The sequence below is a fragment of the Adiantum capillus-veneris genome, chromosome 13, assembly GCF_014529385.1.
Source record: "Adiantum capillus-veneris isolate H3 chromosome 13, ASM1452938v2, whole genome shotgun sequence".
In the NCBI taxonomy this organism is placed as follows: domain Eukaryota; kingdom Viridiplantae; phylum Streptophyta; class Polypodiopsida; order Polypodiales; family Pteridaceae; genus Adiantum; species Adiantum capillus-veneris.
In genome coordinates, this window is record NC_140943.1 from 51,297,148 (window position 1) to 51,369,236 (window position 72,089).

The 72,089-nt window shown below is 39.1% G+C and overlaps 1 protein-coding gene and 1 pseudogene across 1 annotated transcript; both read right to left on the reverse strand.

Annotated features, from left to right (window-relative positions):
* Positions 1–30,564: 30,564 nt before the first annotated feature.
* Positions 30,565–31,485, reverse strand: LOC147443986 (uncharacterized). Its single transcript, XM_086527764.1, has one exon. It carries the CDS (start codon positions 31,483–31,485, stop codon positions 30,766–30,768), a length of 720 nt encoding a protein of 239 aa, XP_086383890.1. The 3' UTR covers positions 30,565–30,765.
* A 19,344-nt stretch (positions 31,486–50,829) lies between these two features.
* On the reverse strand, positions 50,830–51,555 carry LOC147443987 (uncharacterized; annotated as a pseudogene).
* Positions 51,556–72,089: the final 20,534 nt, after the last annotated feature.

Below are 72,089 nucleotides of genomic sequence, written 5' to 3' on the forward strand. Positions count from 1 at the left end.
ATCGTTTTTTATTGTTTTGACTCAAATTTGACCCGAAAGTTCGTCTAATTAGTGGTCTAATTAAACTTTTTTCCACTTTGGTCTAGCAATCATAATCAAACCAGCATTTTCACCATCTGATTTTCACATCTTTTCAATCGTTCAACGCAGTTTGACAGTGTATAAACATGCACAATTAACACACTTTCAACCTTACACACACATACATTTACCGCAATTTTGACAGCATAATGACGCAATTTGCAAGCTTAAAACCATTCACCATAATCAATTTGATGAACATAAACCTCCGATAACTTCAAATCAATCAATTGGCATCAACATTGTCACACAATTGCACTCAATTTTGTGCACTTTGCTTACACATAGACGCATACTCAATACACACAAAATTGAACCAATTTTGTTGTGTCTAATTTTCAATTGAAAGCTGCACCTAAATAAAAAATTGAATGGGTTAGTACACTCACATTTACGTCAAGAATTTCATCAAATTCTCACTCCAAGTGACGACTCCACCAGAGTGTGTGTGTGTACTTCTAAAACCGCTTTGACCATGACCATAGACACCAACACAAAATCTTATGTGTAGCTTCCATTTCAACAAAATTAAATGCATAAGAATAATGAATGCACATCGAATTAATGATTTATCAATGTGTAGCATTAAACACACATGCCATAAGTGATACAATTAGTGAGTAATATAGAGGGAATAATTAGTAAAAAATCCCTTAATTACACACTAAAAATCACTCAAATCTACATGAAAATTTTCAATTTGTTTTTCAATAGAGCGATTACCAAGCCTCTAATTAAGTATACAAACATGTTTAGCACAAAAATTGTTAGTAAATTAGTCACAAATTAGTGTCAAAACTAGTGAAAAAGAGGGGAAAACATGAAAAATACATACAATTTCTTAGGCGATTTCTTAGCCAAAATCTCCTCACAAATCAGCCATTCACCATCACCAATACCTACTTGAAAACCTAAACTACTTTGATTGATGGTTAAGGAGAGTTCTACACACTAATGACTCCGCTAGCTTAAGCAACCGATCCCTGACAACGGCGCCGATGTTGGCGGGTTGTAGGATAGCTCAATCCACCGATATAATGTCAATCTGGAGGACCAAAGCCCGACTAGTGCATGGAAGCATGGATTCAAAAGAAATCTAAGAAGCGGATCCAAATTGTGAGAGAGAAGAAGAAGGAAATGCAATGCAAATAGTGTGCTACTTCATGCCTCCTCTCTAATCTCACAAATCAAGAGGACAATGGTGCACACACTCATTAATCACTCACACATAGATCAAAAGCTCAAAGAGCTCACCAATCAATCAAAGGAGAAGATAAATGAGAGTGGGAAGAAATAATTAGAGACTAATTAACACTTAACCACACACCATTAATGCAAATCACACCATCCCCGTGAGCTAGAAGCAGAAGAGTACTCAACTTTCAATTTCAACCATCAAAAGAGTGGAAGCACAAGAGGAAGCTCCACTACATGAATCACCATCTCCACCTTCCTCACAAGATTCCATGAAAGCCTAATTAGTCGCAAAAGAATAAGTGAAAAATGACCTAACTTTCACTTTTATACCAAGGGCATAAACAAAATGTACGGCCACCCATGAGATGCATAAAATTGTGTGCATCTGTAGAGCTCTTAGGCATCATGATAGAGTCAAACATACAATTTGAAACTCATGTAGAGCCTATAAATACATCAAAAGTGCATATACAAATGATATGTGTATCAAAAAAATGAAGCATTGTATGCTAAAAATAGCATCATTGAAGGTCGTTCACTGCCCGTTGCTAAAATCCATCACATGGAGTAGTAAGGTGCAACGCATAATTGCTTTATTGAATAAATACTAGGATGCATACGAGGGTGTTGTATTGGCATCAAATGATGTAGTTTGGTTACATATGCTACCTCAAGATTTGGGTATGCACTACAAGAGGTTGTGTGCTCTTGTGACGCTGTTAGCGACGGAAATACACTGGGTTTTTATAACCCCCGGCGTCGCTAAAACCGTCGCTAATAGCGTCGCTACAAGAGCGTCGCTATATGCGATGCTATATGCGTCGGTATATAGCGACGGTTATAGCGACGTTTACACAGAAGTCTATTGCGACACTCCAGAGCCATAAATAGCGACGGTTATAGCGACGCCCGAGAGAAATGTTTTTTGGTGACAGGGCATTGAATGCCCTGCCACCCATCAACCATATTGTACTTGATTCACTTTTTAAAAAAAGTGCAAGGGTAGATAATAGACCCAAAATTGTCACCCACAAGACGCATTGTTTGCAAAATTGACAAGCGTAAAATTGACAATTGTACACATCATAGGCAAAATGAATTGATTGGCAAATGTAATAATGACAATTGTACAACATCATAGGCATAAAGAATTGATTGGCAAAATGAACTGCGGTGACAAATGTAATAATATACATGGTTCAAAAAGACGTATAAAATCCGTCTCATGAGACATAAGCTATGAGAAACCCTAAACTAATGCTATCTAGCTACAGCTAAACTGACGTCGTCTAGTCAGACGTCTCATCGCGTTCAAGCGGCGTATCTGTCGGATTCTGCAAAAAAAGACAATAAGACAGCTTTCAGTAAGTATAAACATATAACGACATTTATAAAACAATACAAAAAATAGAAAAGAGTAAACCCTAATACTAACCATGCCGCCGCGAGAACTGAGAATGTCCATCAGGGCGTTTAAGCCCTTCCTGCCTGCGTACTCGCGCTCGTACGGTGTGGGATCACGTCCTGTCATCGACCACTGTCAAAACATACAAAGATTTCATTATGTTAGAATTAAAAAACTCATAAACCCTAAACTATCGAACATAAAGAGCAATGCAAAAACACTTACAAAATCGGCCTCAAATGATGCCCATCCACCGCTCCCCAAGTGGTGCGAGCTCCCTGCCTCTACTCGCGCTCTGGCTGCATCCTTTTGTTGCTTCCACTTGTCGGGATTTTCGTGTGCTACTTTCTTCGCATTCTTCCAATCTTCTTTGGTCAGCCAATCTGGCCTGTTCCACCCATGCTTGATTGCTTTTTGCACTTTAGAACGCTTGTGTTTGCAGTATTCGTGCATTTGAATCTTCATCAGGTCTTCATTGAAGCGCTGATCCCGTGTTGGAACGGGAAACTCATCATGAAGTATGCTGATGACTCTGGCTTTTAAATCACTTGGTACTTCACTCCATTTGTTTAGTATGTAGTGTCTAAACAGCTGAGAGCAAAGACCACGCATGCGCGAGATCACCTTCTTGCCGTCATCATCCATGATGATGCCGCCGCTGAAGTCGACGGAGTAAGGCAAGCCCTATGGCTGGTGATGCGTGAACCTGGGTGTCCCGGCAGGGGTCTCTAGCGGCGTGTCGATGGGGGTACGGATGTCAGGTGTCTCCACCGGCGTCTGGGCCCCGAAGCGAGGAGTGTCGAGTGGGTGGCTTCTGGCGGAGTAGGTAGAGGTGTGTAGCTGCTAGGAACAGTCAGCCGCGCAAAACCTGACGTAGATGGCGATGCTGTGGCTGGTGTGGGGGCGGGCAAGGAAGGGGAGGGTAAAGAGCCTCGTCGAACACGAGGCGGTGTGGAGGCATCGGCGGCGGAATCCCCACAACAACCGCCACCGCCACCGCCACCACTAGTTTGGCGAATGGTATGGAGTTTTCGTTGATCTCCTTTTGTGAGATCCATTGCACCAGCTTTGCAAGTTTGTAGATTGTGTTATGGATGTCGAGAGACAAACATCCCTCAATGGCAACCGGTAAAATAAACTGTAAAGTATGTGCAGCAATGATATTAAAGTCCACTATGAACGTACCTGACACATTTTATGCCAATCGTGTGACTTCAAACTGGTAAGCTTTCCTTCTTTAGTAAAACACGTTCGGAGCGAGTGCATTATGGCAGTGGGGGTCCGCAAAGATCGAATGGTCTCTTTTACTTTGCGTTCTTGGGCTCCTGTGAAAATCCATGGTGCTTTAGGGAGTTTTATCGATCCATCAGACGCTGATTGCGGCCAATATTGCTCCATACGATCCACAATTCTAAGGTCAACTCTGGCTCCCAAAGTATCTTTCTTGCCGGTCAGATGGTCCCATAGTAGATTACCCACATTCTTGAATATGTGCATTGGATCGAGCAAGTGATTGATCATGAGTCGGGGCCAGTATGGTAACTCGTACCATAGAGATAGTCTCTTCATCCCTGGAGGCAATCTGTCATCGCACATCTCCTTCTGCTCTAACCATGCTTGTGCAGACATCCTTGGTGGCCACTCCATCCAAACTTTGCCTGCATGTTGAGAAGAACCAGGAGTGCTTTCAATCTAGACATACGTGCTCCATTATACAATGACGTATCGGCTTCACTTTTCATATCATCATAGATAAGCCTTTCTGAATCCATGATCGTCTCGATCATTTCATCAATCTCAGGCTCAAACATTGCCTCGTTGGGAATATGCTCTGCATGATTATCCCCCGATCTATCAGAGGCTACATCTTGTGGCCTCACATATGCTGCTTGACCAAAGCGCATGCGAACACGTCTATTGGGTTGCAAGATTGCTGCTTGTTGGCAAGCGTCAGAGTCCGACGAGTTATAATTGGCAACAACTCGATCTATAATAGATGGATCGAACTCGCCAAATTCGTGAACGTGCTGCAAAGAAACAAGTCTTGTCCGTCGCACAGCATGCTTGCATTGATTACAAGGACATAAGACCCTCGTTGAGAGATAGGTGTTTCGGTTGGACGGTCCCACATCCTCGTCACTACTCATAATGAGGATAAAAATCTTATAACCTGGACAACAAATTTAATATTCTATTGGCATTCTTCGTCTTATCTCTCTCTCTCTCTCTCTCTCTCTCTCTCTCTCTCTCTCTCTCTCTCTCACATTCTCTAGTCATGTCCAATCCCCGCACACCTCGGTCTAGAGGTGCACGGAGATCAGAACCACCGGGTTATAATCTCATCTTTATTGGTCAATACCTATATTTGTGGGTACAAGAAATCTACAGACCCACGTCTACATGATACTGCATGTAGTGGACAAAACCCCTTTGCCTCTTCTCTAGCTGTAGCACTTCACAGCATCTTAATATCTTTTCACAGTAGATCTTTTCACTGTTCGTCTAACTCTAAACCCTAAACCATAAGTAATTCTTGCGTGGACTCGATCTAACGTAAATAAGCGTAAATCTAAATAAACGTAAATCTAACTAAAAATAAACCTAAATCTAATTTAACGTAAGTCTACATCTAACCTAATCTTTAACGTCTTTTGGGATAGTTTCCTACGACGTTAAAACTCTCTTCTTCTTGTGTGTGTGTGTGTGTGTGGGTAAACCTAAATAAACCTAAGTCTAATCTAATATAACATAAATCTAAATCTAACGTAAATTATGTTATATTAAAAACAAAGAACTAAACTAACAGGGATTATAAGAACCTTAAAACTGATTTAACACATAATTTTTCACATAACTCGGCAAGAGTTGGCATTCTCATCACTAAAGATGTGAGAGTTAACTTCCGACGGTGACGCTGCCTCATCTCCATCCACATCTGATGACAGCAATTGGCCCTTTGGAGCGTTCTTGCTCTTGTTACTAACTTTGAAGTTGTTGTTGAATGACTAGAGATTGTCTAGATGGTCATTGTCGGGGATGTAGTGACTCTTGCCGCCCAGAAGATCCACCTTCTTCCCTATCTTCTGAAGACATTTCACCAGTACTTTTGGATCGACGGAGCCCACCATGAGTGAAGGCAGCAATACCCTATATTCCATTGAGGGCTTTCTTCACCCGCTTCATGCAGGCATCGCAGTCTATGGAGACCTAAATCTAATCTAATATAACGTAAATCTAAATCTAGCGTAAATAAATGTAAATCTAATCTAATTTAACTTAAATAAACCTAAATCTAATTTAACATAAGTCTACATCTAACCTAATCTTTAACGTCTTTTAGGATAGTTTCCTACGACGTTATAACTCTCTTCTTCTTGTGTGTTTGCGCGTGTGTGGATGTGTGTGCCAATAAAAAGAGATAAATGGTATAACCTTTCTATCACCCATGCCAAGTATGATAGATTGGTTATGCCATTTCCCTCTTGAATAATAGGTCTTGAGTTCAACTCCTCGATCGTCGGCTAGATCTTTAGGTCTTTTAATTTTAATGAGTTTCCTACGACGTTAAATTAGTTTCTCTCTCTTTCTCTCTCAATGTGTGTGCGTTTTTTTGTTTATGCATGTTTTCTCTCTCTTTTCCTCTCTCAATGTGTGCATTTTTTGTTTATGCATGTTCTCTCTCTCTTTTCCTCTCTCAATGTGTGCGTTTTTTGTTTATGCATGCTCTCTCTCTTTTCCTCTCTCAATGTGTGTGTGCATTCTTTGTTTATGTATGTGTGTGTGCGTTTTTGTTTATGTTTGTACTCTTTCTCTCTCTCTCTCTCTCTCTCTCTCTCTCTCTCTCTCTCTCTCTCTCTCTCAAAAACACTATGTGTGTGTGTGTGTGTGTGTGTGTGTGTGTGAGAGAGAGAGAGAGAGAGAGAGAGAGGGAGAGAGAAAGAGGGGAAGGGAACATGAGAGTGAGGAGAGGGAAGGAGCATACCTGGCTCTCCTTCCTCTCCTCGTGTGTGTGTGTGTGTGTGTGTGTGTGTGGAGAAGATGTTTTTTTTTTTAGCCTAGTCGGCGTCGCTATGAGCGTCGCAAATTTACTTGTAAATTTGCGACGCTCATAGCGACGCCGGGATTTTTTTTTTTGAGCGTCGCTGTGTGAGCGTCGCTAATATGAATAGCCTCTTGTAGTGATGTAGGTCGAGAGACTAGCTATCATTTAACTTGAGTACAATCTTACCAGCACAAGGAAATGATGCCTATAACAGAAGGAATAGTGTCATAAAGCAAGCTAAAAATAAAGTCAAAGGTACACAAAAAATTGAAATTGCACACATAATGTGATAATGTAATCTTAAAAAGTAAGGAAAGATACACAAGAATCCCGATGCACAAAAGCCATGTCTTTGCATCTTTGATTTATTATTATAAAATGCAAAGTTCTCTCCTTCACACAATAACTAACTCCAATTTCCAATTCTATTGCATCGTCATCGGGGTTCATAGAAAGGTTTTAGGGAGAGATTTTATGAAGCCTTGAGGAAATTCTATGACATGAGGTAAGATGTACACCACTACTTTGTTTTTTGAATAGACACCATATGCACACTAAAACATTTAAGACAAAGTAGTTTTATATAACAGAGAATTGTGAGGGGCAAAAGCTAGAAGGACGTGCAATATAGACCTAGAGGAAAGGTAAAAGATATTGATTCTAACAATGAAACAATCAAGTGTCTTTTGATTCACACCAACTTTCAAGGAGATATGGGCATTTATATTACACAATTCTTAGTTCTTTGTGTGTGTGTGCGCGTGTGTGCACGTGCGCGCGCACCCACACCTGTACATGTGCATGCACACATGCAAGTCCTAGGCTTAGTCTTGCGACATGTCCTTGTTTCTCTCACACAATCGCTATATTGCTGTTGAGCTTATATGTGAAGCTACTTCTCTATATATGGCACCCAGGTCCCCTCTATATATACATCATCTCATGTGTGTATTCTACACACTTTGGGGTTCTGTTTCTGTGCTCTCTTTTTCTCTCTCAACATGGTATCAGAGCAGTATGTTTTTGATTTTGATTTTTCTCCTAATAAAAAACGATTCTACAAAAACTACTTGCAATAGGACCGGAATCGATGTGATCTGCAACTTTGTAGAAGGAAGTTTTTTCAAATTCTACACCGATTTTGAGTTATCGTTCGTGGACTGCGTACATACCCGAAAAGCAACTTCTGCTTTCTGTTTTTGATTTCTATGCTAATTGAAAACGATTTTGCAGAAACTACCTCTTGGGAGATCGGAATCGATGTGGTCTACAACTTTGCAAAAGAAAGTTTTTTCAAATTCTTCACCGATTTTGAGTTATCGTTCGCGGACTATGTACATGCCTGAAAAGAATGTTCCGCTTTTTGTTTTTGATTTTTTTGCTAATTAAAAATGATTTTGCAGAAACTACCCATCATAGGGACCGGAATCGATGTGGTCTGCAACTTTGCAGAAGGAAGTTTTTTCAAATTCTACATCGATTTTGAGTTATCGTTCGCGGACTGCGTACATACCCAAAAAGCAACTTCTGCTTTCTATTTTTGATTTCTCTGCTAATTGAAAACGATTTTGCAGAAACTACCACTTAGAGAGACCGGAATCGATGTGTTCTACAACTTTGCGGGAGGAAGTTTTTTCAAATTCTGCACCAATTTTGAGTTATCGTTCACGGACTACGTACATACCTGAAAAGCAACTTTCGCTTTTTGTTTTTGATTTCTCTGCTTATTGAAAACGATTTTGCAGAAACTACCCACGAGAGACCGGAATCGATGTGGTCTACAACTTTGCAGATGGAAGTTTTTTTCAAATTTTGCACCGATTTTGAGTTATCGTTCGTGGACTGCGTATATACCCGAAAAGCAACTTCCGCTTTCTTTTTTTGTGTTTTCTTCTGATTGAAAACGATTTTGTAAAAACTACCCGCGAAAAACGGACTGGAATTCATGTGGTCTACAACTTTGCACAAGAAAGTTTTTTCAAATTCTGCACCGAGTTTGAGTTATCGTTCGCGGACTGCGTACATACACGAAAAGCAAGTTTCGTTTTATGTTTTTGATTTTTCTGCTAATTGAAAACGATTTTGCAGAAACTACCCGTGCAAGGGACCGGAATCGATTTGGTCTACAACTTTACAGATAAACTAGCCACTGCAGGAATCGGAATCGATGAGAAACTAATCGCTTGAGCCATCGGAATTGATGTGGTCTATAACTTTGCAGAAGAAAGTTTCTCTAAATTCTGCACCGATTTTGGGTTATCGTTCGCGGACTCTGAATATGTTTGAAAAGCAAAATTTTACTTTTTGCTTTTGATTTTTCTCATAATTGAAAACTTCTCAATCATATTTTTTCTTCATCAATCATATATTTGTTACTGACGTAACTTTGCTGCAGAAGTGAGTTACATATCGTTTCGATTCAGTCGAGTAGTTGATGATCGTCCAAATTCTATCGAGCTACTGTTGGTACATGATCTTTTGTTATATGATATACTCGTTCATTGATTCTCGTATAATTATTCTTTTAGAGATATAGTTTCGTCGTTTTATTGATAATTTCTCGTTGATACCATAGTGGTTTTGATGGTACCATGATGATGTTTTGTTAGTACTTTGGTCATGGTGATTTTTGTTGATAACATTATGATATTTCATTGATACCATGATTATTATCGGTGATGCCATGATGATGTTTCTTTGATACCATGGTTATTCTCGGTGATTCCATGATGATATTTCGTTAATTCCATGGTGATTTTTGTTGATACCATGATGCTGTTTCGTTGATACCATGGTTATTCTCGGTGATACCATGATGTTGTTTCGTTGATACCATGGTTATTCTCGGTGATACCATGATGTTGTTTCGTTGATACCATGGTTATTCTCGGTGATGCCATGATGTTGTTTCGTTGATACAATGATTATTTTCAGTGATATCATGATGCTTTTTGTTGATACCATGATGATTTATTCATTTTTATTGATACAATGATGATGTTTTGTTAATACTTTGATGATATTCATTGATCACTACGTTGATAAATATTTTTTTATGTAGTATATACACATATCATTTGCATCACGTAATCACGCATCTTGTACTTTTACGTTCATACTCTATGTACCATATGTTTTCGTACGTATATATGTCGTCAAAAGAGTGGCGTCGCGAACCAACTCTTATGGCATTGTGAACGTAAATTATTTCACTAACGATGCTAATAATTTTCATGACTATGTTTTTTTTGAGTCTATGATCTATGTAGGATTCATCAAAGAATTGATTTTATGAAGACAAACTTGGTGACAATAAAAGATTTATGAAGATATGTTTGGTGATACGATAGTGATGACAAGCTACATAGCAGATTCATGGACACACTTCTGATTACGAGCTAATCGATAGCCTTTACACCTCTTTATTGAACCTTTGTATTCATTATTGTATTTGATAGGATAGGAGTAATGTAACTCCTCATAAAACATTCATTGTAAAAGGAGTGATGTAGCTCCTCATAAAATATTCATTGTAAAAGGAGTGGTGTAGCTCCTCATGAACATTTGTATATTCAATGATTTTTATAATATAACGGTGGGTGTATATAGAGCTATGGGTTTTTCCCTTGATCCCCCAAGGGTTCTTTCATCCACAGTTAGGGACCCTTATTTGAGCGGGGGTGTTGAGCTTATATGTGAAGCTACTCAATATATGGCTTCTCTATATATGGCACCCAGGTCCCCTCTATATATACATCATCTCATGTGTGTATTCTACACACTTTGGGGTTCTATTTCTGTGCTCTCTCTTTCTCTCTCAACAATTGCTACCTGGAAAATTGTATAAGATGAGACAAGTAGAGATAAAGAGAAAACAAAAAGGGCCCCTATCATCTTTCCTCCTCGTATTGGTTTCTATGTATATGTGTTTACTTTTTTTATGCATTCCTTTGGTGCTTTGATGCTAACCCATTCAAGTGCTAGATTATCATTGGTTCCAGATCTCCATATGCTCTAGTGGTATTTGTGGAATCAAGACAATTATGTTAAATACATGTTGATAGGGATTAGGGTGGATAATAAATGACATTCATGAGTAATACATGCAGCTATAGATCTTAACTAAAGGCACAAAGTAAATCAAAATAATTGTTGCAAAAGAGGTAGCATATTATTGCATTATAGCTAGTTTGTGTGCAAAGCATGCTCTTTTGTAGAGATAGAGAAAGTACAATAGTTGGCACACATGCACAACACACAAAAATGGCACATTCTTACCACTCCAACTCTTAGGGTTGACTTACATTTTCACATAACATTCCACATGGCACATATCAAATAAGTTATACATAGTTAGCTTACACATAAGCACATGACATGGCCAGGGACTTCATACAAAATGCAACCAAGCCCACATCCATGATCCCAACAATTCCCCCTTTTGGGTGTTGTTTCACACAATCCTCTCCAAACACATAGAGGGTGAGGCAAACACAAGTATCGCCTATTACAAAGGGTGTAAACACACAATCACAAGCCTCTCCTCAAACATAAGCAAGAGGAGGGACTCACAATCTCCCCTATACGTAAAAAGGGTGGTCACAAATTAAGTGTTTTATACAAAAATGTACAATACTAATTTTCTTGTTGAATTGGAGGAATCTTGTAAAAACACACATCTACAACTTGTTGTTGTTGTGTATTTCCATGTTGTTATTGTGATCCATTGTTAGTTCATGGTTGTTCTTCATTGTTCACTTCATGTTGTTCATTTTATTGTTTTGTTGTTGATATTTGTCATTTCCTTATCACAAGTGATCGATGTTTTGATCTTCCTCACCAAAGTACCATGAAAGTTAAATTAAAAGTGCACTACTAAATAAGTAAGGGAAGGACTTATCACTTGGCATGTCCAATGACCATGTCCACTGGCTGTGTCAAATCTCAGTAAAAGTGCATAATGCCAAGATATATCCATAGTGACCAAAGTAAAACCAAATTTGTCATATAAATCAACATAGTTTGCATACATTGATACAAGCAAAAATATTATCTTGGACACTAAGATTGTATACCTTTCATACAAATCAATTATCTTGGACCTACAATAACCAAATTACAAAGCATTATTGTTTGACATAGATTCCCCATCATAATTGACGTAGCCAAATGATGGTCCTCCCCTTTAATTTCTATTGCCTTAGCTAATTTTTAATAATCCCACTCCCCAATCACCACTTGCGCATGAGCATGGTAATTGGGTGAGGAGACACTCACATTTTGCTTGTTTTTCCTACATTAGCTCAATAATTGAGCAATATAGTCAAAACATGATTGACCAGTTGTACATATGGCATAGAGTGGGCATCATAGGGAATATGTGCTTCCCTCATAATTTTTATCTCCATCAATGGGTTGCATGCTTCTCCTCTAGTTTTGGAGGCAGTCTCATGCTTCTCTTCAGGTGCTGCAAGATCTTTTTATTTTAACACTAGGTTGGTAACCTAATAGGACATAAAAGTTTCCTTTCATGGTTTTGAAAAAACTTCCAATCTCGTAATAGAACAAATATTTTTGGAAAATCCTTCCTTGAGCTTTCATTTTAAAGACCTCTATTTATGGGAAAAATGATTATCTTTGAAAATGTTTCACCCTTTGGTCATGGTAAGCCTCCAAAGTTGATGTAGTACTGCATTTCACTTAGAACAACATTTTTTTCGCTTAAATTTTTGTTCACTCCATAATTGTTGTTGAAGATCTCAACAACCTTCACAACTGTTCCCCCTTGCCCATGTTGAAGGTTGTACCTTGCCACAATGGTGATGTTGGTGTCAGCCATGTAGGTCATGAGTAAGAACCTATCTAAAGTGATCCCATCAATAAAATAAGTTTTCTTATTGATTAATTCTTCAAACTATGTTACTTACAGTCATCCACTAGAGAGACATCTTTGAATCATTAGAGGCAATGCACAAATCATAGGCTCTTATCCATTTTTCTGACATTTTCTGTTTTGTGGGTACATTACAATGTTGTGATAGTCTTAGTTGTGGATTATAGCTTATTTGGTGAAGTTGCTATATTCAGGCTACAAACCAACATAGACGTTGTAGGTCGAAGTTATAGAATGTGGGAGTCTATTGAAAAATATGTGTTGTAGACCGTGCTGGATGAGTTGCTTGACAAGATGACAAAACAAGTAACAATGACTGCAAGGGGGTTTGGAGCCACTACCAACATTGGAGCACTGGCATGTAGGTTGCAAAGGGTGTGCATCCTTTTGAAGATAACCTTTAGGTAGTTATGGGAAAGAGAAGAGCTATGCCCAACATGGATCTTGATTTTAAGAATTGTAATGGAATTTGCCTATTCAATTTGAGAGTAGCGGAATTTAATGAGAATACTTTCAAGAAATGTTTTTGTGAGCATAGCGGGTAGACATAATTGAAGATAGCAACATAATCATAGCAATTAGTTAACTTGGCATAGACAATACTTTTGCAAGAGAGAGAATTTAGAGAACATGACAACAGTTGAGGACCGGATTTATGTGGAGCCGGTCCCCCCTCCAATAGGCATTTGTATTATGATTTCTCCCATAAAGAGAGACTTGTTACAATACATTCTTTGTGTTCCTTGTGACCTAGGTGAAGCAATGAAGATGGAAAGCTTCATGCATCACCATCATAGCATAACCTAAACTTGAAGAAAGCTTTAACTATACCAAGCCTCAGTCCCAAGACCTCAAACACCTTCGAAGGTGGAGAGAGCTAGCAGGGAATGAGGGTAGGGAAGAGGAAGAAGAAACATTTCATACGAGAAAGAGCTAGTTCCTCACTTATCATAACTCTTGAGCTAGCATACATAATAGAATAGTAATGAAGAAGAAGGAGATGACAAGCTCAAGCATTGAAGCATGGCTCTTGGTTGGATTTGCACTCCATAGCCAAGAGTGTTGGTGTAGGCTCTCAACCTCTACTTGCTTGGACAGGGAGCTCTTGCACTTTGCATAGCACACAATGAGAGTGTTTGTGAGTGTGTGTGGGTGAGTATACCCCCTAAGCACCCCCCTAGCTTTCTTGGGTCGACCCCCCCTTGTAGGCTCATGCTTGAAGCTCATTGGACCCCTCCAGGCCTAGCCAATCACAAGCAGGAGCCATTACAAGCAACAGGGGTAGCCTTGGGACAAGTGTCCCCCTTTCCCCTTTGAGAGAGGACTTGATAAATGAAAAAACAATTAGATAATTCAAGTAATTTATCATTGGACCCCTTTGAAGCCTAGCCAATAGGCTTCAAGCAACACATGAAGGTAACATGGGTAGGGACCTGACATGTGTCCTTGCTGCCTCTTCAAGCTGGGGCTTCCCTTGTGAGTGTGAGTGTGTGTTCTCTCTCTAATCCCTAGGAAAAGGGCTCGCCCCCCCTCTTGTAGGGATGCTTTTGACTTTAGGATCTCAAGCACCTTAGTCATCAAGCATGACAAAGCACTTGGACTAGGGGGTATTCCCACAAGCATCTCAGGCAAGCATGTCAAGGCACCTCAAGCACCTTAATCAAGCGGCAAGTCAAGCACCTCAAGCATGGAGTAAGTCAAGCACATCAAGCACCTCAAGCAGGACAAACACCTCAAGCACGACAAGCACCTCAAGCAGGTCAAGCACCTCGAGCTTGGGCTGGGTTCCCACCTCAAGCTCAGCCCTAGCTTACCTAAGGTCAAAGGACTTTTTCACACATTATTGGAGGTCTTCAATGAAGCTAACCCTAAGGTCTTATGCTCCATTGGTTAGCCTTGCTCTTGATAGACCATCTCCCATTTGGGCCCCTTTACTATTGGCCTCGTGTTGAGATAGATCTATAAGCACATATCTTTACCTTAACACTTGTTCCCGTTTATTCTCCCACATTAAGTGATCAATTTAATATGAGAAAATCATTTGGGTTGGTTAGATATTAGATTTTATGACAAGAATAGTTTGTGAGGAATGAGATCGCATCCACAACAAATCCTACATCGAGTCTGTTTGATCTCTCTCTCTCTCTCTCTCTCTCTCTCTCTCTCTAGCTTCTACCCTCTCTGTGCCTTAAATTTGATTCCCTTAAATTTTAGATTAGTGGTGCACATCACTTTTTGTATATGTGCTAAAAAATGAGATAGATGTTGTGATTGTTTTCATCTCTCTGGATGGTTCGGTTCTTTGGCGTAGTGAGTTTGAAGGGGATCCTATAAAAAAAAGTAGTAATTGTTCATGGAAGGTTTGGGTGTGTGTGTATATATATACGTATATATATATATGGTGTATTTATGCATTAATCATATGCATGGACGTAGGGGGCATAAGGCTATTAGAAAGGTGGTATACACCAATACCGTCAACTATGTTGTTAATTGATTGTAGGCCTATCTCTATTCCCTTATATCAAAATTTGAAGATAAGAGATCGCGTCGATGAAGTGATTGAGAGTGCTCGCAAGTAGAGGAAGATTTTGGGAGCTTCATCTCTCCCTCATTATGTGATATTGTCACGGCAAGACTTATATTGATTGGAGAGTGAGTCTAGCATTGAGTTGCAACTTAGGCCCTCTAGGAATGAGGACTCAATTGGTAGTGTATGTGGTTAATGCTACCACAATATGGTAACAAATTGTGTCACACAAAGTACATTGAGATATTACTGTGTAGGTTTAGCCTTGTGAAGATTGCAAAGCTATTAATTGATATGCCTTTGGAGACAGGTATGAACCTTAGTCTTCATGATGTCGAAGACTACACTAATATCATTCTCAGCTATTAATAGGCTATTGGTTGACTCATTTTTGTATGCATTATGAGGCAATATATTGTTCACAATGTAGTATTATAGGTGAGTAGATTTATGCATAGCCTAGGGTCTATGCTTTAATTGAAAGGACAATAGATTTTCGAGTTCACTTTGGAGTGATAATTATTCCATCACATGGAGCAGCAAGGTGGAACGCATGATTCCTTTATTGAATACATAGTAGGCTGAGTACAAGGGTGTTGTATTGGCATCACGTGATGTAGCATGGTTACATATGCTACTTCAAGAGTACAAGAGTGTTGTATTGGCGTAAAATGATGCAGCTTGGTTACATATGCTACTTCAAGAGTACAAGGATGTTGTATTGGCGTAATATGATGCAGCTTGGTTACATATGCTACATCAAGAGTTGGGTATGTAGGTTGGGAGACAAGCTGTCATCTAACTTGAGTCCAATCTTAGTAGCATACAACTAGCACAAAATCAAGTGTTCCCTCCATGGGTGAAGCACCTACCACTTTATTAGAGATAGGGTTTGGCACTGACCTGAGGTACGTAACTACGGATGCCTTTATAATTAAGACCCTTGGAGCAGACAAGTTTCAGCATGCCTTTGAGTGATGCTCATGTAGTAGAAGAGATGGTGTTTGGCTTCCAATAGAGTGTTGAGACATCAAGGTCACCACGTCATAGTTTGCCCGGATAAATGTTGGCTTACATTTATTATGATATGAGGTAAGCAAGCACGAGCATTTTTGGTAGTGATACTACTCAATCATTGAGATGACCCGTTGCTAATAATGATGACCCTTATCTTGCCAGGCTTGCCCCGTCTAAATGTGTCAACTTGATCAGTGGACGAAAGCCATGGGATAATTTGTTGACGTTGTCACTCTTGTCGCTGGTGTTGTGCAAGTAAAGTGATGCTTGGATTTGAATCCCCCATTCTCAAAATAAAAGGTGCAGCTACCATGCCCAGGCCTCGCTTCACTATACTAGTTGCCTCGGACCATGCCCAGGCCTCGCTTCACTATACTAGTTGCCTCGGACACCACTTGGCCCGCATGTCGTCGGAGAGAAGGAAACCTTGGGGACTAGAAGGAGCCCATACAGTTTATAGCCAAAATAGTGCCAAGCTATCCTTCAGTTAGGGACTATTTAGAAGTTAGGGACTATTTAGAAGCGTCTTGCGACATTCGAAGCGCTTTTTGGGTGGAAAGGTCGTCCCTAAACAGCTAAACGCGGTTTAAGTGGTTTAAAAACGCAAATGTTGACAATGTCGAGGCGCACAAGGAACAAGCAGGTAACGTGATAGACGTCGAGCCAGGACTCGGTCCCAGGAGCAGCAGACGTGGCACACCTGCACACCCTCTGCGTCCGCGCCCATAAAAGGAGAAGAGCTCATCAAGTGCGGCCTCATTACATTAGCCTTATATATAGCTCTCCCGGCCACTTACAATTCTGCCGGGAGAGCTATATATAAGCTCTCCCGGCCACTTACAATTCTGCGCCTCTGCATCACCGCAGCTACTCCTCTTAACAGTATATCGCCCAAGCAGCTTGTGGCTGGCCGCACCCCTGCCTCCAACTGTCCGCGCTGCTGACGAGGACCCTTTGCAAGACTTCTGCGTGGCCCTCAGCCCCGACGAGCTGCAGCAGCTCCAGCTCACCCTCAACAGCAACGGCCTGCCCTGCAAGCCTGCCGCTGCCGTGCAATCCTTCGACTTCGCTTCCCAACTGCTCCGCAACGCCACCAACTTCACCGGAAACCTCTGCTCCGCTGTCAAGCTCGTCAGCGCCGCCAACTTCGGCGCCCTCAACACGCAAGGCCTTTCCATTGCCCGCATCGACTACAAGCCCCGCGGAATCAACCCGCCGCACGTGCACCCCCGTGCTACCGAAGTCCTCTTCCTCGCCCAAGGCACGCTGCTCCTGGGCTTCGTCACCACCTCCACCCAACCAACCGCCAACCAGTTCTTCTACCAAACCATCTATGCTGGCGATCTCTTTGTATTTCCCCCTGGCCTCGTCCACTTCCAGTTCAACCCAGACAAATCCAAGCCTGCTCCCAAAACCCTGGTGCCTCCCAACTCGCCGTTGCCCTCTTCGCCTCCAACCCGCCTCTCCCCGAGGAGGTGCTCGAGACCACTCTTGGCATTGATGACGATGAAGTGCGCCGCCTCATCGCCAGCGTCCAAAACACCCTCAACTAGGACGCTCGGCCTGCTGCATGCTATCTCATTGTGCATGTAGCTTGGTGCATCGGCACCCCCTTACTAGTTCTTAGGAATTAAAAGACCCACACGGTCAACCTCTCGACACGATACGACACTTAACCAACATTGAATTGCTTGTAGTGCCAATGGCACTTGTCTTCTAGTGTTTGTAGTTAGTCCCATGCGTCCTAACAAATTTGTATCACCTGCAAGGCATCCCCCTGAAAGGTACAATGTAATAAATAAAGAACTATGTATTCTATTCTAATTCTATAATATCATCTTCTCTTTTCGGTACTCATGCCTTCAAAATTGTACATTACGCCATTCTCACATAATTAATTGCAAAACTTTATTGTGGCCAGCAACCAATTTTGTGCTTTGCTCATTCGTACATCATGATCATGAGTTAACCGACTGTAAGCACTTATGACATGGGTGAAAATGGTCTTGACAAAACACCGCGTGGGGGGGGGAGTGCAATGAGGCCTCCACATGTGACCTTTGGTATGGAGCCTTGATGGAATGGACTAAGAATGTATAGGCTACAAAGGTTTTGTATGGGAATGTGGAGATGCCTATGCATGCTTTGCTTGCATTTTCAATAATATGGAGACATAATTCAATATAATCCTCTTGTCTTCATTCTTTTCTCCTTTTTTTTGTTTTGAGAAGGGTGAGCACAACAACAATTAATTCATAACCTAAATGATTATTCTCATACATAATGGAGAGATCCATTACCTAGTTTTACATTGTTTTCTTTTCTAGCTATATAATTAAAGTACTTGAAAAATAGGATGGCTTTCAACACTTGGTTGGGTAATTTGAATCTTTTCTCTCTTGTTAGACAAGCAGCTATCTAGATATGATAGCTGCTTGGTTAACACTTGGTTGGGTTGTTGAAAATGTTTATCTCTTGCAGTTAAACAAGCTACTTGGTTGGGTAATTGGAATCTTTTATCTCTTGTTAAACAAGCAACTATCAAAATTTGATACAATTGGATAGCTTCTTATCCATAAAGTTGGCTTTATGAGTTGAGAAGAAATTTATATCCTTGGGGCTATAAATTCTAGTACACCTTAAACCCTGTGCTTTGTAAACATTTTGGAAGCTGAACTATGCATATGGTGTTTTATTGTGCTAGATATGTTGTTTATTTGTTTTACACTTGTTATCATGATTTTGAGTGATAGGGAAAATTTCATATAGTATAGAGACTATTCACATAAATTTCAAATTGTGGCCTGAATATAAAACAATTGTATGCTTCTAGGTGAAAGCATGTGAACGTGTCACGCTTTTTATGCTAGTTAGCATTTTCAAGTTATCACATCTTTAGAAAGTTGGGCATCCGGTAAAATCTTTGCAAATAATATCAAAACTTGTCGGAGGTTGTACATTTGGATTCCTTGTTTCAAGAGCTTTCTATCGCTATATCATACGTCATAGATCTTGGAGAAGTAGCTCATGTTATTGTACTAGTTAGCATATGTCAAAAATGTGCTAATTAACATTGTCTGGGACATGAAAAAGTGTGACACGTTAACATGCTTTCACCCTTCTTTAACATTTGCCAAATTTAGCATTGTAACTATTTTTGTCACATCATACTTATTTTTATGGCAAAGATGTTAAAGCTTGTGGACATCTTTATTACCACAACATGATTTTGTCTTCACTTTTATGGCACCTAAGATCTTGTACACATTATCATACGACATGGATTTCTTTCAAGATTTGGTTGTAGTTGACACTACACCTAGGAGCACAAGTCTTTCATAATGGTATGGACGGTCATAGAATTTGTAGCCTTTAGAAGTGTCAGAATACCCAATGAAGATAAGTTTAAGACCATGAGCATCAAGCTTCGTTCGTGTCTCTTTGGGAACATGAATATAAGCAATACATCCGAAGGTTAGAAAATGAGATACAGAAGGAATTTCACCTATCCATGCTGTGATGGATATCTCACCAGAAGGAGTTGTAGTATAAAGAGGATTCTGAACAAATTTCACTTATCAAGGAAAATGTTTCCTTCATTGTAATAATCTTTTCTAACTTTTGGAACGTGTGTTGAGATGTGGGCTTTGTTACATTTCATGTGAAACCCCTTGCCGTACCATTGCTTATAGATAATCTATGTAGATTAACCCATGATAATGTGATGTGAAAAGTCTATTCGAGCTTAAGAGATGGAATGCTTAGAATCTGTCACTCTTTTTATGTTGTGCATGTGTGTAATCTATTGCTCTCTCTCTCTCAGGCTCTACAAAATAGCATGCTATGTACACACAACTATAGTGCAATAATGTTTTCTGTCTCTGAGCAAAATTCTCTTTGATTAATCTTTTGTATATAGTAATGCTCTCTACGTACGTAGTTAAGATTATACCTTCCTAGTGCAACAAAAAGCTTTGATATAAGTAGTACTATCAAAATCAAGGGAAGTGTCTCGTTCACTTATCACTCCCAATCTCACACCTCCTCTTGGTCTAGATTAGATAGAATGTATGTTTTGGGATCGAAATGGCTTCCATCGTATGCTAATATTTTTGTTGGTATTCAAATGCCATATTTTGATCACTTTCCCTGTATTTTGACTTTATCTGATGCAATTGATGTGTAAGTGCTTTAGATGACTGATAAAGTCTCTCATTGACTCACCTTCCTCATGTTCGGCCTCTGGTAGCTGAGATGCTACACCCCAATGCACACCTTCTCGTATATACTCCTTCAGAAACAATCTCCAAAGAGTAGGTAAATCGTTTTCTTTTCCATCCTCAAGGTCCTATACCAATTCTCAGCCTTCCCACTCAAAGTCAATCTTAAAGCATTGCACTTATGTGGTTCGTTGTGTTCACCTAGGGAATTGCATACTTCTTCAAATACTTCGATGTGCTTTCGAGCATCTTTGTTTCCATTGAATTTTTGCGTAAGCTTTGCAATTTGTACCGCTTTACTCCTAGGCTCTCTCTTAGGCGCATGACACATATTCTCTTGCGAAGCGTATGGTGTGCTTCATTGTGCTATATATCTTGTTTACTTGTTTTACAGTTTTTATCATGATTTTGAGGGATATGGATTATTCATATAAACTTCATATAGTGTATCGAGATAAATTTCATAGAGACTATTCACATAAATTTCAAATTGTGGCCTTAATATAAAACAGTTGTATGCTTCTTTAATGCAAAATTTAGTATTGTAAAGATTTTTTTAACACATCATACTTATTTTTAATGCAAAGATGCTAGAACTTGTGGACACGTTTATTACCACAACATGATTTTGTCTTCACTTTTATGGCACCTAAGATTTTGTACACATTATCAAACGATATGGATTTCTTTCAAGATCAAGATGTAATTGACACTACACCTAGGAGCACAAGTCTATCATAATGGTATGGAAGATCATAGAATTTGTAGCCTTTAGAAGTGTGAGAATATCCAATGAAGGTAAGTTTAAGACCACGAGCATCAAGCTTCCTTCGTATTTCTTTGGGAACATGAATATTAACAATACATCCAAAGGTTAAAAAAATGAGATACAGTGTCATAAATTATAAATCTAGTTTTACCCCAATTATTTTCTCATGTTAAACTGATAATTTAATAAGGGAAGATAAAAGGGAAACAAGAGCTAGAATATAGATATGTGTTTTTAGACCAAGCTCACAACGGGGCCAAAAGGAGAGGATTTCAGCCCGCAAGGGCTCACAAGGAGATGGTCTACTGAAGAACAATGTGTGCATAATGGATCTTAAAAGACCTTAGGGTTAGCTTCATTAAAGACCTCCAAAGTTTATTGTAAAAGTCTTTAGACCTTAGGTTAAGCTAGGCCTATGCTTGAGATGCTTGATGACTAAGATGCATGGCCAAGCTAGGCATGTGCTTGAAGTCAAAGCCAATTTCTATAAGGACGGGATAAGCCCTTGATGCTAGGGGCATGATGAGAGAGAGAGAGAGAGAGAGAGAGAGAGAGAGAGAGAGAGAGAGAGAGAGAGAGAGAGAGCGAGAGCCCATGCTCTTTCTAAACTCATGCATGGTGACTAAGGTGGTTGAGGTGCTTAAGGTACTTTGGGGCCAAGCCTATTGCTTGAGGTGCTTGAAATTCAAAAGAATGCCTACAAAGGATGGGGCAAGCCACACAAGTAGGGGATTAGATAGAATGACCCTCCCCTCACCCAATGGGCACCCCTTGCTCAAAGAGGCAAATAGGACACATGTCAAGGCCCAGCTAAGTTGCATCCATAGTGTGGCTAAAGCCTATTGGTTGACCCTTAGAGAGGGCCAATGAGATTTTAGATTTATTAAATTAATTGTTTAAGCTTTTTCCAAGCCCTCTCTCTCAAAGGGGAAAGGAGGACACTTGTCTAAAAGGCTATCTCTATTGCTAGTTGTGACCAAGGCTTGTGATTGGCTAGGCTTGAGAAATCCAATGAGCTACAAGAATGAGCTAAAAGAGGGGGTCGATCCAAGCAACTAGGGGATTTCTTGCAAGATATACACCCTTACTCTCTCTCTCTCTCTCTCATTGTGTGAAGTGCTAAGTACAAGAACTTCATCTCCTTCTCCAAGCCTGTTGAGAAATTGAGAGCCTACACCAACACTCTTGGCTATGGAATGAAAATCCAACCAAGAGCCATTCTTCAATGCTTCATCTTGTCATCTCCTTCATCATTATTATTATGCTATTATGCTATCCTAAGCAGTAAGAGTGATGATAAGTGAGTAACTATTTCTGTCTTGTAAGAATGACTCTTTTTCCTCTTTCCTATCCTCATTCCCCGCTAGCTCTCTCCACCTTCGAAGGTGTTTGAGGTCTTGGGATTGAGGCCGGGGACAAGTTAGTGCTTTCATTTAGCTAAGTTACGGGTATAATTGTGGTGCATGAAGATCTCTATCTTCATTGCACCATCAAGGTTTCAAAGAACACAAAGCTTGTATTGTACCAAGTCTCTATTTATGGGAGAAACTATAATACAAAAGCCTTTTGGAGGTGTGTGCGTGTGTGTGTGTGGGTGCGCGCATTTTTTTTCAAAAAATAGAGGGAGTGGTAGAATGTTATGTGTGTGTGTGTGTCTGTGTGTTTGTGTGGGCGTTTTCTTTAATAAAAAGGTTTAAGAAAAAATCCCGAGTGTGTAAAAATACGCTAAAAATGTTTTAAAAATATTTAAAAATTTAGAAAAAGGTCATAGAGTCATAAAACATGTTCTAGATTGGCATTTCACATCAGGTTTTTCTATTTTCACATTTTTTTGGTAAGAAAAGAGAAATTTAAGCAATAAATTTCCCAAAAAAAGTAAAAATTTACAAAAAATAGCCAAAATAGTACCGCTTTTCTTTTGAAAATTATGCATCCAATTCAACTCAACTTGCAACATTTTGAAATGTAATTACATCATCCAATCAATCAATTATCAATACGCCACTCAAATTTGAACCGTTTTGGATCGTTTTTTATTGTTTTGACTCAAATTTGACCCGAAAGTTCGTCTAATTAGTGGTCTAAATAAACTTTTTTCCACTTTGGTCTAGCAATCATAATCAAACCAGCATTTTCACCATCTCATTTTCACATCTATTCAATCATTCAAAGCAATTTGACAGTGTATAAACATGCACAATCAACACACTTACAAAGTTTACACACACATACATTAACCGTGATTTTGACAGCATAATGACGCAATTTGCAAACTTAAAACCATTCACCATAATCAATTTGATGACCATAAACCTCCGATAAATTCAAATCAATCAATTGGCATCAACATTGTCACACAATTGCACTCAATTTTGTGCACTTTGCCTACACATAGACGCATACTCAATACACACAAAATTGAACCAATTTTGTTGTGTCTAATTTTCAATTGAAAGATGCACCTACATAAAAAATTGAATGGGTTAGTACACTCACATTTACGTCAAAAATTTCATCAAATTCTCACTCCAAGTGACGACTCGACTAGAGTGTGTGTGTGTGTGTGTGTGTGTGTGTGTGTACTTCTAAAACGGCTTTGACCATGACCATAGACACCAACACAAAATCTTATGTGTAGCTTCAATTTCAACAAAATTAAATGCATAAGAATAATGAGTGCACATCGAATTAAAGATTTATCAATGTGTAGCATTAAACACACATGCCATAAGTGATACAATTAGTGAGTAAAATAGAGGGAATAATTAGTAAAAAAATCCCTTAATTACACACTAAAAATCACTCAAATCTACATGAACTTTTACAATTTGTTTTTCAATAGAGAGATTACCAAGCCTCTAATTAAGTATACACACATGTTTAGCACACAAATTGTTAGTAAATTAGTCACAAATTAGTGTCAAAACTAGTGAAAAAGAAGGGAAAACATGAAAAAAACATACAATTTCTTAGCCGATGTCTTAGCCAAAATCTCCTCACAAATCAGCCATTCACCATCGCCGATACCTACTTGAAAACCTAAACTACTTTGATTGATGGTTAAGGAGACTTCTACACACTAATGACTCCGCTAGCTTAAGCAACCGATCCCTTACAACGGCGCTAATGTTGGCAGGTTGTAGCATAGCTCAATTCCCCGATATAATGTCAATTTGGAGGACCAAAGACCGAGTAGTGCATGGAAGCATGGAGTCAAAAGAAATTCAAGAAGCGGATCCAAATTGTGAGAGAGAAGAAGAAGGAAATGCAATGCAAATAGTGTGCTACTTAATGCCTACTCTCTAATCTCACAAATCAAGAGGACAATGGTGCACACACTCATTAATCACTCACACATAGATCAAAAGCTCAAAGAGCTCACCAATCAATCAAAGGAGAAGAGAAATGAGAGTGGGAAGAAATAATTAGAGACTAATTAACACTTAACCACACACCATTAATGCAAATCACACGGTCCGGGAGCTAGAAGCAGAAGAGTACTCAACTTTCAATTTCAGCCATCGAAAGAGTGGAAGCACAAGAGGAAGCTCCACTACATGAATCACCATCTCCACCTTCCTCACAAGATTCCATGAAAGCTTAATTACTCGCAAAAGAATAAGTGAAAAATGACCTAACTTTCACTTTTATACCAAGGGCATAAACAAAATGTTCGGCCACCCATGAGATGCATAAAATTGTGTGTATCTGAGAGCTCTTAGGCATCATGATAGAGTCAAACATACAATTGGAAACTCATGTAGAGCTTATAAATACATCAAAAGTGCATATACAAATGATATGTGTATCAAAAAAATGAAGCATTGTATGCTAAAAATAGCATCACTGAAGGTCGTTCACTGCCCGTTGCTAAAATCCATCACATGGAGTAGCAAGGTGCAACGCATAATTGCTTTATTGAATAAATACTAGGATGTGTACAAGGGTGTTGTATTGGCATCACATGATGTAGTTTGGTTACATATGCTACCTCAAGATTTGGGTATGTAGCTCGAGAGACTAGCTATCATTTAACTTGAGTACAATCTTACCAGCACAAGGAAATGATGCCTATAACAGGAGTAATAGTGTCATAAAGGAAGCTAAAAATAAAGTCAAAGGTACACAAAAAGTTGAAATTGCACACATAATGTGATAATGTAATCTTAAAAAGTAAGGAAAGATACACAAGAATCCCGATGCACAAAAGCCATGTCTTTGCATCTTTGATTTATTATTATAAAATGAAAAGTTCTCTCCTTCACACAACAACTAACTCCAATTTCCAATTCTATTGCATCGTCATTGGGGTTCATAGAAAGGTTTTAGGGAGAGATTTTATGAAGCCTTGAGGAAAGTCTATGACATGAGGTAAGATGTACACCACTACTTTGTTTTTTGAATATACACCATATGCACACTAAAACATTCAAGACAAAGTAGTTTTATATAACAGAGAATTGTGAGGGGCAAAAGCTAGAAGGACGTGCAGTATAGACCTAGAGGAAAGGTAAAAGATATTGATTGTAACAATCAAACAATCAAGTGTCTTTTGATTCTTACCAACTTTCAAGGAGAAATGGGCATTTATATTACACAATTCTTAGTTCTTTGTGTGTGTGTGCGCGTGTGTGCATGTGCGCACGCACCCACACCTGTACATGTGCATGCACACATGCAAGTCCTAGGCTTAGTCTTGCGACATGTCCTTGTTTCTCTCAAGCAATCGCTATATTGCTACCTGGAAAATTGTATAGGATGAGACAACTAGCGATAAAGAGAAAACAGAAAAGGCCCCTATTATCTTTCCTCCTCGTATTGGTTTCTATGTATATGTGTTTACTTTTTTTATGAATTCCTTTGGTGCTTTGATGCTAACGCATTCAAGTGCTAGATTATCATTGGTTCCAGATCTCCATATGCTCTAGTGGTATTTGTGGAATCAAGACAATTATGTTAAATACATGTTGATAGGGATTAGGGTGGATAATAAATGACATTCATGAGTAATACATGCAGCTATAGATCTTAACTAAAATCACAAAGTAAATCAAAAGAATTGTTGCAAAAGAGGTAGCATATTATTGCATTATAGCTAGTTTGTGTGCAAAGCATGCTCTTTTGTAGAGATAGAGAAAGTACAATAGTTGGCACACATGCACAACACACAAAAATGGCACATTCTTACCACTCCAACTCTTAGGGTTGACTTACATTTTCACATAACATTCCACATGGCACATATCAAATAAGTTATACATAGTTAGCTTACACATAAGCACATGACATGGCCAGGGACTTCATACAAAATGCAACCAAGCCCACATCCATGATTCCAACAATTCCCCCTTATGGGTGTTGTTTCACACAATCCTCTCCAAACACATAGAGGGTGAGGCAAACACAAGTATCGCGTATTACAAAGGGTGTAAACACACAATCACAAGCCTCTCCTCAAACATAAGCAAGAGGAGGGACTCACAATCTCCCCTATATGTAAAAAGGGTGGCCACAAATTAAGTGTTTTATACAAAAATGTACAATACTAATTTTTTTGTTGAATTGGAGGAATCTTGTAAAAACACACATCTACAACTTGTTGTTGTTGTGTATTTCCATGTTGTTATTGTGATCCATTGTTAGTTCATGGTTGTTCTTCATTGTTCACTTCATGTTGTTCATTTTATTGTTTTGTTGTTGATATTTGTCATTTCCTTATCACAAGTGATCGATGTTTTGATCTTCCTCACCAAAGTACCATGAAAGGTAAATTAAGACTGCACTACTAAATCAGTAAGGGAAGGACTTATCACTTGGCATGTCCAATGACCATCTCCACTGGCTGTGTCAATTCTCATTAAAAGTGCATAATGCCAAGATATATCCATAGTGCCCAAAGTAAAACCAAATTTGTCATATAAATCAACATAGTTTGCATACATTGATACAAGCAAAAATATTATCTTGGACACTAAGATTGTATACCTTTCATACAAATCAATTATCTTGGACCTACAATAACCAAATTACAAAGCATTATTGTTTGACATAGATTCCCCATCATAATTGACGTAGCCAAATGATGGTCCTCCCCTTTAATTTCTATTGCCTTAGCTAATTTTTAATAATCCCACTCCCTAATCACCACTTGCGCATGAGCATGCTCCACTACCCTTTGGTAATTGGGTGAGGAGACACTCACATTTTGCTTGTTTTTCTTACATTAGCTCAATAATTTTTCGTACATATGGCATAGAGAGGGCATCATAGGGAATATGTGCTTCCCTGATAATTTTTATCTCCATCAATGGGTTGCATGCTTCTCCTCTAGTTTTGGAGGCAGTCTCATGCTTCTCTTCAGGTGCTGCAGGATCTTTTTATTTTAACACTAGGTTGGTAGCCTAATAGGACATAAAAGTTTCCTTTCATGGTTTTGAAAAAACTTCCAATCTCGTAATAGAACAAATATTCTTCGAAAATCCTTCCTTGAGCTTACATTTTAAAGACCTTTATTTATGGGAAAAATGATTATCTTTGAAAATGTTTCACCCTTTGGTCATGGTAAGCCTCCAAAGTTGATGTAGTACTGCATTTCACTTAGAACAACATTTTTTTCGCTTAAATTTTTGTTCACTCCATAATTGTTGTTGAAGATCTCAACAACCTTCACAACTGTTCCCCCTTGCCCATGTTGAAGGTTGTACCTTGCCACAATGGTGATGTTGGTGTCAGCCATGTAGGTCATGAGTAAGAACCTATCTAAAGTGATCCCATCAATAAAATAAGTTTTCTTATTGATTAATTCTTCAAACTATGTTACTTACAGTCATCCACTAGAGAGACATCTTTGAATCATTAGAGGCAATGCACAAATCATAGGCTCTTATCCATTTTTATGACATTTTCTGTTTTGTGGGTACATTACAATGTTGTGATAGTCTTAGTTGTGGATTATAGCTTATTTGGTGAAGTTGCTAAAGTCAGGCTACAAACCAACATAGACGTTGTAGGTCGAAGTTATAGAATGTGGGAGTCTATTGAAAAATATGTGTTGTAGACCGTGTTGGATGAGTTGCTTGACAAGATGACAAAACAAGTAACAATGACTGCAAGGGGGTTGGGAGCCACTACCAACATTGGAGCACTGGCATGTAGGTTGCAAAGGGTGTGCATCCTTTTTAAGATAACCTTTAGGTAGTTATGGGAAAGAGAAGAGCTATGCCCAACATGGATCTTGATTTTAAGAATAGTTTGTGAGGAATGAAATCGCATCCACAACAAATCCTACATCGAGTCTGTTTGTTCTCTCTCTCTCTCTCTCTCTCTCTCTCTCTCTCTCTCTTTCTCTCTCTCTCTCTAGCTTCTACCCTCTCTGTGCCTTAAATTTGATTCCCTTAAATTTTAGATTAGTGGTGCACATCACTTTTTGTATATGTGCTAAAAAATGAGATAGATGTTGTGATTGTTTTCATCTCTCTGGATGGTTCGGTTCTTTGGCGTAGTGAGTTTGAAGTGGATCCTATAAAAAAAAGTAGTAATTGTTCATGGAAGGTTTGGGTGTGTGTGTATATATATACGTATATATATATATGGTGTTTTTATGCATTAATCATATGCATGGACATAGGGGGCATAAGGCTATTAGAAAGCTGGTATACACCAATACCGTCAAATATGTTCTTAATTGATTGTAGGCCTATCTCTATTCCCTTATATCAAAATTTGAAGATAAGAGATCGCGTCGATGAAGTGATTGAGAGTGCTCGCAAGTAGAGGAAGATTTTGGGAGCTTCATCTCTCCCTCATTACTTGATACTGTCACACTAACACTTATATTGATTGGAGAGTGCGTCCATTGAGTTGCAACTTAGGCCCTCTAGGAATGAGGACTCAATTGGTAGTGTATGTGGTTAATGCTACCACAATATGGTAACAAATTGTGTCACACAAAGTACATTGAGATATTACTGTGTAGGTTTAGCCTTGTGAAGATTGCAAAGCTATTAATTGATATGCCTTTGGAGACAGGTATAAACCTTAGTCTTCATGATGTCGAAGACTACACTAATATCATTCTCATCTATTAATAGGCTATTGGTTGACTCATTTTTGTATGCATTATGAGGCAATATATTGTTCACAATGTAGTATTATAGGTGAGTAGATTTATGCATAGCCTAGGGTCTATGCTTTAATTGAAAGGACAATAGATTTTCGAGTTCACTTTGGAGTAATAATTATTCCATCACATGGAGCAGCAAGGTGGAACACATGATTCCTTTATTGAATACATAGTAGGCTGAGTACAAGGGTGTTGTATTGGCATCACGTGATGTAGCATGGTTACATATGCTACTTCAAGAGTACAAGGGTGTTGTATTGGCGTAAAATGATGCAGCTTGGTTACATATGCTACTTCAAGAGTACAAGGATGTTGTATTGGCATAATATGATGCAGCTTGGTTACATATGCTACATCAAGAGTTGGGTATGTAGGCTGGGAGACAAGCTGTCATCTAACTTGAGTCCAATCTTAGTAGCATACAACTAGCACAAAATCAAGTGTTCCCTCCATGGGTGAAGCACCTACCACTTTATTAGAGATAGGGTTTGGCACTGACCTGAGGTACGTAACTACGGATGCCTTTATAATTAAGACCCTTGGAGCAGACATGTTTCAGCATGCCTTTGAATGATGCTCATGTAGTAGAAGAGATGGTGTTTGGCTTCCAATAGAGTGTTGAGACATCAAGGTAACCACGTCATAGTTTGCCCTGATAAATGTTGGCTTACATTTATTATGATATGAGGTAAGCAAGCACGAGCATTTTTGGTAGTGATACTACTCAATCATTGAGATGACCCGTTGCTAATAATGATGACCCTTATCTTGCCAGGCTTTCCCCGTCTAAATGTGTCAACTTGATCAGTGGACGAAAGCCATGGGATAATTTGTTGACGTTGTCACTCTTGTCGCTGGTGTTGTGCAAGTAAAGTGATGCTTGGATTTGAATCCCCCATTCTCAAAATAAAAGGTGCAGCTACCATGCCCAGGCCTCGCTTCACTATACTAGTTGCCTCGGACACCACTTGGCCCGCATGTCGTCGGAGAGAAGGAAACCTTGGGGACTAGAAGGAGCCCATACAGTTTATAGCCAAAGTAGTGCCAAGCTATCCTTCAGTTAGGGACTATTTAGAAGTCAGGGACTATTTAGAAGCGTGTTGCGACATTTGAAGTGCTTTTTGGGTGCTTTTTGAGCTTTTTTCGGTTTAAGTGGTTTAAAAACTCAAATGTTGACGACGTCGAGGCGCACAAGGAACAAGCAGGTAACGTGATAGACGTCGAGCCAGGACTCGGTCCCAGGAGCAGCAGACGTGGCAGACCTGCACACCCTCTGCGTCCGCGCCCATAAAAGGAGAAGAGCTCATCAAGTGCGGCCTCATTACATTAGCCTTATATACAGCTCTCCCGGCCTCATAATATTAGCCCAGCTCTCTCGGCCACTTACAATTCTCACCCAGCCCAGCCCTGATCGCGCCTCTGCATCACCGCAGCTACTCCTCTTAACATTATGTCGCCCAAGCAGGTTGTGGATGGCCTGCAGCTAGCGCTACTGCTGCTGGGGTTGGCCGCACCCCTGCCTCCAACTGTCCGCGCTGCTGACGAGGACCCTTTGCAAGACTTCTGCGTGGCCCTCAGCCCCGACGATCTGCAGCAGCTCCAGCTCACCCTCAACATCAACGGCCTGCCCTGCAAGCCTGCGGCTGCCGTGCAATCCTTCGACTTCGCTTCCCAACTGCTCCGCAACGCCACCAACTTCACCAGAAACCTCGGCTCTGCTGTCAACCTCGTCAGCGCCGCCAACTTCGGCGCCCTCAACACGCAAGGCCTTTCCATTGCCCGCATCGACTACAAGCCCCGCGGAATCAACCCGCCGCACGTGCACCCCGGTGCTACCGAAGTCCTCTTCCTCGCCCAAGGCACGCTGCTCGTGGGCTTCGTCACCACCTCCTCCCAACCAACCGCCAACCAGTTCTTCTACCAAACCATCTATGCTGGCGATCTCTTTGTATTTCCCCGTGGGCTCAACCACTTCCAGTTCAACCCAGACAAATCCAAGCCTGCTCTTGCCATCGCCGCCGTCAATAGCCAAAACCCTGGTGCCTCCCAACTCGCCGTTGCCCTCTTCGCCTCCAACCCGCTTCTCCCCGAGGAGGTGCTCGAGACCACTCTTGGCATTGATGACGATGAAGTGCGCCACCTCATCGCTAGCGTCCGAAACACCCTCAACTAGGACGCTCGGCCCGCTGCATGCTATCTCATTGAGCATGTAGCTTTGGTCATTCGTAAATCATGATCATACGTTAACCGACTATAAGCACATATGACATGGGTGAAAATGGTCTTGACAAAACACCGTGTGGGGGGGGGGGAGTGCAATGAGGCCTCCATCTAGACACATGTGACCTTTGGTATGGTGCCTTGATGGAATGGACTAAGAATGTATAGGCTACAAAGGTTTTGTATGGGAATGTGGAGATGCCTATGCATGCTTTGCTTGCAGTTTCAATAATATGGAGACATAATTCAATAATATGGAGACCTAAATGATTATTCTCATACATAATGGAGAGATCCATTACCTAGTTTTACATTGTTTTCTTTTCTAGCTATATAATTAAAGTACTTGAAAAATAGGATGGCTTTCAACACTTGGTTGGGTAATTCGAATCTTTTCTCTCTTGTTAGACAAGCAGCTATCTAGATATGATAGCTGCTTGGTTAACACTTGGTTGGGTTGTTGAAAATGTTTATCTCTTGCAGTTAAACAAGCTACTTGGTTGGGTAATTGGAATCTTTTATCTCTTGTTAAACAAGCAACTATCAAAATTTGATACAATTGGATAGCTTCTTATCCATAAAGTTGGCTTTATGAGTTGAGAAGAAATTTATATCCTTGGGGCTATAAATTCTAGTACACCTTAAACCCTGTGCTTTGTAAACATTTTGGAAGCTGAACTATACATATGGTGTTTTATTGTGCTAGATATGTTGTTTATTTGTTTTACACTTGTTATCATGATTTTGAGTGATAGGGAAAATTTCATATAGTATAGAGACTATTCACATAAATTTCAAATTGTGGCCTGAATATAAAACAGTTGTATGCTTCTAGGTGAAAGCATGTGAACGTGTCACGCTTTTTATGCTAGTTAGCATTTTCAAGTTATCACATCTTTAGAAAGTTGGGCATCCGGTAAAATCTTTGCAAATAATATCAAAACTTGTCGGAGGTTGTACATTTGGATTCCTTGTTTCAAGAGCTTTCTATCGCTATATCATACGTCATAGATCTTGGAGAAGTAGCTCATGTTATTGTACTAGTTAGCATATGTCAAAAATGTGCTAATTAACATTGTCTGGGACATGAAAAAGTGTGACACGTTAACATGCTTTCACCCTTCTTTAACATTTGCCAAATTTAGCATTGTAACTATTTTTGTCACATCATAGTTATTTTTAATGCAAAGATGCTAGAACTTGTGGACATCTTTATTACCACAACATGATTTTGTCTTCACTTTAATGGCACCTAAGATCTTGTACACATTATCATACGACATGGATTTCTTTCAAGATTTGGTTGTAGTTGACACTACACCTAGGAGCACAAGTCTTTCATAATGGTATGGACGGTCATAGAATTTGTAGCCTTTAGAAGTGTCACAATACCCAATGAAGATAAGTTTAAGACCATGAGCATCAAGCTTCGTTCATGTCTCTTTGGGAACATGAATATAAGCAATACATCCGAAGGTTAAAAAATGAGATACAGAAGGAATTTCACCTATCCATGCTGTGATGGATATCTCACCAGAAGGAGTTGTAGTATAAAAATGATTCTGAACAAATTTCACTTATCAAGGAAAATGTTTCCTTCATTGTAATAATCTTTTCTAACTTTTGGAACATGTGTTGAGATGTGGGCTTTGTTACATTTCATGTGAAACCCCTTGGCATACCATTGCTTATAGATAATCTATGTAGATTAACCCATGATAATGTGATGTGAAAAGTCTATTCGAGCTTAAGAGATGGAATGCTTAGAATCTGTCACTCTTTTTATGTTATGCATGTGTGCAATCTATTGCTCTCTCTCTCTCTCAGGCTCTACAAAAGAGCATGCTATGTACACACAACTATAGTGCAATAATGTTTTCTGTCTTTGACCAAAATTCTCTTTGATTAATCTTTTGTATATAGTAATGCTCTCTACGTACGTAGTTAAGATTATACCTTCCTAGTGCAACAAAAAGCTTTGATATAAGTAGTACTATCAAAATCAAGGGAAGTGTCTCGTTCACTTATCGCTCCCAATCTCACACCTCCTCTTGGTCTAGATTAGATAGAATGTATGTTTTGGGATCGAAATGGCTTCCATCGTATGCTAATATTTTTGTTGGTATTCAAATGTTATATTTTGATCACTTTCCGTGTATTTTGACTTTATCTGATGCACTTGATGTGTAAGTGCTTTAGATGACTGATAAAGTCTCTCACTGACTCACCTTCCTCATGTTCGGCCTTTGGTAGCTGAGATGCTACACCCCAATGCACACCTTCTCGTATATACTCCTTTAGGAACAATATCCAAAGAGTAGGTAAATCGTTTTCTCTTCCATCCTGAAGGTCCTATACCAATTCTCAGCCTTCCCACTCTAAGTCTATCTTAAAGCATTGCACTTATGTGGTTCGTTGTGTTCACCTAGGGAATTGCATACTTCTTCAAATACTTCCATGTGCTTTCGAGCATCTTTGTTTCCATTGAATTTTTGCGTAAGCTTTGCAATTTGTACCGCTTTACTCCTAGGCTCTCTCTTAGGCACATGACACATATTCTCTTGCGAAGGGTATGGTGTGCTTCATTGTGCTATATATCTTGTTTACTTGTTTTACAGTTGTTATCATGATTTTGAGGGATATGGATTATTCATATAAACTTCATATAGTGTATCGAGATAAATTTCATAGAGACTATTCACATAAATTTCAAATTGTGGCCTTAATATAAAACAGTTGTATGCTTCTTTAATGCAAAATTTAGTATTGTAAAGATTTTTTTAACACATCATACTTATTTTTAATGCAAAGATGCTAGAACTTGTGGACACGTTTATTACCACAACATGATTTTGTCTTCACTTTTTATGGCACCTAAGATTTCGTACACATTATCAAACGATATGGATTTCTTTCAAGATCAAGATGTAATTGACACTAAACCTAGGAGCACAAGGCTATCATAATGGTATGGAAGATCATAGAATTTGTAGCCTTTAGAAGTTTGAGAATATCCAATGAAGGTAAGTTTAAGACCACGAGCATCAAGCTTCCTTCGTATTTCTTTGGGAACATGAATATTAACAATACATCCAAAGGTTAAAAAAATTAGATACAATGTCATAAATTATAAATCTAGTGTTACCCCAATTATTTTCTCATGTTAAACTGATAATTTAATAAGGGAAGATAAAATGGAAACAAGAGCTAGAATATAGATATGTGTGTTTAGACCAAGCTCACAACGGGGCCAAAAGGAGAGGATTTCACCCCGCAAGGGCTCACAAGGAGATGGTCTACTGAAGAACAATGTGTTCATACTAGATCTTAAAAGACCTTAGGTTTAGCTTCATTAAAGACCTCCAAAGTTTATTGTAAAAGTATTTAGACCTTAGGTTAAGCTAGGCCTATGCTTGATGACTAAGATGCATGGTCAAGCTAGGCATGTGCTTGAAGTCAAAGCCAATTTCTATAGGGAGGGGATAAGCCCTTGAAGCTAGGGGCATGATCTCACAGAGAGAGAGAGAGAGAGAGAGAGAGAGAGAGAGAGAGAGAGAGAGAGAGAGAGAGAGAGAGAGAGAGAGAGAGAGAGAGAGAGAGAGAGAGGCCATGCTCTTTCTAAACTCATGCATGATGACTAAGGTGATTGAGGTGCTTAAGGTACTTTGGGGCCAAGCCTAGTGCTTGAGGTGCTTGAAATTCCAAAGAATGACTACAAAGGATGGGGCAAGCCACACAAGTAGGGGATTAGCTAGAATGACGCTCCCCTAACCCAATGGGCACTTGGTTGGGTTGTTGAAATTTTTTATCTCTTGTAGTTAAACAAGCTACTTGGTTGGGTAATTGGAATCTTTTATCTCTTGTTAAACAAGCAACTATCAAAATTTGATACGATTGGATTGCTTCTTATCCATAAGGTTAGCTTTATGAGTTGAGAAGAAATTTATATCCTTGGGGCTATAAATTCTAGTACACCTTAAACGCTCTACATTGTAAGGATTTTGGAAGCTGAAGTATGCATATGGTGTTTTATTGTGCGAGATATGTTGCTTATTTGTTTTACTCTTGTTATCATGATTTTGAGTGATAGGGAAAATTTCATGTAGTATAGAGACTATTCACATAAATTTCGAACTGTGGCCTGAATATAAAACAATTGTATGCTTCTAGGTGAAAGCATGTGAACGTGTCACGCTTTTTATGCTAGTTAGCATTTTCAAGTTATCACATCTTTAGAAAGTTGGGCATCCGATAAAATTTTTGCAAATAATATCAAAACTTGTCGGAGGTTGTACATTTGGATTCCTTGTCTCAAGAGCTTTCTATCGCTATATCATACGTCATAGATCTTGGAGAAGTAGGTCATGTTATTGTACTAGTTAGCATATGTCAAAAATGTGCTAATTACATTGTCTGGGACATGAAAAAGTGTGACACGTTAACATGCTTTCACCCTTCTTTAACATTTGCCAAATTTAGCATTGTAACTATTTTTGTCACATCATACTTATTTTTAATGCAAAGATGCTAGAACTTGTGGACATCTTTATTACCACAACATGATTTTGTCTTGACTTTTATGGCACCTATGATCTTGTACACATTATCATACGACATGGATTTCTTTCAAGATTTGGTTATAGTTGACACTACACCTAGAAGCACAAGTCTTTCATAATGGTATGGAAGGTGATAGAATTTGTAGCCTTTAGAAGTGTCACAATATCCAATGCAGATAAGTTTAAGACCATGAGGATCAAGCTTCGTTCGTGCTTCTTTGGGAACATGAATATAAGCAATACATCCGAAGGTTAAAAAATGAGATACAGACGGAATTTCACCTATCCATGCTGTGATGGATATCTCACCAGAAGGAGTTGTAGTAGAAAGATGATTCTGAACAAATTTCACTTATCAAGGAAAATGTTTCCTTCATTGTAATAATCTTTTCTAACTTTTGGAACATGTGTTGAGATGTGGGCTTTGTTACATTTCATGTGAAACCCCTTGGCATACCATTGCTTATAGATAATCTATGTAGATTAACCCATGATAATGTGATGTGAAAAGTCTATTCGAGCTTAAGAGATGGAATGCTTAGAATCTGTCACTCTTTTTATGTTATGCATGTGTGCAATCTATTGCTCTCTCTCTATCAGGCTCTACAAAAGAGCATGCTATGTACACACAACTATAGTGCAATAATGTATTCTATCTTTGACCAAAATTCTCTTTGATTAATTTTTTGTATATAGTTAAGCTCTCTACGTACGTAGTTAAGATTATACCTTCCTAGTGCAACAAAAAGCTTTGATATAAGTAGTACTATCAAAATCAAGGGAAGTGTCTCGTTCACTTATCACTCCCAATCTCACACCTCCTCTTGGTCTAGATTAGATAGAATGTATGTTTTGGGATCGAAATGGCTTCCATCGTATGCTAATATTTTTGTTGGTATTCAAATATTATATTTTGATCACTTTCCGTGTATTTTGACTTTATCTGATGCACTTGATGTGTAAGTGCTTTAGATGACTTATAAAGTCTCTCACTGACTCACCTTCCTCATGTTCGGCCTTTGGTAGCTGAGATGCTACACACCAATGCACACCTTCTCGTATATACTTCTTCAGGAACAATATCCAAAGAGTAGGTAAATTGTTTTCTCTTCCATCCTGAAGGTCCTATACCAATTCTGAGCCTTCCCACTCTAAGTCTATCTTAAAGTATTGCACTTATGTGGTTCCTTGTGTTCACCTAGGGAATTGCATACTTCTTCAAATACTTCGATGTGCTTTCGAGCATCTTTGTTTCCATTGAATTTTTGCGTAAGCTTTGCAATTTGTACCGCTTTACTCCTAGGCTCTCTCGTAGGCGCATGACACATATTCTCTTGCGAAGCGTATGGTGTGCTTCATTGTGCTATATATCTTGTTTACTTGTTTTACAGTTGTTATCATGATTTTGAGGGATATGGATTATTCATATAAACTTCATATAGTGTATCGAGATAAATTTCATAGAGACTATTCACATAAATTTCAAATTGTGGGCTTAATATAAAACTTTTGTATGCTTCTTTAATGCAAAATTTAGTATTGTAAAGATTTTTTTAACACATCATACTTATTTTTAATGCAAAGATGCTAGAACTTGTGGACACGTTTATTACCACAACATGATTTTGTCTTCACTTTTATGGCACCTAAGATTTCGTACACATTATCAAACGATATGGATTTCTTTAAAGATCAGGATGTAATTGACACTACACCTAGGAGCACAAGTCTATCATAATGGTATGGAAGATCATAGAATTTGTAGCCTTTAGAAGTTTGAGAATATCCAATGAAGTTAAGTTTAAGACCACGAGCATCAAGCTTCCTTAGTATTTCTTTGGGAACATGAATATTAACAATACAACCAAAGGTTAAAAAAATGAGATACAGTGTCATAAATTATAAATCTAGTTTTACCCCAATTATTTTGTCATGTTAAACTGATAATTTAATAAGGGAAGATAAAAGGGAAACAAGAGCTAGAATATAGATATGTGTGTTTAGACCAAGCTCACAACGGGGCCAAAAGGAGAGGATTTCACCCCGCAAGGGCTAACAAGGAGATGGTCTACTGAAGAACAATGTGTGCATAATGGATCTTAAATGACCTTAGGGTTAGCTTTATTAGAGACCTCCAAAGTTTATTGTAAAAGTCTTTAGACCTTAGGTTAAGCTAGGCCTATGCTTGAGATGCTTGATGACTAAGATGCATGGTCAAGCTAGGTATGTGCTTGAAGTCAAAGCCAATTTCTATAAGGAGGTGATAAGCCCTTGAAGCTAGGGGCATGATAAGAGAGAGAGAGAGAGAGAGAGAGAGAGAGAGAGAGAGAGAGAGAGAGAGAGCCCATGCTCTTTCTAAACTCATGCATGATGACTAAGGTGCTTGAGGTGCTTAAGGTACTTTGGGGCCAAGCCTAGTACTTGATGTGCTTAAAATTCAAAAGAATGCCTACAAAGGATGGGGCAAGCCACACAAGTAGGGGATTAGATAGAATGACGCTCCCATCACCCAATGGGCACTTGGTTGGGTTGTTGAAATTGTTTATCTCTTGCAGTTAAACAAGCTACTTGGTTGGGTAATTGGAATCTTTTATCTCTTGTTAAACAAGCAACTATCAAAATTTGATACAATTGGATAGCTTCTTATCCATAAAGTTGGCTTTATGAGTTGAGAAGAAATTTATATCCTTGGGGCTATAAATTCTAGTACACCTTAAACCCTGTGCTTTTTAAATATTTTGGAAGCTGAAGTATGCATATGGTGTTTTATTGTGCTAGATATGTTGTTTATTTGTTTTACACTTGTTATCATGATTTTGAGTGATAGGGAAAATTTCATATAGTATAGAGACTATTCACATAAATTTCAAATTGTGGCCTGAATATAAAACAATTGTATGCTTCTAGGTGAAAGCATGTGAACGTGTCACGCTTTTTATGCTAGTTAGCATTTTCAAGTTATCACATCTTTAGAAAGTTGGGCATCCGCTAAAATCTTTGCAAATAATATCAAAACTTGTCGGAGGTTGTACATTTGGATTCCTTGTTTCAAGAGCTTTCTATCGCTATATCATACGTCATAGATCTTGGAGAAGTAGCTCATGTTATTGTACTAGTTGGCATTTGTCAAAAATGTGCTAATTAACATTGTCTAGGACATGAAAAAGTGTGACACGTTAACATCCTTTCACCCTTCTTTAACATTTGCCAAATTTAGCATTGTAACTATTTTTGTCACATCATACTTATTTTTAATGGAAAGATGCTAAAACTTGTGGACATCTTTATTACCACAACATGATTTTTTCTTCACTTTTATGGCACCTAAGATCTTGTACACATTATCATACGACATGGATTTCTTTCAAGATTTGGTTGTACTTGACACTACACCTAGGAGCACAAGTCTTTCATAATGGTATGGAAGGTCATAGAATTTGTAGCCTTTAGAAGTGTCAAAATATCCAATGAAGATAAGTTTAAGACCATGAGCATCAAGATTCGTTCGTGTCTCTTTGGGAACATGAATATAAGCAATACATCCGAAGGTTAAAAAATGAGATACAGAAGGAATTTCACCTATCCATGCTGTGATGGATATCTCACCAGAAGAAGTTGTAGTAGAAAGATGATTCTGAACAAATTTCGCTTATCAAGGAAAATGTTTCCTTCATTGTAATAATCTTTTCTAGCTTTTGGAACATGTGTTGAGATGTGGGCTTTGTTACATTTCGTGTAAAACCCCTTGCCATGCCATTTCTTATAGATAATCTATGTAGATTAACCCATGATATTGTGATGTGAAAAGTGTATTCGAGCTGAAGAGATGGAATACTTAGAATGTGTCAATCTTTTTATGTTGTGCATGTGTGCAATCTATTGCTCTCTCTCTCGTGCTCTACAAAAGAGCATGCTTTGTACACACAACTATAGTGCAATAATGTATTCCGTCTTTGACCAAAATTCTCTTTGATTGATTTTTTTGTACATAGTTAAGCTCTCTACGTAGGTAGTTAAGATTATACCTTCCTAGTGCAACAAAACGCTTTGATATAAGTAGTACTATCAAAATCAAGGTAAGTGTCTCGTTCACTTATCACTCCCAATCTCACACCTCCTCTTGGTCTAGATTAGATAGAATGTATGTTTTGGGATCGAAATGGCTTCCATCATATGCTAATATTTTTGTTGGTATTCAAATGCCATAATTTGATCACTTTCCCTGTATTTTGACTTTATCTGATGCAATTGATGTGTAAGTGCTTTAGACAACTGATAAAGTCGCTCACTGACTCACCTTCCTCATGTTCGGCCTTTCGTAGCAGAGATGCTACACCCCAATGCACACCTTCTTGTATATACTCCTTCCGGAACAATCTCCAAAGAGTAGGTAAATCATTTTCTCTTCCATCCTCAAGGTCCTATACCAATTCTCAGCCTTCTCACTCAAAGTCAATCTTAAAGCATTGCACTTATGTGGTTCGTTGTGTTCACCTAGGGAATTGCATACTTCTTCAAATACTTCGATGTGCTTTCGAGCATCTTTGTTTCCATTGAATTTTTGCGTAAGCTTTGCAATTTGTACCGCTTTACTCCTAGGCTCTCTCTTAGGCGCATGACACATATTCTCTTGCGAAGCGTATGGTGTGCTTCATTGTGCTATATATCTTGTTTACATGTTTTACAGTTGTTATCATGATTTTGAGGGATATGGATTATTCATATAAACTTCATATAGTGTATCGAGATAAATTTCATAGAGACTATTCACATAAATTTCAAATTGTGGCCTTAATATAAAACAATTGTATGCTTCTTTAATGCAAAATTTAGTATTGTAACGATTTTTTTAACACATCATACTTATTTTTAATGCAAAGATGCTAGAACTTGTGGACACGTTTATTACCACAACATGATTTTGTCTTCACTTTTATGGCACCTAAGATTTGTACACATTATCAAACGATATGGATTTCTTTAAAGATCAGGATGTAATTGACACTACACCTAGGAGCACAAGTCTATCATAATGGTATGGAAGATCATAGAATTTGTAGCCTTTAGAAGTGTGAGAATATCCAATGAAGGTAGGCTTAAGACCACGAGCATCAATCTTCCTTCGTATTTCTTTGGGAACATGAATATTAACAATACATCCAAAGGTTAAAAAAATGAGATACAGTGTCATAAATTCTAAATCTAGTTTTACCCCCCAATGATTTTCTCATGTTAAACTGATAATGTAATAAGGGAAGATAAAAGGGAAACAAGAGCTAGAATATAGATATGTGTTTTTAGACCAAGCTCACAACGGAGCCAAAAGGAGAGGATTTCACCCCGCAAGGGCTAACAAGGAGATGGTCTACTGAAGAACAATGTGTTCATAATGGATCTTAAAAGACCTTAGGGTTAGCTTTATTAAAGACCTCCAAATTTTATTGTAAAAGTCTTTAGACCTTAGGTTAAGCTAGGCCTATGCTTGAAATGCTTGATGACTACGATGCATGGTCAAGCTAGGCATGTGCTTGAAGTCCAAGCCAATTTCTATAAGGAGGGGATAATTCCTTGAAGCTAGGGGCAGAGAGAGAGAGAGAGAGAGAGAGAGAGAGAGAGAGAGAGAGAGAGAGAGAGAGCCCATGCTCTTTCTAAACTCATGCATGATGACTAAGGTGCTTGAGGTGCAGCTTAAGGTACTTTGGGACCAAGCCTAGTGCTTGAGGTGCTTGAAATTCAAAAGAATGCCTACAAAGGATGGGGCAAGCCACACAAGTAGGGGATTAGATAGAATGACCCTCCCCTCACCCAATGGGCACCCCTTGCTCAAAGAGGCAAATAGGACACATGTTAAGGCCTAAAGCCTATTGGTTGACCCTTAGAGAGGGCCAATGAGATTTTAGATTAATTAAATTAATTATTTAAGCTTTTTCCAAGCCCTCTCTCTCAAAGGGGAAAGGAGGACACTTGTCTTAAAGGCTACCTCTATTGCTAGTTGTGACCAAGGCTTGAGAAATCCAATGAGCTACAAGAATGAGCTAAAAGAGGGGGTCGATCCAAGAAACTAGGGGATTTCTTGCAAGATATACACCCTTACTCTCTCTCTCTCTCTGTCTCTCTCTCTCTCATTGTGTGAAGTGCTAAGTACAAGAACTTCATCTCCTTCTCCAAGCCTGTTGAGAAATTGAGAGCCTACACCAACACTCCTGGCTATGGAATGAAAATCCAACCAAGAGCCATTCTTCAATGCTTAATCTTGTCATCTTCTTCATCATCATTATTATGCTATTATGCTATCCTAAGCAGTAAGAGTGATGATAAGTGAGGAACTATTTCTGTCTTGTAAGAATGATTCTTCTTCCTCTTCCCTATCCTCATTCCCTGCTAGCTCTCTCCACCTTCGAAGGTGTTTGAGGTCTTGGGATTGAGGCCGGGGACAAGTTAGTGATTTCATTTAGCTAAGTTACAGGCATAATTGTGGTGCATGAAGATCTCTATCTTCATTGCACCATCAAGGTTTCAAAGAACACAAAGCTTGTATTGTACCAAACCTCTATTTATGGGAGAAACTATAATACAAAAGCCTTTTGGAGGGGTGTGTGTGTGTGTGTATGCGTGCACGCGCATTTTTTTTCAAAAAATGGAAAAAAAGAGAGAGGGAGTGGTAGTGTGTGTGTGGGCATTTTCTTTAATAAAAAAGTTTTTAAAAAAATCCCGAGTTTGTAAAAATACGCTAAAAATGTTTTAAAAATATTTAAAAATTTAGAAAAAGGTCATAGAGTCACAAAACATGTTCTAGATTGGCATTTCACATCAGGTTTTTCTATTTTCACATTTTTTTGGTAAGAAAGGAGAAATTTAAGAATTAAATTTCCCAAAAAAAATTAAAAATTTACAAAAAATAGCCAAAATAGTACCGCTTTTCTTTTGAAAAGTATGTATCCAATTCAACTCAACTTGCAACATTTTGAAATGTAATTACATCATCCAATCAATCAATTATCAATACGCCACTCAAATTTGAACCGATTTGGATCGTTTTTTATTGTTTTGACTCAAATTTGACCCGAAAGTTCGTCTAATTAGTGGTCTAATTAAACTTTGTTCCACTTTGGTCTAGCAATCATAATCAAACCATCATTTTTGCCATCTCATTTTCACATCTATTCAATCGTTCAAAGCAATTTGACAGTGTATAAACATGCACAATTAACACACTTTCAAGCTTACACACACATACATTTACCGCAATTTTGACAGCATAATGACGCAATTTGCAAGCTTAAAACCATTCACCATAATCAATTTGATGAACATAAACCTCCGAAAACTTCAAATCAATCAATTGGCATCAACATTGTCACACAAAGTGCACTCAATGTTGTGCAATTTGCCTACACATAGATGCATACTCAATACACACAAAATTGAACCAATTTTGTTGTGTCTAATTTTCAATTGAAAGCTGCACCTAAATAAAAAACTGAATGGGTTAGTACACTCACATTTACGTCAAGAATTTCATCAAATTCTCACTCCAAGTGACGACTCCACCAGAGTGTGTGTGTGTGTGTGTGTGTGTGTACTTCTAAAACCGCTTTGACCATGACCATAGACACCAACACAAAATCTTATGTGTAGCTTCCATTTCAACAAAATTAAATGCATAAGAATAATGAGTGCACATCGAATTAATGATTTATCAGAAGGAAGAAGGAAGTTTTTTCAAATTCTACATCGATTTTGAGTTATCGTTCGCGGACTGCGTACATACCCGAAAAGCAACTTCTGCTTTCTATTTTTTATTTCTCTGCAAATTGAAAACGATTTTGCAGAAACTACCTCCAAGAGATACCGGAATCGATGTGTTCTACAACTTTGCAGGAGGAAGTTTTTTCAAATTCTGCACCAATTTTGAGTTATCGTTCACGGACTACGTACATACTTGAAAAGCAACTTTCGCTTTTTGTTTTTGATTTCTCTGCTAATTGAAAACGATTTTGCAGAAACTACCCATGAGAGACCGGAATCGATGTGGTCTACAACTTTGCAGATGGAAGTTTTTTTCAAATTTTGCACCGATTTTGAGTTATCGTTCGTGGACTGCGTATATACCCGAAAAGCAACTTCCGCTTTCTTTTTTTGTGTTTTCTCCTGATTGAAAACGATTTTGCAAAAACTACCGGCGGAAAACGGACTGGAATTCATGTGGTCTACAACTTTGCACAAGGAAGTTTTTTCAAATTCTGCACCGAGTTTGAGTTATCGTTCGCGGACTGCGTACATACACGAAAAGCAAGTTTCATTTTATGTTTTTGATTTTTCTGCTAATTGAAAACGATTTTGCAGAAACTACCCGTGCAAGGGACCGGAATCGATTTGGTCTACAACTTTACAGATAAACTAGCCGCTGCAGGAATCGGAATCGATGAGAAACTAATCGCTTGAGCCATCGGAATTGATGTGGTCTATAACTTTGCAGAAGAAAGTTTCTCTAAATTCTGCACCGATTTTGGGTTATCGTTTGCGGACTGTGAATATGTTTGAAAAGCAAAATTTTACTTTTTGCTTTTGATTTTTCTCATAATTAAAAACTTCTCAATTATATTTTTTCTTCATCAATCATATATTTGTTACTGACGTAACTTTGCTGCAGAAGTGAGTTACATATCGTTCCGATTCAGTCGAGCAGTTGATGATCGTCCAAATTCTATCGAGCTACTGTTGGTACATGATCTTTTGTTATATGATATAATCGTTCATTGATTCTCGTATAATTATTCTTTTAGAGATATAGTTTCGTCGTTTTATTGATAATTTCTCGTTGATACCATAGTGGTTTTGATGGTACCATGATGATGTTTTGTTAGTACTTTGGTCATGGTGATTTTTGTTGATACCATGATAATATTTCATTGATACCATGATTATTATCGGTGATGCCATGATGATGTTTCTTTGATACCATGGTTATTTTCGGTGATTCCATGATGTTGTTTCGTTGATACCATGGTTATTCTCGGTGATATCATGATGTTGTTTCGTTGATACCATGGTTATTCTCGGTGATGCCATGATGTTGTTTCGTTGATACAATGATTATTTTCAGTGATATCATGATGCTTTTTGTTGATACCATGATGATTTATTCATTTTTATTGATACAATGATGATGTTGATACCATGATGATGTTTTGTTAATACTTTGATGATATTCATTGATCACTACGTTGATAAATGTTTTTTTATGTAGTATATACACATCACGTAATCACGCATCTTGTACTTTTACGTTCATACTCTATGTACCATATGTTTTCGTGCGTATATATGTCGTCAAAAGAGTGGCGTCGCGAACCATCTCTTATGGCATTGTGAACGTAAATTATTTCACTAACGATGCTAATAATTTTCATGACTATGTTTTTTTTGAGTCTATGATCTATGTAGGATTCATCAAAGAATTGATTTTATGAAGACAAACTTGGTGACAATAAAAGATTTATGAAGATATGTTTGGTGATACGATAGTGATGACAAGCTACATAGCAGATTCATGGACACACTTCTGATTACGAGCTAATCGATAGCCTTTACACCTCTTTATTGAATCTTTGTATTCATTATTGTATTTGATAGGATAGGAGTAATGTAACTCCTCATAAAACATTCATTGTAAAAGGAGTGATGTAGCTCTTCATAAAATATTCATTGTAAAAGGAGTGATGTAGCTCCTCAAGAACATTTGTATATTCAATGATTTTTATAATATAACGGTGGGTGTATATAGAGCTGTGGGTTTTTCCCTTGATCCCCCAAGGGTTTTTTCATCCACAGTTAGGGACCCTTATTTGAGCGGGGGTGTTGAGCTTATATGTGAAGCTACTCAATATATCGCTTCTCTATATATGGCACCTTGGTCCCCTCTATATATACATCATCTCATGTGTGTATTCTACACACTTTGGGGTTCTATTTCTGTGCTCTCTCTTTCTCTCTCAACAATTGCTACGTGGAAAATTGTATAAGATGAGACAAGTAGAGATAAAGAGAAAACAAAAAGGGCCCCTATTATCTTTCCTCCTCGTATTGGTTTCTATGTATATGTGTTTACTTTTTTAATGCATTCCTTTGGTGCTTTGATGCTAACCCATTCAAGTGCTAGATTATCATTAGTTCCAGATCTCCATATGCTCTAGTGGTATTTGTGGAATCAAGACAATTATGTTAAATACATGTTGATAGGGATTAGGGTGGATAATAATTGACATTCATGAGTAATACATGCAGCTATAGATCTTAACTACAAGCACAAAGTAAATCAAAAGAATTGTTGCAAAAGAGATAGCATATTATTGCATTATAGTTTGTGTGCAAAGCATGCTCTTTTGTAGAGATAGAGAAAGTACAATAGTTGGCACACATGCACAACACACAAAAATGGCACATTCTTACCACTCCAACTCTTAGGGTTGACTTACATTTTCACATAACAATCCACATGGCACATATCAAATAAGTTATACATAGTTAGCTTACACATAAGCACATGACATGGCGAGGGACTTCATAAAAAATGCAACCAAGCCCACATCCATGATCCCAACAATTCCCCCTTTTGGGTGTTGTTTCACACAATCCGCTCCAAACACATAGAGGGTGAGGCAAACACAAGTATGGCCTATTACAAACGGTGTAAACACACAATCACAAGCCTCTCCTCAAACATAAGCAAGAGGAGGGACTCACAATCTCCCCTATACGTAAAAAGGGTGGTCACAAATTAAGTGTTTTATACAAAAATGTACAATACTAATTTTCTTGTTGAATTGGAGGAATCTTGTAAAAACACACATCTACAACTTGTTGTTGTTGTGTATTTCCATGTTGTTATTGTGATCCATTGTTTGTTCATGGTTGTTCTTCATTGTTCACTTCATGTTGTTCATTTTATTGTTTTGTTGTTGATATTTGTCATTTCCTTATCACAAGTGATCGATGTTTTGATCTTCCTCACCAAAGTACCATGAAAGTTCAGTTAAAAGTGCACTACTAAATCAGTAAGGGAAGGACTTATCACTTGGCATGTCCAATGACCATGTCCACTAGCTGTGTCAAATCTCATTAAAAGTGCATAATGCCAAGATATATCCATAGTGACCAAAGTAAAACCAAATTTGTCATATAAATCAACATAGTTTGCATACATTGATACAAGCAAAAATATTATCTTGGACACTAAGATTGTATACCTTTCATACAAATCAATTATCTTGGACCTACAATAACCAAATTACAAAGCATTATTGTTTGACATAGATTCCCCATCATAATTGATGTAGCCAAATGATGGTCCTCCCCTTTAATTTCTATTGCCTTAGCTAATTTTTAATAATCCCACTCCTTAATCACCACTTGCTCATGAGCATGCTCCACTACCCTTTGGTAATTGGGTGAGGAGACACTCACATTTTGCTTGTTTTTCTTACATTAGCTCAATAATTGAGCAATATAGTCAAAACATGATTGACCAGTTGTACATATGGCATAGAGTGGGCATCATAGGGAATATGTGCTTCCCTCATAATTTTTATCTCCATCAATGGGTTGCATGCTTCTCCTCTAGTTTTGGAGGCAGTCTCATGCTTCTCTTCAGGTGCTGCAAGATCTTTTTATTTTAACACTAGGCTGGTAACCTAATAGGACATAAAAGTTTCCTTTCATGGTTTTGAAAAAACTTCCAATCTCGTAATAGAACAAATATTCTTCGAAAATCCTTCCTTGAGCTTACATTTTAAAGACCTCTATTTATGGGAAAAATGATTATCTTTGAAAATGTTTCACCCTTTGGTCATGGTAAGCCTCCAAAGTTGATGTAGTACTGCATTTCACTTAGAACAACATTTTTTTCGCTTAAATTTTTGTTCACTCCATAATTGTTGTTGAAGATCTCAACAACCTTCACGACTATTCCCCCTTGCCCATGTTGAAGTTTGTACCTTGCCACAATGGTGATGTTGGTGTCACCCATGTAGGTCATGAGTAAGAACCTATCTAAAGTGATCCTATCAATAAAATAAGTTTTCTTATTGATTAATTCTTCAAACTATGTTACTTACAGTCATCCACTAGAGAGACATCTTTGAATCATTAGAGGCAATGCACAAATTATAGGCTCTTATCCATTTTTATGATATTTTCGGTTTTGTGGGTACATTACAATGTTGTGATAGTCTTAGTTGTGGATTATAGCTTATTTGGTGAAGTTGCTAAAGTCAGGCTACAAACCAACATAGACGTTGTAGGTCGAAGTTATAGAATGTGGGAGTCTATTGAAAAATATGTGTTGTAGACCATGCTGGATGAGTTGCTTGACAAGATGACAAAACAAGTAACAATGACTGCAAGGGGGTTGGGAGCCACTACCAACATTGGAGCACTGGCATGTAGGTTGCAAAGGGTGTGCATCCTTTTTAAGATAACCTTTAGGTAGTTATGGGAAAGAGAAGAGCTATGCCCAACATGGATCTTGATTTTAAGAATAGTTTGTGAGGAATGAGATCGCATCCACAACAAATCCTACATCGAGTCTGTTTGTTCTCTCTCTCTCTCTCTCTCTCTCTCTCTCTCTCTCTCTCTAGCTTCTACCCTCTCTGTGCCTTAAACTTGATTCCCTTAAATTTTTAGATTAGTGGTGCACATCACTTTGTGTATATGTACTAAAAAATGAGATAGATGTTGTGATTGTTTTCATCTCCATGGATGGTTCGGTTCTTTGGCGTAGTGAGTTTGAAGTGGATCCTATAAAAAAAAGTAGTACTTGTTCATGGAAGGTTTGGGTGTGTGTGTATATATATATATATATATATGGTGTTTTTATGCATTAATCATATGCATGGACGTAGGGGGCATAAGGCTATTAGAAAGGTGGTATACACGAATACCGTCAAATATGTTCTTAATTGATTGTAGGCCTATCTCTATTCCCTTATATCAAAATTTGAAGATAAGAGATTGCGTCGATGAAGTGATTGAGAGTGCTTGCAAGTAGAGGAAGATTTTGGGAGCTTCATCTCTCCCTCATTACTTGATATTGTCACGGCAAGACTTATATTGATTGGAGAGTGAGTCTAGCAATGAGTTGCAACTTAGGCCCTCTAGGAATGAGGACTCAATTGATAGTGTATGTGGTTAATGCTACCACAATATGGTAACAAATTGTGTCACACAAAGTACATTGAGATATTATTGTGTAGGTTTAGCCTTGTGAAGATTGCAAAGCTATTAATTGATATGCCTTTGGAGACAGGTATGAACCTTAGTCTTCATGATGTCGAAGACTACACTAATATCATTCTCTATTAATAGGCTATTGGTTGACTCATTTTTGTATGCATTATGAGGCAATATATTGTTCACAATGTAGTATTATAGGTGAGTAGATTTATGCATAGCCTAGGGTCTATGCTTTAATTGAAAGGACAATAGATTTTCGAGTTCACTTTGGAGTGATAATTATTCCATCACATGGAGCAGCAAGGTGGAACGCATGATTCCTTTATTGAATACATAGTAGGCTGAGTACAAGGGTGTTGTATTGGCATCGCATGGTAACATATGCTACTTCAAGAGTACAAGGGTGTTGTATTGGCGTAAAATGATGCAGCTTGGTTATATATGCTACTTCAAGAGTACAAGGATGTTGTATTGGCGTAATATGATGCAGCTTGGTTACATATGCTACATCAAGAGTTGGGTATGTAGGTCGGGAGACAAGCTGTCATCTAACTTGAGTCCAATCTTAGTAGGATACAACTAGCACAAAATCAAGTGTTCCCTCCATGGGTGAAGCACCTACCACTTTATTAGAGATAGGGTTTGGCACTGACCTGAGGTACGTAACTACGGATGCCTTTATAATTAAGACCCTCGGAGCAGACAAGTTTCAGCATGCCTTTGAGTGATGCTCATGTAGTAGAAGAGATGGTGTTTGGCTTCCAATAGAGTGTTGAGACATCAAGGTCACCACGTCATAGTTTGCCCCGATAAATGTTGGCTTACATTTATTATGATATGAGGTAAGCAAACACGAGCATTTTTGGTAGTGATACTACTCAATCATTGAGATGACCCATTGCCAATAATGATGACCCTTATCTTGCCAGGCTTGCCCCTTCTAAATGTGTCAACTTGATAGGTGGACGAAAGCCATGGGATAATTTGTTGACGTTGTCACTCTTGTCGCTGGTGTTGTGCAAGTAAAGTGATGCTTGGATTTGAATCCCCCATTCTCAAAATAAAAGGTGTAGCTACCATGCCCAGGCCTCGCTTCACTATACTAGTTGCGTCGGACACCACTTGGCCCGCATGTCGTCGGAGAGATGGAAATGTTGGGGACTAGAAGGAGCCCATACAGTTTATAGCCAAAACAGTGCCAAGCTATCCTTCAGTTAGGGACTATTTAGAAGTTAGTGTTGCGACATTTGAAGCGCTTTTTGGGTGCTGTCGTGTCACGTGCAAGGATGATAATTTCAAAACCGGAGAAAAGGTCGTCCCTAACCAGCTAAACGTGATAGACGTCGAGCCAGGACTCGGTCCGCGCCCATAAAAGGAGAAGAGCTCATCAAGTGCGGCCTCATCACATTAGCCTTATATACAGCTCTCCCGGCCACTAACAATTTAGCTACTTGTGGCTGACCTGCAGCTAGCGCCTCTGCATCACCGCAGCTACTCCTCTTAACAGTATGTCGCCCAAGCAGCTTGTGGCTGGCCTGCAGCTAGCGGTACTGCTGCTGGGGTTGGCCGCACCCCTGCCTCCAACTATCCGCGCTGCTGACGAGGACCCTTTGCAAGACTTCTGCGTGGCCCTCAGCCCCGACGAGCTACAGCAGCTCCAGCTCACCCTCAACATCAACGGCCTGCCCTGCAAGCCTGCCGCTGCCGTGCAATCCTTCGACTTCGCTTCCCAACTGCTCCGCAACGCCACCAACTTCACCGGAAACCTCGGCTCCGCTGTCAACCTCGTCAGCGCCGCCAACTTCGGCGCCCTCAACACGCAAGGCCTTTCCATTGCCCGCATCGACAACAAGCCCCGCGGAATCAACCCGCCGCACGTGCACCCCCGTGCTACCGAAGTCCTCTTCCTCGCCCAAGGCACGCTGCTCGTGGGCTTCGTAACCACCTCCACCCAGCCAACCGCCAACGAGTTCTTCTACCAAACCATCTATGCTGGCGATCTCTTTGTATTTCCCCGTGGCCTCGTCCACTTCCAGTTCAACCCAGACAAATCCAAGCCTGCTCTTGCCATGGCCGCCCTCAATAGCCAAAACCCTGGTGCCTCCCAACTGGCCGTTGCCCTCTTCGCCTCCAACCCGCTTCTCCCCGAGGAGGTGCTCGAGACCACTCTTGGCATTCATGATGATAAAGTGCGCCGCCTCATCGCCAACGTCCAAAACACCCTCAACTAGGACGCTCGGCCCGCTGCATGCTATCTCATTGTGCATGTAGCTTGGTGCATCGGCACCCCCCTACTAGTTCTTAGGAATGAAAAGACCCACACGGTCAACCTCCCGACACGATACGACACTTAACCAACATTGAATTGCTTGTAGTGCCAATGGCACTTGTCTTCTAGTGTTTGTAGTTAGTCCCATGCGTCCTAACAAATTTGTACCACCTGCAAGGCATCCCCCTGAAAGGTACAATGTAATCTAATTCTATAATATCATCTTCTCTTTTCGGTACTCATGCCTTCAAAATTGTACATTAGGCCATTCTCACATAATTAATTGCAAAACTTTATTGTGGCCAGCAACCAATTTTGTGCTTTGCTCATTCGTACATCATGATCATGAGTTAACCGACTGTAAGCACTTATGACATGGGTGGAAATGGTCTTGACAAAACACCGCGTGGGGGGGGGGGGGGGGGGGAGTGCAGTGAGGCCTCCATCTAGACACATGTGACCTTTGGTATGGTGCCTTGATGGAATGGACTAAGAATGTATAGGCTACAAAGGTTTTGTATGGGAATGTGGAGATGCCTATGCATGCTTTGCTTGCATTTTCAATAATATGGAGACATAATTCAATATAATCCTCTTGTCTTCATTCTTTTCTCCTTTTTTTGTTTTGAGAAGGGTGAGCACAACAACAATTAGTTCATAACCTAAATGATTATTCTCATACATAATGGAGAGATCCATTACCTAGTTTTACATTGTTTTCTTTTCTAGCTATATAATTAAAGTACTTGACAAATAGGATGGCTTTCAACACTTGGTTGGGTAATTCGAATCTTTTCTCTCTTGTTAGACAAGCAGCTATCTAGATATGATAGCTGCTTGGTTAACACTTGGTTGGGTTGTTGAAATTGTTTATCTCTTGCAGTTAAACAAGCTACTTGGTTGGGTAATTGGAATCTTTTATCTCTTGTTAAACAAGCAACTATCAAAATTTGATACAATTGGATAGCTTCTTATCCATAAAGTTGGCTTTATGAGTTGAGAAGAAATTTATATCCTTGGGGCTATAAATTCTAGCACACCTTAAACCCTGTGCTTTTTAAATATTTTGGAAGCTGAACTATGCATATGGTGTTTTATTGTGCTAGATATGTTGTTTATTTGTTTTACACTTGTTATCATGATTTTGAGTGATAGGGAAAATTTCATATAGTATAGAGACTATTCACATAAATTTCAAATTGTGGCCTGAATATAAAACAATTGTATGCTTCTAGGTGAAAGCATGTGAACCTGTCACGCTTTTTATGCTAGTTAGCATTTTCAAGTTATCACATCTTTAGAAAGTTGGGCATCCGGTGAAATCTTTGCAAATAATATCAAAACTTGTCGGAGGTTGTACATTTGGATTCCTTGTTTCAAGAGCTTTCTATCGCTATATCATACGTCATAGATCTTGGAGAAGTAGCTCATGTTATTGTACTAGTTAGCATATGTCAAAAATGTGCTAATTAACATTGTATAGGACATGAAAAAGTGTGACACGTTAACATGCTTTCACCCTTCTTTAACATTTTCCAAATTTAGCATTGTAACTATTTTTGTCACATCATACTTATTTTTAATGCAAAGATGCTAGAACTTGTGGACATCTTTATTACCACAACATGATTTTATCTTCACTTTTATGGCACCTAAGATCTTGTACACATTATCATACGACATGGATTTCTTTCAAGATTTGGTTGTACTTGACACTACACCTAGGAGCACAAGTCTTTCATAATGGTATGGACGGTCAAAGAATTTGTAGCCTTTAGAAGTGTTAGAATATCCAATGAATATAAGTTTAAGACCATGACACTACAAGAGGTTGTGTGCTCTTGTGACGCTGTTAGCGACGGAAATACACTGGGTTTTTATAACCCCCGGCGTTGCTAAAACCGTCGCTATAAGCGTCGCTATATAGCGACGCTCATAGCGACGGTTATAGGGACGTTTACACTGAAGACTATAGCGACGCTCATAATGACGCTACAGAGCCATAAATAGCGACGGTTATTGCGACGCCCGAGAGATTTTTTTTTTGGTGGCAGGGCATTGAATGCCCTGCCACCCATCAACCATATTGTACTTGATTCACTTTTTAAAAAAAGTGCAAGGGTAGATAATAGACCCAAAATAGTCACCCACAAGACGCATTGTTTGCAAATTTGACAATTGTACACATCATAGGCAAAATGAATTGATTGGCAAATGTAATAATGACAATTGTACATTATCATAGGCATAAAGAATTGATTGGCAAAAGGAACTGCGGTGACAAATGTAATAATATACATGGTTCAAAAAGACGTAAGCTATGAGAAACCCTAAACTAATGCTATCTAGCTACGGCTAAACTGACGTCGTCTAGTCAGACGTCTCATTGCGTCCAAGCGGCGTATCTGTCGGATTCTGCAAAAAAAGACAATAAGACAGCTTTCAGTAGGTATAAACATATATCGACATCTATAAAACAATACAAAAAATAAAAAAGAGTAAACCCTAATACTAACCATGCCGCCGCGAGAACTGAGAATGTCCATCAGGGCGTTTAAGCCCTTCCTGCATGTCTACTCGTGCTCGTACGGTGTGGGATCACGTCCTGTCATCGACCACTGTCAAAACATACAAAGATTTCATTATGTTAGAATTAAAAAACTCATAAACCCTAAACTATCGAACATAAAGAGCAATGTGAAAACACTTACAAAATTAGCTTCAAATGATGCCCATCCACCGCTCTCCAAGTGGTGCGAGCTCCCTGCCTCTACTCGCGCTCTGGCTGCATCCTTTTGTTGCTTCCACTTGTCGGGATTCTCGCGCGCTGCTTTCTTCGCATTCTTCCAATCTTCTTTGGCCAGCCAATCTGGCATGTTCCACCCATTCTTGATTGCTTTTTGCACTTCGGAACGCTTGTGTTTGCTGTATTCGCGCATTCGAATCTTCATTAGGTCTTCATTGAAGCGCTGATCCCGTGTTGGAACGGGAAACTCATCATGAAGTATGCTGATGACTCTGTTTTTTAAATCACTTGGTACTTCACTCCATTTGTTTAGTATGTAGTGTCTAAACAGCTGAGAGCAAAGACCACGCATGCGCGAGATCACCTTCTTGCCGTCATCATCCATGATGATGCCGTCGCTGAAGTCGATGGAGTAAGACAAGCCCTCTGGCCGGTGACGCGTGAACCTGGGTGTCCCGACAGGGGTCTCTAGCGGCGTGTCGATGGGGGTACGGACGTCAGGTGTCTCCACCGGCGTCTGGGCCCCGAAGCGAGGAGTGTCGAGAGGGGTGGCTCCTGGCGGAGTAGGTAGAGGTGTGTAGCTTCTAGGAACAGTCAGCCGTGCAAAACCTGGCGTAGATGGCGATGCTGTGGCTGGTGTGGGGGCGGGCAAAGAAGGGGAGGGTAAAGAGCCTCGTCGAACACGAGGCGGTGTGGAGGCATCGGTGGCGGAATCCCCACAACAACCGCCACCGCCACCACTAGAGCGCCAGTGTCTAGACGAGTGTGAAGCTCGTCTCGTCAACGCGGAAGCTTCGGAGCGCGCCGAATGCTCCGAAAGAGAGGGAGATGCGGATGGAGTAGGAACGCGCGATGATGCGCCAGAGCGATGACGCTCCACGTTGTCGTGTTGTGACACGTACATAGTGGGAACGCATGCTACAAGAGTTATCTTGTAATTTTTTAGATTCATAATTATATTTCCTATAATGTACATATGCATATGTAAGTATAAAAATAAGCTTTCTATCTCATCTTATTATTTATCTCAAGGGTAATGTATTCTTACTTTACCATCAAAAAAATACTATGGGAAAAGTGTCAATAGCTCCGCCTCTTTAACTTGGGGAAAAAAAGCATTGATTCTTTATTTCTACTATTTCATTATCATCTCACACCCTAGCTAGATCCTATATCTAGGGTAAACTCCAATATATATATATTCTATGTATTTTTTATACTTTTCTTATATTTCTTTTTAAATAGCTACTAGGAGAGAATCAAATCCTAGTGGGACACTAGGTGGCATGATTTCAAAGATACACTTATTTTAATGCATTATTGCAAGCATGATTACAAAACTTTGTCAAGGAGCAATGTCATGATTTCATATGGCATGAGGTGTCCTTTGGAATCAAATGAAAGTCTAGGCTAAGGGGACCACATGAAGACTTTTGCTACCAGAAATGGACCCTATTTTGATGAATTTTTTACACAAGGTTCCAATCCGAATTGGAGAATGATTTTAAAATAAAAATCGTAGCTAATGAGCTGAAGTTTCTGCCCATATTTTTACTTTTTTATTTGGAGCTACGGTTGAGGAGATATGATCAAAATACTGGACCCCAGTCTGCCCACATCATGCAGGGACAGCTCATTTCCAACTTTTCCAATTCCTGTTCACAGTGGCTCCTCTCTTCTTGTGTAAACCCTTGTGGGTTCCCTTCACCTATAAAAGGGGACCTCTTCTTCCTTGGAAGAAACTCAAGCATTCAAGCCATTGATGAGAGGAATTCTTGAGGGAGTGAGTAGTAATGCCTAATTGTACTTAGCCCATTAACATAAGCCCAAGCCTACACTTTCTCCTAAAGGAAAACTAGCCATTCTTGTACGCCATCCGTGGAGGATCAACTCTAATCAAAGAAGGTGTCGTACTTGGCGTATCAATCAACGTTGAATTCTCCCCTCTTCTTCTCTCTCCCATCAATAATGGTGCCAAAGGGTTTCAAGTAAGATGTGTTCTACATTGATGTTTTCTTGATTTCTTGTTGTTTTCATTTTCATCTCTAATCCAACATATATAAATGTATCTAATCTCATCTCCTTAACCAAACCTATCTCTCTCATTCTTAGTAATTCATCCTCTCTAGGTTCTCTTTGCTACAGGTACATCTCTTCCCGCAGTATCCTTATTGTCTACGGGCAAGAATAGGGCTTGGGAGGGAAACTTCTCATCTCTTCACTTCTCTCATATCTACATTTCTCACATACTATCCTAGATGAATAACCCACATGATGATCATTTCTATCGCTTTCACTCTGTACGATCTATTAGAATTAACGTATGGATTAGTCGTAAAATACACTTTCAACAACGTATAGTGTTTCTCTTCGGCCCTGAAAGGCTCAATGAAATACTTCTATCACCCGATCCCATCATACTACCTCTCATAGACTATAATTTTTCTTTTGATGTAAGCGTAGTTATCTTGCTATGAACCAAGAGGATTTGTACACACAATTAATCCCAATCACTAGACAAAATATATATATTATGGTAAGCACAAAACTACAATTCCAAAGAACAATTCGTAGCCTATTTGGTCAGCCAAGATTGAATGCCATTAACTCATCCATTAACCCTTTCATATTACCCATGATACGATATGACCATAGCCTTGATGTTTTCATCTTCGTATTGTTTTGACATTCTCTTTTGCGTTCTTTCTTTGTGTGTGTGAATGCAAGAGAGAAAGAGTGAGTCTTCTTTGATTGCACTTCTTTCCAAACCCTAGTCTTCATGGCATCTATGGTTTAACTCCTTCATATAGTTTTTGTTGAGTTCTCTCACAAACTCTCACAGCCATAAGCCCGCTGCTTTCCTGGCAAGACCGCAAATTTCTCGACAACGTACCACTGTCTCTGCTGCGGTGACAAAGAAGAAAGAAACTCCTCATCATCCATACCTGCATTAAACACACGAATATTTAAACTTAATATTGAATGAATAGAGTAGACAATGACGCAAAGACCATTAAATACAATGACGTAATGACGCATATAAATACAATGACGCAATGAATCGAGTGATAGAAGAGGCAAGTCGAAAACTCAGAATTTTCAATCAAAAGATGTGAGCGCGAGTAGAAAAGAGCGTTATACACCATGTAAGGTACTTAGAGAGCTAGAGCTTTTACAACACGGAGCAAAATTGTTCATATACAATATTTGTGGCTTTAAGAGATCTCTCTCTCATCCTCGCATAACTCAGCATAACTTCCTATATCTATATAGAGCTCTCCGTTTAAACACATATCCTCTGTTTCATTTTGTAGCTCCTCTGCATGCACCCCATATAGAGTAGTAGCATCTTGATGCTCGTCTGGCACCACCGCAGCGGCTTCTGATTGAGCATCTTCTCTGATCTCCTCCATTGATGCCGTTGTGATTGGCACATGGTAGCCTTCATACGTCCTTGCACTACGAGGGGCTACCTCTATGACGTACCACCAGTTTGATGTAGACTTTGTAGGATGAAATATTACCTGCCAGAGCCACATAACTTACATGAGAGCTTTCAAGCACATAACTTGTAAAAGGGGGATGTTAACTATTTACATACTTACTTGTTCACAATGCTCGGGTAGTACGAAAGTGTCTCTTAGGTCAGTCCATTTCTTAGTAGAATCCACCTCAAGAAAACCAGACTCTCCTCTACGCACAGTAGCGTTGCGACCCTCCATGATTATCTTGAACCATTGCACGTCGAACAAGTCGACAAAAAATCCTCTGTAATCGATCCTCAAAATCTCTTGCAGCGTGCCGAAGTAAGTGAGTTCCGCCACCACAGGATCTGCATCAGAGGAACGTCGTCGACTAGACTGTTCAAATTTTGCCATGATTCCACAATCTTGAGTAAAACGCTTTTTGTCGATTCGTTCCACCCTAAAATGTCGACCTTTACACCATGCTGCTGTGTATGACTTATACTACAACGAACAAAGATTATGAGTGGCCGTTCAAACGTTTAGAAATAAAGTCACTAGCTAGTCGTACATTGCAAACTTACCTTGGTCGCGCAACCCCGAGAGTACTCCCACTCTTCCTCAGTCACTTCGTCACCGCATTGTTGTGCACTTTTCAATTGGTTGTGCAACCATCTTAAGCTCATGAAGGTTGGTAGGCTCTCCAGAACCGCTGGATAGTGCATCGGAGGTCGTCTTCCCCGTCTCCACTCGATTCGTGCCCTTTGTCGCTCTTGCTTTGCATCCTCATATTGTGAAATCCACTTTTGCATCACTAGATTGTGAAGCATGCAAAATCGGTTGATTTTAGCCTCATCTTCTTCTCAACACCGAGATTGCACATGACAATCCCAGATATGCGCTCATCATCTATGGTTCGCCATAGCGTGTCCCGGGATTTATCAAATCCGTCTAGCCACTCTCCAATGTACACTAGGGACTCTGATACCAACCAACCTTCTGCCATGCTACCCTCCGGACGTGCCTTTTGACACACATATCCCTTAAGCGTTTTCATGAAACGTTCTAAGAAGAACATCCATCTGGAATGAACTGTGCCAGCTATTTCCACCTCATCAACTATGTGAACAAGAAGATGCACCTGAATGGTTAGCATTGTAGTAGGAAAATGTTTCTCAAACATGCACACAAGCTCCGCAACATTTAGTTTGGCGAATGGTATGGAGTCTACGTTGATCTCCTTTTGTGAGATCCATTGCACCAGCTTTGCAAGTTTGTAGATTGTGTTACGGATGTCGAGAGACAAACATCCCTCAATGGCAACCGGTAAAATAAACTGTAAAGTATGTGCAACAATGATATTAAAGTCCACATTTTATGCAATGATATTAAAGTCCACTATGAACGTACCTGACACATTTTATGCCAATCATGTGACTTCAAACCGGTAAGCTTTCCTTCTTTAGTAAAACACGTTCGGAGCGAGTGCATTACGCCAGTGGGGGTCCGCAAAGATCGAATGGTCTCTTTTACTTTGCATTCTTGGGCTCCTGTGAAAATCCATGGTGCTTTGGGGACTTTTATCGATCCATCAGACGCTGTTTGCGGCCAATATTGCTCCATACGATCCACATTTCTAAGGTCAACTCTGGCTCCCAAAGTATCTTTCTTGCCGGTCAGATGGTCCCATAGTAGATTACCCACATTCTTGAATATGTGCATTGGATCGAGCAAGTGATTGATCATGAGTCGGGGCCAGTATGGTAACTCGTACCATAGAGATAGTCTCTTCATCCCTGGAGGCAATCCGTCATCGCACATCTCCTTCTGCTCTAACCATGCTTGTGCAGACATCCTTGGTGGCTCTCTTCCCAAAAAGCCGTCGCGTAACACATGATTCTCTGGAAGACACGCTTGATGACCTTCGTAGATTTGCTTCTTCAGTGAGGGTGCCCTACGTGCATTCAGTCTAGGTCCACATGTGACACATGCTCTGTATCCGCTTGTTTGAAGCCCTGCATGTATACACATGATAATAGATCAACTATGGGAAAAAACAAGATTTACAGTGTCTGAGTGAGGAGTGTCAATAGATCACCTGAGCATTCTGTTAGCCCGGGATAGTCATGCATGGTCCACATTAGAATGCCTCTGATCAAAGCATTCCGTCGTCCTGTGTGTCGGCTCATATCCACCACCTCTATGCCAATCCACAATTGTTGTAGCTCTTCCAATAGTGGACGAAGATACACATCCATATTCCCCACTTTATATCGCCCTGGCACAATCAAGCTTAGCCATAGGTGCCCCTTCTTCGTAGTCAACCACGGGGGAATGTTGTAGTTGACGATGACAACGGGCCATACACTGTAAGATGTTGATCTTTGACCAAATGGATTTACACCATCCATAGCCAGGCCTAAGCGCAAATTTCGAGCTTCCCTGGCAAAATCCGACCATGTTCCATCTATATGTTTCCACGCTACGCAATCTGCAGGAATTCGTAGCACACCATCCGAAGATTTATTCTCCTCATGCCATGATGCTAGGGCGGCCATGGACTTACATTCGAAGAAATGCTTGATGCGAGGAAGCAGAGGGAAATGTCGCAAAACCTTTTGTGGAATTTTTGTCCCGTGGAGATCTACTCGATATCTTTCGGAATCACATTTCGGACACTTCTCCATGTCTATGTATTCCCCTCTGAAAAGAATGCAGTCATTAGGACAAGCGTGGATAGAATTTTAATCCATCCCCAAGTTTCGCAAAATCTTTCTTGCTTCATCTCGGGAATCTGGCATCACATTGTCAGCTAGTAGTATGTGCTCTTTCAGCAATCTACACAACATAAAAATATGATACAGTCGTGTAAAAATCTATCAGATCATTATACATTTAGAGTTTTATTAAAGTAAACTAATTGTAATAGATCACTTGAAAAGCGCTGTGACGCTAGTGTCACTCCATCCAAACTTTGCCTGCATGTTGAGAAGAACCAGGAGTGCTTTCAATCTAGACATACGTGCTCCATTATACAATGGCGTATCGGCTTCACTTTTCATATCATCATAGATAAGCCTTTCTGAATCCATGATCGTCTCGATCATTTCATCAATCTCGGGCTCAAACATTGCCTCGTTGGGAATGTGCTCTGCATGATCATCCCCCCAGTTGTCAGAGGCTACATCTTGTGGCCTCACATATGCTGCTTGACCAAAGCGCCTGCGAACACGTCTATTGGGTTGCAAGATTGCTGCTTGTTGGCCAGCGTCAGAGTCCGACGAGTTATAATTGGCAACAACTCGATCTATAATAGATGGATCGAACTCGCCAAATTCGCGAACGTGCTGCAAAGAAACACGTTTTGTCCATCGCACAGCATGCTTGCATTGATTACAAGGACATAAGACCCTCGTTGAGAGTTAGGCGTTTCGGTTGGACGGTCCCACATCCTCGTCACTACTCATAATGAGGATAAAAAACTTATTACCTGGACAACAAATTTAATATTCCATTGGCATTCTTCGTCTTATCTCTCTCTCTCTCTCTCTCTCTCTCTCTCTCTCTCTCTCTCTCTCTCTCTCTCTCTCTTTACCTCACATTCTCTAGTCATGTCCAATCCCCGCACACCTCAGTCTAGAGGTGCACGGAGATCAGAACCACCGGGTTATAATCTCGTCTTTATTGGTCAATACCTATATTTGTGGGTACAAGAAATCTACACACCCACGTCTACATGATACTACGTGTAGTGGACAAAACCCCTTTGCCTCTTCTCTAGCTGTAGCACTTCACAGCATCTTAACATCTTTTCACAGTAGATCTTTTCACTGTTCGTCTAACCCTAAACCCTAAACCATAAGTAATTCTTGCGTGGACTCGATCTAACGTAAATAAGCATAAATCTAAATAAACGTAAATCTAACTAAAAATAAACCTAAATCTAATTTAACGTAGGTCTACATCTAACCTAATCTTTAACGTCTTTTGGGATAGTTTCCTACGACGTTAAAACTCTCTTCTTCTTGTGTGTGTGTGTGTGTGTGTGTGTGTGGGTAAACCTAAATAAACCTAAGTCTAATCTAATATAACATAAATCTAAATCTAACGTAAATTATGTTATATTAAAAACAAAGAACTAAACTAACAGGGATTATAAGAACCTTAAAACTGATTTAACACATAATTTTTCACATAACTCGGCAAGAGTTGGCATTCTCATCACTAAAGATGTGAGAGTTAACTTCCGGCGGTGACGCTGCCTCATCTCCATCCACATCTGACGACAGCAATTGGCCCTTTAGACCGTTCTTGCTCTTGTTACTAACTTTGAAGTTGCTGTTGAATGACTAGAGGTTGTCTAGATGGTCATTGTGTCGGGGATGTAGTGACTCTTGCTGCCCTGAAGATCCACCTTCTTCCCTATCTTCTGAAGACATTTCACCAGTACTTTTGGATCAACGGAGCCCACCATGAGTGAAGGTAGCAATACCCTATATTCCATTGAGGGCTTTCTTCACCCGCTTCATGCAGGCATCGCAGTCTATGGAGACCTAAATCTAATCTAATATAACGTAAATCTAAATCTAGCGTAAATAAACGTAAATCTAGTTAAAAATAAACCTAAATCTAATTTAATGTAAGTCTACATATAACCTAATCTTTAACGTCTTTTAAGATAGTTTCCTACGACGTTATAACTCTCTTCTTCTTGTGTGTGTGCGCGTGTGTGGATGTGTGTGCCAATAAAAAGAGATAAATGGTATAACCTTTCTATCACCCATGCCAAGTATGATAGATTGATTATGCCATTTCCCTCTTGAATAATAGGTCTTGAGTTCAACTCCTCGTCGGCTAGATCTTTAGGTCTTTTAATTTTAATTAGTTTCCTACGACGTTAAATTAGTTTCTCTCTCTTTCTCTCTCAATGTGTGTGCGTTTTTTTGGATCGTATGCATGTTTTCTCTCTCTTTTCCTCTCTCAATGTGTGCGTTTTTTGTTTATGCATGTTCTCTCTCTCTTTTCCTCTCTCAATGCGTGCATTTTTTGTTTATCCATGCTGTCTCTCTCTTTTCCTCTCTCAATGTGTGTGTGCATTCTTTGTTTATGTATGTGTGTGTGCGTTTTTGTTTATGTTTGTACTCTCTCTCTCTCTCTCTCTTTCAAAAACACTATGTGTGTGTGTGTACGTGTGTGTGTGTGAGAGAGAGAGAGGGAAAGAGAAAGAGGGGAAGGGAACATGAGAATGGGAGAGGGAAGGAGCATACCTGGCTCTCCTTCCTCTCCTCGTGTGTGTGTGTGTGTGTGTGTGTGTGGAGAAGAAAAAGAGAGAGAGAGAGAGAGAGAGAGAGAGAGAGAGGGAGAGCGTTACCTGCTCCTTGCTTGAGGGCGCCGAAAAACTCAGATCTGAGATCTGATTTTTTGGGCGCTCTCGGTTATTTTTTTAGCCCAGCCGGCGTCGCTATGAGCGTCGCAAATTAACAAAGAAATTTGCGACGCTCATAGCGACGCCGGGAATTTTTTTTTTGAGCGTCGCTGGGTGAGCGTCGCTAATATGAATACCCTCTTGTAGTGTGAGCATCAAGCTTCATTCGTGTCTCTTTGGGAATATGAATATAATCAATACATCTAAAGGTTAAAAAATGAGATACAGAAGGAATTTCACCTATCCATGCTGTGATGGATATCTCACCAGAAGGAGTTGTAGTAGAAAGATGATTCTGAACAAATTTCACTTATCAAGGAAAATGTTTCCTTCATTGTAATAATCTTTTCTAACTTTTGGAACATGTGTTCAGATGTGGGCTTTGTTACATTTCATGTGAAACCCCTTGCCATACCATTGCTTATAGATAATCTATGTAGATTAACCCATGATAATGTGATGTGAAAAGTCTATTCGAGCTTAAGAGATGGAATGCTTAGAATCTGTCACTTTTTTTATGTTGTGCATGTGTGCAATCTATTGCTCTCTCTCTCTTAGGCTCTACAAAAGAGCATGCTATGTAAACACAACTATAGTGCAATAATGTATTCTGTCTTTGACCAAAATTCTCTTTGATTAATTTTTTGTATATAGTTAAGCTCTCTACGTATGTAGTTAAGATTATACCTTCCTAGTGCAACAAAAAGCTTTGATATAAGTAGTACTATCAAAATCAAGGGAACTGTCTCGTTCACTTATCACTCCCAATCTCACACCTCCTCTTGGTCTAGATTAGATAGAATGTATGTTTTGGGATCGAAATGGCTTCCATCGTATGCTAATATTTTTGTTGGTATTCAAATGCCATACTTTGATCACTTTCCCTGTATTTTGACTTTATCTGATGCAATTTATGTGTAAGTGCTTGAGATGACTGATAAAGTCTCTCACTGACTCACCTTCCTCATGTTCGAACTTTGGTAGCTGAGATGGTACACCCCAATGCACACCTTCTCGTATATACTCCTTCAGGAACAATCTCCAAAGAGTAGGTAAATTGTTTTCTCTTCCATCCTCAAGTTCCTATACCAATTCTCAACCTTCCCACTCAAAGTCAATCTTAAAGCATTGCACTTATGTGGTTCGTTGTGTTCACCTAGGGAATTGCATACTTCTTCAAATACTTCGATTTGCTTTCGAGCATCTTTGTTTCCATTGAATTTTTGCGTAAGCTTTGCAATTTGTACCGCTTTACTCCTAGGCTCTCTCTTAGGCGCATGACACATATTCTCTTGCGAAGCGTATGGTGTGCTTCATTGTGCTATATATCTTGTTTGCTTGTTTTACAGTTGTTATCATGATTTTGAGGGATATGGATTATTCATATAAACTTCATATACTGTATCGAGATAAATTTCATCGAGACTATTCACATAAATTTCAAATTGTGGCTTTAATATAAAACAGTTGTATGCTTCTTTAATGCAAAATTTAGTATTGTAAAGATTTTTTTAACACATCATACTTATTTTTAATGCAAAGATGCTAGAACTTGCGGACACGTTTATTACCACAACATGATTTTGTCTTCACTTTTATGACACCTAAGATTTTGTACACTTTATCAAACGATATGGATTTCTTTCAAGATCAAGATGTAATTGACACTACACCTAGGAGCACAAGTCTATCATAATGGTATGGAAGATCATAGAATTTGTAGCCTTTAGAAGTGTGAGAATATCCAATGAAGGTAAGTTTAAGACCACGAGCATCAAGCTTCCTTCGTATTTCTTTGGGAACATGAATATTAACAATACATCCAAAGGTTAAAAAAATGAGATACAGTGTCATAAATTATAAATCTAGTTTTACCCCAATTATTTTCTCATGTTAAACTGATAATTTAATAAGGGAAGATAAAAGGGAAACAAGAGCTAGAATATAGATATGTGTTTTTAGACCAAGCTCACACCGGGGCCAAAAGGAGAGGATTTCACCCCGCAAGGGCTCACAAGGAGATGGTCTACTGAAGAACAATGTGTGCATAATGGATCTTAAAAGACCTTAGGGTTAGCTTCATTAAAGACCTCCAAAGTTTATTGTAAAAGTCTTTAGACCTTAGGTTAAGCTAGGCCTATGCTTGAGATGCTTGATGACTAAGATGCATGGTCAAGCTAGGCATGTGCTTGAAGTCAAAGCCAATTTCTATAAGGAGGGGATAAGCCCTTGAAGCTAGGGGCATGATCAGAGAGAGAGAGAGAGAGAGAGAGAGAGAGAGAGAGAGAGAGAGAGAGAGATAGAGCCCATGCTCTTTCTAAACTCATGCATGATGACTAAGGTGCTTGAGGTGCTTAAGGTACGTTGGGGCCAAGCCTAGTGCTTGAGGTGCTTGAAATTCAAAAGAATGCCTACAAAGGATGGGGCAAGCCACACAAGTAGGGGATTAGATACAATGACCCTCCCCTCACCCAATGGGCACCCCTTGCTCAAAGAGGCAAATAGGACACATGTCAAGGCCCTAGCTAAGTTGCATCCGTAGTGTGCCTAAAGCCTATTGGTTGACCTTTAGAGAGGGCCAATGAGATTTTGGATTAATTAAATTAATTGTTTAAGCTTTTTCCAAGCCCTCTCTCTCAAAGGGGAAAGGAGGACACTTCTCTAAAAGGCTACCTCTACTGCTAGTTGTGACCAAGGCTTGTGATTGGCTAGGCTTGAGAAATCCAATGAGCTACAAGAATAAGCTAAAAGAGGGGGTCGATCCAAGCAACTAGGGGATTTCTTGCAAGATATACACCCTTACTCTCTCTCTCTCTCTCTCTCTCTCTCATTGTGTGATGTGCTAAGTACAAGAACCTCATCTCCTTCTCCAAGCCTGTTGAGAAGTTGAGAGCCTACACCAACACTCTTGGCTATGGAATGAAAATCCAACCAAGAGCCATGCTTCAATGCTTAATCTTGTCATCTTTTTCATCATCATTATTATGCTATTATGCTATCCTAAGCAGTAAGAGTGATGATAAGTGAGGAACTATTTCTGTCTTGTAAGAATGATTCTTCTTCCTCTTCCCTATCCTCATTCCCTGCTAGCTCTCTCCACCTTCGAAGGTGTTTGAGGTCTTGGGATTGAGGCCGGGGACAAGTTAGTGCTTTCATTTAGCTAAGTTACGGGCATAATTGTGGTGCATGAAGATCTCTATCTTCATTGCACCATCAAGGTTTCAAAGAACACAAAGCTTGTATTGTACCAAGTCTGTATTTATGGGAGAAACTATAATACAAAAGCCTTTTGGAGGGGTGTGTGTGTGTGTGTGTGTGTGTGTGCGCGCGTGCTTTTTTTTTCAAAAAATAGAGGGAGTGGTAGAACATTATGTGTGTGTGTTTGTGTGGGCGTTTTCTTTAATGAAAAGGTTTAAGAAAAAATCCCGAGTTTGTAAAAATACGCTAAAAATGTTTAAAAAATATTTAATAATTTAGAAAAAGGTCATAGAGTCACAAAACATGTTCTAGGTTGGCATTTCACATCAGGTTTTTCTATTTTCACATTTTTTTGGTAAGAAAAGAGAAATTTAAGATATAAATTTCCCAAAAAAAGTTAAAAACTTTCAAAAAATAGCCAAGATAGTACCGCTTCTCTTTTGAAAATTATGCATCCAATTCAACTCAACTTGCAACATTTTGAAATGTAATTACATCATCCAATCAATCAATTATCAATACGCCACTCAAATTTGAACCGTTTTGGATCGTTTTTTATTGTTTTGACCTAAATTTAACCCGAAAGTTCGTCTAATTAGTGGTCTAATTAAACTTTTTGCCACTTTGGTCTAGCAATCATAATCAAACCAGCATTTTCACCATCTCATTTTCACAGCTATTCAATCATTCAAAGCAATTTGAATGTGTATAAACATGCACAATTAACACACTTACAAGCTTACACACATATACATTTACCGCAATTTTGACAGCATAATGACGCAATTTGCAAACTTAAAACCATTTACCATAATCAATTTGATGACCATAAACCTCCGATAACTTCAAATCAATTAATTTGCATCAACATTGTCACACAATTGCACTGAATTTTGTGCATTTTACCTACACATAGACGCATACTCAATACACAGAAAATTGAACCAATTTTGTTGTGTCTAATTTTCAATTGAAAGCTGCACCTACATAAAAAATTGAATGGGTTAGTACACTCACATTTACATCAAAAATTTCATCAAATTCTCACTCCAAGTGACGACTCCACCAGTGTGTGTGTGTGTGTGTGTGTGTGTGTGTGTGTGTGTGTGTGTACTTCTAAAACCGCTTTGACCATGACCATAGACACCAACAAAATCTTATGTGTAGCTTCCATTTCAAAAAAATTAAATGCATAAGAATAATGAGTGCACATCGAATTAAAGATTTATCAATGTGTAGCATTAAACACACATGCCATAAGTGATACAATTAGGGAGTAATATAGAGGGAATAATTAGTAAAAAATCCCTTAATTACACACTAAAAATCACTCAAATCTACATGAAATTTTGCAATTTTGTTTTCAATAGAGCGATTACCAAGCCTCTAATTAAGTATACACATATGATTAGCACAAAAATTGTTAGTAAATTAGTCACAAATTAGTGTCAAAACTAGTGAAAAAGAGGGGAAAACATTAAAAATACATACAATTTCCTAGCCGATTTCTTAGCCAAAATCTCCTCACAAATCAGCCATTCACCATCAGCAATACCTACTTCAAAACCTAAACTACTTTGATTGATGGTTAAGGAGACTTCTACACACTAATGACTCTACTAGCTTAAGCAACCGATCCCTGACAACGACGCCAATGTTGGCGGGTTGTAGCATAGCTCAATTCACCGATATAATGTCAATCTGGAGGACCAAAACCCGACTAGTGCATGGAAGCATGCAGTTAAAAGAAATTCAAGAAGCGGATCCAAATTGTGAGAGAGAAGAAGAAGGAAATGCAATGCAAATAGTGTGCTACTTAATGCCTACTCTCTAATGTCACAAATCAAGAGGACAATGGTGCACACACTCATTAATCACTCACACATAGATCAAAAGCTCAAAGAGCTCACCAATCAATCAAAGGAGAAGAGAAATGAGAGTGGGAAGAAATAATTAGAGACTAATTAACACTTAACCACACACCATTAATGCAAATCACACGGTCCGGGAGCTAGAAGCAGAAGAGTACTCAACTTTCAATTTCAGCCATCGAAAGAGCGGAAACACAAGAGGAAGCTCCACTACATGAATCACCATCTCCACCTTCCTCACAAGATTCCATGAAAGCTTAATTACTCGCAAAAGAATAAGTGAAAAATGACCTAACTTTCACTTTTATACCAAGGGCATAAACAAAATGTTCGGCCACCTATGAGATGCATAAAATTGTGTGTATCTGTAGAGCTCTTAGGCATCATGATAGAGTCAAACATATAGTTTGAAACTCATGTAGAGCCTATAAATACATCAAAAGTGCATATACAAATGATATGTGTATCAAAAAAATGAAGCATTGTATGCTAAAAATAGCATCACTGAAGGTCGTTCACTGCCCGTTGCTAAAATCCATCACATGGAGTAGCAAGGTGCAATGCATAATTGCTTTATTGAATAAATACTAGGATGCGTACAAGGGTGTTGTATTGGCATCACATGATGTAGTTTGGTTACATATGCTACCTCAAGATCTGGGTATGTAGGTCGAGAGACTAGCTATCATTTAACTTGAGTACAATCTTACCAGCACAAGGAAATGATGCCTATAATAGGAGTAATAGTGTCATAAAGCAAGCTAAAAATAAAGTCAAAGGTACACAAAAAATTAAAATTGCACACATAATGTGATAATGTAATCTTAAAAAGTAAGGAAAGATACACAAGAATCCCGATGCACAAAAGCCATGTCTTTGCATCTTTGATTTATTATTATAAAATGCAAAGTTCTCTCCTTCACACAACAACTAACTCCAATTTCCAATTCTATTGCATCGTCATCGAGGTTCATAGAAAGGTTTTAGGGAGAGATTTTATGAAGCCTTGAGAAAATTCTATGACATGAGGTAAGATGTACACCACTACTTTGTTTTTTGAATAGACACCATATGCACACTAAAACATTTAAGACAAAGTAGTTTTATATAACAGAGAATTGTGAGGGGTAAAAGCTAGAAGTGTTGAGATGTAGAGAGAAAGAGAGAGAGACGAGACAAGAGACACACCATGTACGCTCCCAAAGACTGATTCATATTCAGGACAAGATACAAATATATAGGTGAGACCAAGTTGAGTAGAGTGAGCCATATATAGCTCCAACACCCCCACTCAAACAAAGGTCTCTAGCTTTTGATGAAAAAACCCTTGGGGAGTTCAAGGGAAAAACCCAAGCCTCTATACAATGTGAAAATATGAACCAGCGATGATGATGTGAAAGTGAATTGTGTATCTATGTACAAATGTTCAAGTGACTTAGAGATCACAATGTACAAATGTGGAGTGTGCATAGTGCATGGTACCTAATAGATTACAATGTCATATGTACAAAGCTATTACAATAGCAAAGAAGCTAATCTAGAAAGAGTGAGGCCGAAGCAACTCCAAGCTCCGAGCGCAAGAGGATGAAACGTGACTCGTTGAGGCCTTTGGTAAAAATGTCTGCAATCATCTGGTCACTTGGAGAGTGTTCAACCATAATGGTTCCTTTGCGTACTTCATAGCTGACATAATGATAATGGACAGCAATGTGCTTTGACTTATTATGTTGAACATAGTCTTTTGCAAGACTAATAGCACTTTGGTTGTCACACTGCAAGGGTGTGCTAGAAAGAGGAGAGTGACCAATATCAACCAGCATTTGTCGAAGCCAAATCAACTCACGAGCTGCAAGTGATGCCGCAACATATTCTGACTCAGTCGTAAAAACTGCAACACAACGTTGTCTCTTGTTGGTCCAAGAAACAAGACAACCATTTATAAAGAAGCAATTTCCACTAGTAGATCGCATAGATAAATGTGAGCTTGCCTAGTCTGCATCTGTGTAACCCAAAAGAGAAAGAGATTGCATAGAATCCGATGTGAGTTGTCGTCGATAGACTAAACCAAAATCTGTAGTGCCTTTCAAGTATTTCAATACACGCTTTGCAGCAGACCAATGCTTAATTAGAGAAGGACATGCAAGATGTTGTCCAAGATAATTAGCAGCAAACAGAATATCAGGACGAGTGTTCATGCCAACAAACTGAAGACATCCAATCAAGTTAGCATAAGGTTGATTTGTGACAAGTCGACCGCCATTGTCAGAAGTGTTCTTCGTAGAGCTCGCAAGACAAGGTGTGTTCGCTGAATGTGCAAATTCCATACCAAATTTTTGAATAGTATCTACAATAAACTTTGATTGTCGAAGGAATAAAATACCTTTTGTACGGTTCCGTTGGATTTGAATGCCAAGACACGAGTGAATCTCTCCAAGATCCACCATATCAAATGCAGAAGACAATAACTTTTTCACTTGCTAAAGAAATCCCAAATCATTGGAAACAAGGGTGGTATCATCCACATAAAGAGCAAGAATCACAAAACTGCTACCTTGGCGTTTTATGTATAAGTTGGGGTCTGACGAGCAAGAGATGAATCCTTTAAAGGTGAGAAAAAGATCAAATTTTGTGTACCAGGCTTGCGAAGCTTGTTTGAGACCATATAGTGCCTTATGGAGTTGAGCAACAAGGTCTTCTTTACCTGGAATAACAAACCCTTCTGGTTGTTCCATATAAATTTCCTCTTCCAAGTCAACATTAAGAAAAGCCGTTCGCACATCCATTTGATGAGCTTCTAAATCAAATTGAACAGCAAATGCCAATAAAACTCGAACACTTGTAATGCGAACAATTGGTGAAAAAGTCTCTTGATAATCAACACCAGCTACTTGGGAGTAACCTTTTGCAACTAAACGTGCCTTGAACTTGTCAAAAGATCCATCTGCTTTTACTTTTGTCTTATACACCCACTTACATTTAATAGCTGTACGACCAGGAGGTAATTCAGTTAGTATCCATGTACCCTTAGAGATAAGAGAATCCTACTCTACTTCCATAGCCTCTTGCCATTGATCCTTTTGTGGTGAAGAGATAGCTTCATCATAAGTAACGGGATCTTCAGAAGTAGAAAAATCATTATCAGCAATATCGTCATCATAAACATGACATGAGCCATGTTCAAAATCAATAGGCAGATCGACAAAAATATCAATATCATCATTTGCAACATTCGGAATGGATGGTTGTGAAGAGGAAAGTTACTCTATAGGAAGAGTTTTATCTTTTGAAAGAAATGGAAAAGCCTGAAGCAATGATTTAGTATCATCAGAATCATCCATGGACCATGAGCCTCCCATAAGCTGTTCGTTAAAAGTAGCATCACGATTCACAATTACTTTCTTGGAGGAAGGGTCATAGAATTTGTAGCCTTTGGAAGTGTCAGAATATCCAATAAAAATAACTTTAAGACCAGGAGCATCAAGCTTTGTTCGTGTTTCTTTGGGAACATGAATATAAGCAATACATCCAAAGGCTCGAAAATGAGATACAGAAGGAATGTCACCTGTCCCTGCTGTGATGGGTATCTTACCAGAGGGTGCAGTAGTAGGAAGATGATTCTGAATAAATACTGCTGTCAAAGTAGCTTCAGCCCAGAAAACACGAGATAAGCCAGAATGAATCAACATACATCTTATAGCATTGAGAATACTGCAATTCTTTCGTTTAGCAACACCGTTCTGTTGAGGCGAATATGGAATAGTGTGTTCATGATGAATTCCACTGTCAGCACAGTAACTCACAAACTCTCGAGAAACATATTCGCCTCCA

Excerpts from the sequence above, each read along its gene's own strand:
- LOC147443986 (XM_086527764.1), bottom strand. The coding sequence starts at position 31,485 with ATGCTCAATGAGATAGCATGCAGCGGGCCGAGCGTCCTAGTTGAGGGT.